The sequence below is a fragment of the Adiantum capillus-veneris genome, chromosome 27 (genome assembly GCF_014529385.1).
Source record: "Adiantum capillus-veneris isolate H3 chromosome 27, ASM1452938v2, whole genome shotgun sequence".
Classification (NCBI taxonomy): Eukaryota; Viridiplantae; Streptophyta; class Polypodiopsida; order Polypodiales; family Pteridaceae; genus Adiantum; species Adiantum capillus-veneris.
Genome location: NC_140957.1, coordinates 57,337,615 through 57,409,703, shown reverse-complemented (window position 1 = coordinate 57,409,703; position 72,089 = coordinate 57,337,615). Strand labels below are relative to the sequence as shown.

The following is a 72,089-nucleotide window of genomic DNA, read 5'->3' as shown; positions in this document are numbered from 1 at the left end:
AGAAATAATTAGTTCCTCACTTATCATCACTCTTCTTGCTAGCATACATAATAGCATAGTAATGAAGATGGAGAATATGGCAAGCTTAAGCATTGAAGCATGGCTCTTGGTTGGATTTGCATTCCATAGCCAATTGTGTTGGTGTAGGCTCTCAACCTCTCAACTTGCTTGGAGAAGGAGAGGGAGCTCTTGCATTTTGTAAAATACACAATGAGAGTGTGTGTGAGTGTGTGTGCAAGAGTATACCCCTCAAGCATGCCCCCAACTTGCTTTGGTCGACCCCTTCTTTTAGCACAAACTTAAAGCTCATTGGACCTCTTCAAGCTTGGCCAATCACATGCAAGATGCATACCAAGCAAGCATGCTAGCCTTGGAACAAGTGTCCCCCTTTCTCCTTTGAGAAAGAGGACTTGATAAATGCAAAAACAATTAATTAAGTCTACTTAATTATCATTGGACCCCTTGGGAAGCCAACCAATTGGCTTTAGGCACACCATGAGGGCAACCTAGCTAGGGGCTTGACATGTGTCCTACTTGCCTCTTGGTCAAGGGTGCCCTTTGGGGGAGAGAGTGGTCAAGCAACCACCCCCCTTCTTGCATGGATTGCTCTGTCCTTGTAGGGATTTGCTTTGACTTTTGTGACACCGCAAGCCCCTCAACCTTGGGCGCAGTTCTCATGACAAGCTTGGCCCTTAAGCCCCTCAAGCTTGCGCTAGATTCCAACCTGAAGTATTGACCTACCATCTCAAGCATGACAAGCACCTCAAGCATCTCAATCATCAAGCACTTCAAGCATCTCAGTCATCAGGCATGACAAGCACCTCAAGCTTGGGCCAGGTTCCCACATTAAGCACAACCCTAGCTTACCTAAGGTCAAAGGAGTTTTAACACTAACTATTGGAGGTCTTTAATGAATCTAACCCTAAGGTCTTTTAAGCTCCATTGGTTAGCCTTGCTCTTTGACAGACCATCTCCCATTTGGACCCCTTTACCATTGGCCCCGTATTGAGATAGATTTGTAAGCACATGTCTATATTCTAACCCTTGTTCTCGTTTATTCTCCCACATTAAATAAAAGAGTTGAGAATATCACTTGGGTTGGTTAGATATTAGATTTTATGACTTTACCTCTCTCTTGAAATCATAGTCTTCCTCGACTATGAGTTAGAAGAGATAAAGCCTTATTCATTAGTCAATCTTTCTTAGCGGGTGGAGGATCCCATTTTACCCTACGACATCTTTCCAAGATGGATGAACTATCCATTTAGTGCTTGGGAGACATAGCTATCGCAAGCATGTCTGCTCTTCAGTCCATTTCATTCTGCCAAGTAGATTGACAAATTCAACTTGGTGTTTGAGAGACGTCGTCATCACAAACATGATTCTAAGCATGAATACTATTTAAATTTGTGCAAAATAAAAATAGAACTAGTCTTATAAGACAAAAACATTGGTCATTTAAAAGAAATTTGTACATTTTCTTACTCTAATGTAGCATTGTAAGCATTGACAAGGTTCATACTATCCTTAAGCTGTATTCCATGCATCCATATAGCATCTTGAAAAGGATAATTTTTGAATTTAATAAGATACCGTCGGGTACTCTTACCATATCGTAGTACCTTATCTTCATGCTACCGAAGGATAGCTTTAGGTTGTAGCACCTCTTATTGGTCTTCAATTTTGGGAGGGTCTTCAATAATTGGTTCACGTGGTGGATCTCCTTTGTAGGGCTCACATGAAAGCATTGTGTCTGAGCCAATGGTTGGGAAACTTGAGTTGATAAGCCATTTCATTGATGGGCTTCAAGATTTGGAAAGGACCATAGTATCTTTTTGCTAGCTTAGCATAATACTTTTGATGGCCCGTAGGATTTTTGCCCATCGTTTGCCTCAATCGAGCCTTGGGAAACTTAAGTAAGACCCAATCATTTTCTTTGAACGTTAAGGCCCTTCTGTGCTTGTCAGCATCAGCTTTTTGCCTTTGTTGAGAGATGGATATAGCCTCCTTAATCTTTTGAAAATATTCTTGTCGGCACGGCTATACTCATCGGCAGCAAAGATCTTCCCATGTACTTTAAGTAGCAAGGGACTTTTAGGTCTTCCCTCAATTATTTCAAAAGGTGCTTTTCCCATAGAAGTATGTAACAGTATTATTGTACGCATACTCTACAAGAGGTAAGCACTTTTCCCATTGTGAGCGTTGATCTACTTTGGTAACATAAGTCTTTAGTAGATCAAGTATCATAAGATTGGCTATCTCACTTTGGCCATCCGTTTGTGGCTGATAGGTCGAAGAGAAATTCAATCTTGTTCCTAGATTTTAAAATAGACCTTTCCAAAAATTACTGGTCATTCTAGGATCTCTATCTGACATGATGGATGTTGGTAATCCATGGTGTTTGAAAATATGTGATATGAAGAGAGTTGCCATTTGTGTGCCTTACTAGCCTTTTTGACAGGAATAAAATGTACTTGCTTGCTAAACCTGTCGACTATTGTCCATATTCCCGTATTCCCATGGACAGACTTGGGTAATCCAAAGATAAAATCCATGGATATACTCTCCCATAGTGAATTTGGAATAGGCAATGGCTGGAGTAATCCAGGTTGCTTCCCTCTATCATACTTGGTCTTTTGACATACTACACATTTTGAAACATACTCTTGTATGTCCACTTTCACGGTAGGCTAATAGAAGTGCGTTTCTACTCCTAGGAGAGTATGTTGAATGCCTCTACGCCCCGCATATGGAGGAGCATGGGATTCATTCATGACTTTCTCACGAAGGGAGTGGGTAACACATAGCCTATTGTCGTGGAGAAGATAACCATCCTGCAAGGTGAATGGTTCCTCTTTCTTCCCCAAAGCAAGGGCTAACATTATGTCTCTAAAGTCATGGTCAGTAGCATACTCATCTATCATAGAAGATAGATCATTGTGAGTTGCTATAGACACCACATTAACTTTTGGTCATCGTGAAAGTGCATCGGCCACTTGATTGTGCTTACCAAAAAAGTGAGAAATATGGAAATTAAATTGCGAAAGAAAATTTTCCCACCTCATTTGCTTGTCGGAAATCTTGGTTTGCGTCATGAAGTACTTGAGACTTTGGTGGTCGGTGCGTAGTAAATGGAGTCCCCAATAAATAGTGCTTCCATGTGTCTAGGTCATATAGAACAGCTAAAAGCTCTTTCTCATAAATGTCAAAGAGTCGTTCATCCGTATTGAGCCTTCAACTCTCATATGCTATGGCATGTCCTTGTCGAAGCAAGACTGCTCCAAGGCAATCACCACAAGCATCACATTGGACCTCAAATGGCTTTGAGAGATTCGGAAGCATGAGGACTGGTTGGGAGGTAAGCTTCTCTTTGAGCTTGTCAAAATAATTTTGCTCCTTAGAAGTCCATAAATATTGTTCTTCTTTGTTGAGAGAATTTTTCTATGAAGCATCTATAGTATGCACACATACCAGTAAAGCTTCTTAGCTCATGTAGATTCCTTGGATTATGCCATGCTTTTATTACCTCTAACTTTGATGGATCCATCTGGGTACCATCTTGAGAGATAATATGACCTAAGCAATGAATTTCTTGAAGGAAAAATTTGCTTTTCTTTTGGTTGAGAAAAAGCTTGTTCTCCCTCAATGCTTGAAAAATCACTTGGAGATGTTGCTTGTGTACCTCCAAAGACTTTGAGTAGATGATGATATATCAACGAACACTCCAATGAATTTGTGGTAGGGTCTATTTCTCGATTAGACAATTGAACGTGGCTGGTGCATTAGTCAAGCCAAAAGGCATGACTAGATATTCATAAAGACCAAATGTTGTGTGAAACGCGGTCTTTAGGATATCTTCATCCACTATCCTTATTTGATGATAGCCACTTTTGAGGTCAATCCTACTGAATTAGGTAGAGCCTTGTAGCTTATCAAATAGATCTTCTACTCGAGACACGGGAAATCTGTTTTTGATAGTGACATGGTTTAGTTCTCGATAGTCCACACACATACGGTATGTACCATCTTCCTTTTGCACTAAAAGGACTGGAGAACAAAAGGGAGAGGAGCTAGGCCTCACCATCCCTTTGTCTACCAGTTTTTGTACTTGCCTCATGATCTCCTCTTGTTGAGCTTGAGAAACTCGATAAGGAGGCTTGTTAGGCGGTGAGCTTCCTAGTAGGAACTCGATTTGATGGTCATAATCCCCTCGTTTTGGAGGTAAGTCCATAGGAATATCATCAATGAATACATCTTGGAATCCTTCTAGAAATTAGACAAGTCTAACTCTTCTTGATTCTTAGCATTTACATTTGATAAAACATTAGGACCTTTTAGGGACTCTTTGACAAAAATCATGTATGCAAAAATTGAGCTCTTTGTTGATTTATCAAAAGCAGGAGGATTTACAAGTGGTATAGTAAGACCACACTCACTAGAATCTATATACATGTTCTTTCCCCTGTAGGTAAAGTAGATTGTCCTTTCAAGGAACTTCATGTTGGTAGCCATGCGATCAAACCATGGCGCCCCTAGGAGAGCATCCTCATGTTGGAGAGGAGAGATAAAAAAAAGTCTTTTTTGTCGACATAGCTTTTGACATGAAGCCTCAACTTCCCAATCAAGGGTGTAACGGAGGCTTGTTGTCCCTTGAAAGTTGTGTCAGTGGTTACAATATCTCCCATCTCGAAAGCTTGAATGCCCAACTTAGTGGCCAACTCCATTGGTATGAAGTTGTGAGTAGAGCCAAGGTCAAACAAGATGAAGGCATCATGCTCCCTTACCTTTCCCCAAGCATAGGAGAGAGATGATCCTTTGCAATGAGCACCCTCTTTTGGAGCTTTGATGGTGGAAGCCTTCGGAGTCTCATTGCAAGCATTTTTCTTGGGGCAAGAACAACAGCCATGTCCTTGCTCCCCACACTTAAAACACTTATCATCCTTGTGAAAAGCTTCAGGCTCTTCAGGAGAGTTTGTTTTTGCCTTTGTAAACTCCCTTCTCCTTGGACGATTGTTGTTGTTTTTATTGTTGGAAGTGCCTTGGGAAGAATTTTGGGCATTGTTTTTTCCCTTTGCATCATTTTTGTCTTTGTTTTTCATGGGCTTGACATTCCGTCTAGCCCCTTGTTGGAAATTGATGCGTGAGGCAACCATGGTGTGATGGATTACTTCGGTGATTGAATCAAGCCGTTGAGAGTTGATGTATTCGGCCATCTCTTCAGGTAATCCCGCACAGAATTGTTGCTTTTGCTCAGTGAAGTCTATCTTTTGGAAGACAGTGTCCTTGAGATGTAAATCCCAAAACTTGTCTACATATTTGTGGATAGACTCATGAGAGAGAAGCTTCAAACTGCGCCATTCGGTGAGCACTTTGTCCTTTGCATCGCTTGCAAGGAATTGCTTCATGATGGAAACTCATAGAGTTTTTCCATGTCTTTGGGGCTTTTCCGTTGCCATGAAGGCTAGCCCACCATTGACGAGCCAATTTCTGGAAGTGCATAGCTACATGGCGTAGCTTAGAGGACTCAGTGAAGCCCTCATCTCCAAAGGCCGCATCAAATTGCTGGATGAAGGCCAATACTTTGTCGGTGGCACCAAAGTTGCCATCATAGGTGAGAAAAGAGATACTCTTTCCTCCCTCTTTGAACTTTTTGAGTTTTTGTGACCTTCGCTATGCAGGGTATGATTTGCAATGTCCTCCCCTCTTGTATTCTCTAGGAGAATAGCCATAGCTTTTGTCGGAAGAGGAGGAAGGTGAAGAAGAAGGAGAAGAGGGTGACCTCTTTCTTTCCCTTTTCTTTTTTTGTTTCCTCTCTTCCTTTTGGAGTGAGAAGGAGAAGGACTGTGTGTTGATTTTTTCCTGTCGGGAGGAGTTGGCGATCGTCTAGACCGCCGTCTTCATGGAGCCACATCTTCAGAAGAACTTAAAATTTCATTACTTTCTTGCTCTTTGGATTCCTCCTCTCATATGGGAGAGAGTCTTCTTTCGGGGATCTCTTCAAGAGGCCTCCTAAGCTCTCTCTCCCCTTGGAGAGGAAGGGTAATCCCATAAGCGCGAAGTTGTTGAGTAACTTCGGCTTGCAAAGCAGGGTTGCCCATAGCTTGCTCCAACCTAGTAAGGACATAATTGACAAACATGAGGGCATCATCATTAGCACCTTCATATGCAAAATCAAAGCTATCAATGTTCATTCTACTCTCTTAGTTATTGTCAGCCATGTTAACAAAATTTGTGTACTTACTTAGTGTATGCGTTGGCAATTCAAAACCTTAGTTGCCACTCCTCTTAGCCTTTGAAAATCGGTACGTAAGTATCTACACCCACGGCTCAAAGTGGTTAATTATAGAGAGTAGTGGAGTGGGTCTAATATTGTAGAATTGCCAAGGGCTAGCTCCTTTCGGACTTCTTATGGCTCAATAGTGGTAAAGCCATAGGAAAGTCTAAAAATACCCTATTATTAAGTCCAAAGCTCCTAAGGTGTGCACCATATTCCACATAGTGGGCTCAACAAAACCAATAATAGATCCCAGCTCCACTTACCCTAATATAATTAACAAAATCAACCATTTATAGGCTACTTAAGGACCTCTCTTCTCAAGCAAGAAAAGAGAAACCAAATGCTCTGATACCAATGTAATGGAAATGGCCTATTGAGAGTACCGGAAATTAGAGAAAGTACTTTTGTGGAATTACTTTGTGAGCATAGTGGGTGAACTTAATTGATGGTAGCAACATAAACATGGAATCTAGTTAACTTGGCATGAACAATACTTTTGCAAGAGAGAGAGTTTAGAGAACATGACAACAGTTGAGGACTGGATGTATGTGGAGCCGGTCCCCCCTCCAATAGGCATTTGTATTATAGTTTCTCCCATCAAGAGAGGCTTGTTACAATACAATATTTGTGTTCCTTGTGACCTAGGTGATGCAATGGAAATGGAAAGCTGCATGCATCACGAGCATAACATAAACTTTGTGGAAATTATTAACTATCCCAAGCCTCATTCCCAAGACCTCAAACACCTTCGAAGGTGGAGAGAGCTAGCAGGGAATGAGGGTAGGGAAGAGGAAGAAGAAACATTTCATAGGAGAAAGAATTAGTTCCTCACTTATCATCACTCTTCTTGCTAGCATACATAATAGCATAGTAATGAAAATGGAGAAGATGGCAAGCTTAAGCATTGAAGCATGGCTCTTGGTTGGATTTGTATTCCATAGCCAAGAGTGTTGGTGTAGGCTCTCAACCTCTCTACTTGCTTGGAGAAGGAGAGGGAGCTCTTGCACTTTGTAAAATACACAATGGGAGTGTGTGTGAGTGTGTGTGGGAGAGTATACCCCTGGAGCATGCCCCCTACTTGCTTTGGTCGACCCCTTCTTTTAGCACAATCTTAAAGCTCATTGGACCTCTTCAAGCCTCGCCAATCACATGAAGGATGCATACAAAGCAAGCATGCTAGCCTTGGGACAAGTTTCCCCCTTTCCCCTTTGAGAGAGAGGACCTGCTAAATGCAAAAAGAATTAATTAAATCTATTTAATTATTATTGGACCCCTTGGGAGGCCAACCAATAGGCTTTAGGCACACCATGAGCGCAACCTAGCTAGGGGCTTGACATGTGTCCTACTTGCCTCTTGGGCAAGGGGTGCCCTTTGGGAGAGAGAGTGGTCAAGAAACCACCCCCTTCTTGCATGGCTCACCTCCTCCTTGTAGGGATTTGCTTTGACTTTTGTGACGCCTCAAGCCCCTCAACCTTGGGTGCACTTCTCATGACAAGCTTGGCCCTTAAGCCCCTCAAGCTTGGGCTGGGTTCCCACCTCAAGGACTGGCCTACCATCTCAAACATGACAATCACCTCAAGCATCTCAATCATCAAGCACTTCAAGCATCTCATTCATCAGGCATGACAAGCACGCCAAGCTTGAGCCAGGTTCCCACCTCAAGCACAACCCTAGCTTACCTAAGGTTAAAGGACTTTTAACACTAACTACTAGAGGTCTTTAATGAATCTAACCTTAAGGTCTTTTAAGCTCCATTGGTTAGCCTTGCTCTTTGACAGACCATCTCTCATTTGGACCCCTTTACCATTGGCCCCGTATTGAGATAGATCTGTAAGCACATGTCCATATTCTAACCCTTGTTCCTGTTTATTCTCCCACATTGAATGATCGGTTCAATATGCAAAAATTCATTTGGGTTGGTTAGATATTAGATTTTATGACATCTAATATATTAGCATTGTACTAAGCTTTATCTGCAAAATTGTTTCTCAAATACAGAGCACTAAAGATGATTTCTTGTTAAATTCAATAATAGTTTAACCGCACTTTAACATATAAAAGCTAATAAAATTGATACACCGGAGATAAAAGTTAAAAGAGTTATAGACACCTGTAAACATATCCTTTGAGTGATAAATCACTAGAATAGTATGAATCTTGTTTAATACAAGTGAGGATGATAATGAGAGATGTTAAGGTTAGATAAATGTTCATCAGTTGTCCGATATTTAGATATGTCTATTTATAATTTATTTAAAAAAAAATATTAGAAAAATAAATAAATTGCACAACTTGAAAGAGCCTCATAGCCTTTATAAGGCAATTCATATACAAGCAATGGCATGATTGCCTTCACATGGCAACAATTTGCAAGCAAGGACAAACGTTTGGCTTGAAAAAAAAGCTAAACAAAACCTGATGTGAACTTGACCAACCATGTAGACCAATAAGGTGCTTTTGCCCGTCCATTGTACTCAGCTTTAAAACCATCTTTCTCAAATCGTAGTGCTGAGAATCAAAATCTTTGATAGGTTCAATGGATCATGCACCATTGCTAACAGTATGTAATTTCAATATGTAGTTTTGATCCTCTTGTGAGGTTGTTCTCTGGAAAGGTCTAGTAACATATGATAAATAATAAGTTCTGAGCTCTAAAAATTTCCATTGATGTAAGTAGCTACCACAATCTTGGATCAATACTAACATTGTGTCTGACCTAATAAAGTGGGCATCGTGAAATGCTAGTGTTTTTCTAATAACAATGAGAAATTATATTCATATCTTAGCTCAATGAGTGAGACATGATCTGATAAAAATCTTTGGGATCCCTTCTGCTTTAAGTATAAATAATAAGCTTTAATATACAAATACCTATAAACAGTCAATACTTTGCACAATCAATTAATATGTCTACTATATATATTAAGGAAAAATAATCTAAACAAACAGTACTCAATTGTACAAACCATTTATCAAATGAAAAATTCTGCATAAAATACATAACCATTGACGGGCCTAATCATGAATAATCTTTTATGACACAATATATGTGAGTGAAAGAAATGATCCACCAGCATTCATCAATAGGGACACATATGAGTAGCTAATTGACATTGAAATGGTAGCAAGGTAGCCACACCTCAAAGTTTCTAGTAGAGGTTTGGCCAGCACAGACCCATGAGCTAAAGAGCGCACCATAATATCTATGTTGCCCTAGCTTTGCTTTAGACTCTCAGCTACGTCTTGCACAGTCCACTTAGAGTGCCCTACATATCTCTAGTTACTTTCTATATCATAAAGAACATCATCTAAATTGTCAAATACAACATTGAGTGGCTAAACCTTGGCAATCTCCACGAGGGGACCATTTGGAAGCATGCGGGATGCATTATATTTTTCCCTCCTAAGGCTTGCTTCAAAATTATTCAGAGCAGGAACCCAGGTTCTCAAAAGAATCTCTGCTTTACTTGACATGCGAAAGCAGAGAGGTGGACAGTGGCTTGCTTCAAGGAAGTGGAGGTGTGAATGACCTTGGGGCCATGTCTAAGGAACTTGGACGGATCGGTGCCGAAGAAGGATGGCTTTCTAAAGAAAATTGAAATCAAGATTTGGAGTTGTAGTGACACAAACAACAATGTTAAAGCAAAGGCAACATTGCAAAGCTTGCAAGAGGAGAAGCCTGCAGCTACGGCAGTCTGGAGGTGGCACAGAGTGGAAGCCATAAGAGCAGCTACTATTGTGGGTGGAGAGAGAGAAAGAGAGAATAGTGGGGCTCAGGGGGCATGGGGGTGAAGGTAGGATCAAGTCAACCCTACGTGCGGCCAGCCAAGGATTGAGTTTATAAGTGGGCGATAGTTTTTTTTTTTCAATTGGAGATTTGGAATCAAGATTGTTGCCTACAACCTCAAAATTCAAAGTCGCCCTCTTTCATCGGACCGGATGGGCCAAGGAAAGAATGCGTGGTTGCGGGTCCACTGGTGACATGGTCCGCAATTTTTGCACTTTCCTCTAGCTAGATTTCCATTAGAGTTGTCTCGACAATAAGTGTACTTGTAAGGGGAGCATCGGGGCAAGCTGTCCAAGAGCATCCCACATGCGAGGACTCCACACTTTTGTGATCTTGTCCCATCTCTACTCACGACCGCCTTGGAGAGCACACCAAGAGGCTCCGCTTTCTTATATCTAGACGGCCAAAGGTGGTTGCCCTTCTTCAAACTTGAATATTTAGACAATAAAGATTTGATTATCAAGGTGGTTGATCCTCGGATCTAGTTCAAGCTTCTCTATGAGAGCAATGATGGAGGTTGACCTTTCATGTTTGGCAAGCTCGAAAACCCACAAGCCTACACAACCTGCGAGGTGAGTGTCTCCTTTGATTCACGATTTTGTGGGGACTTGTCATTAGAGGATGTCACATGTAAGTTGAGGCTTCAACCAATGAATTCTTTTGAGATCTTTGCAGACTTTGTGGGTATAAATTGTGCTACTGCAAGTTATAGATTTCTGGACATTGTAGTCTTGCTAGAGTAAGAATGTTTTAACAGCAATGGCTTCGCAGGGTGGGATTGCCCCATGTGCATCGTTAAATCTATTGGCCTTAGGGATGCCGCAAATGGATGCAATACATACACCAAAATAGGATCAAATGATCCATCGAGATCAGGGCACATTTTCATATACGCATGTAGTGATTAGGCTAATCTCAAGGTGATTTCGATCAAAAAAAGTGTGTCGTTGGATAGCATGCAAACATATGAGGTTGTGTGTGTGGCACCGTCAGTTGAGAAAAAAGAAGAGAGAGAGAGAGAGAGAGAGAGAGAGAGAGAGAGAGAGTGTTTTGAGCAGTCGACATGCTTGATAGGTGAATGAGAGAGAGAAAAATGGTTGGGCGTTTGTGATGTGCTCCAAAAAGAGCTAGCCAACCATCGCTTCGTGATTAGCCTCCTGTAAAATTAACGGTGCAACGACATTACTGGCATAAATTTAAAAATAAAATTTCAAAAAAAATGTGGGCACCCTATCGGGTTGGTGAGTTTGGTGCATGGCAGCTCCTCCAATGGGAGCTTGTGGTAGTTGTAGACAACGCTCTGAACTGCGTTAAGGTTGTTGAGCTCTCCCCCTGCATGTTGCAATTCTTGTACTTCCTTCTCAAGAAATGTACCTTGCTTTATTATCGTGCCCTGCCATTTTTTTCTTTAAATCTTCTTTGTTGCTATCGTCGGTTGCCGTCATTGGTTGACGTCATCAATTGAAGCCATTGTTGGTAACGCACGTCCGACCTTAAGCCCAAGTGTTTACCCTCTTGTTGGTCTCCTGCTCAGTGCGTCTGCTGCTCCATCATGGTTGCTTGGCTTGTAGGTGATTGAGTTTGCCAAACAATGGGCTTTAGTAGGATGACATACAAACCTCTCAAATTTTGAGATTTTTTTTTCTCAGTCTCTTTGGGTTGTTTCCCACACCGACAACGTTGGCTAATCACATGTGGTAGGCCTCTTGGGATTGTTCCTATGACATTAAAAATAATCATTGTATTTACTCTATTTGGTCTTTACAGATCAATTCCTATGATGAAAATAATAATTTTTCTCTCCCTCTCCTTATTTATTAGGGTATGCAAAACTTCTCGATCTAGCTTCTTCTTCCCCTATACCTTCTCACTCGTACCAAACTCTCCCTTCAACCATTTCTAGCATAACCATTCATGTACATGCTACCCGTAGTGCCACCAAATGCACACAAATTGATCCTAGTAATTACTTTATCAGCATTATATATATATCAATTACTCTCTATAGGTAGTTAATCTCTACTATTCTATTTGAATAGCTATAACTAGCTATGAATTGGCAATCAAACATACACAGATCAAGCATAAATGTGAGAGATGAGACATAACATTAAAATCAGAAAAAAAGAGGAAGAAAAATGATGCAACACTTGGCTTTGATAGATGAATTTCTCCATATTCGTGATTGCACAGTGCATAACCTAGACAGCTGCAACAAGCACATAATTGAGCTATGCAGGCACAAAAAGAGAGACAAAGAGCGAGAGAAGAGAGATAGCACGTGCAAATGCACCTCCTAGAGCGGAGTGCTACACCAACACGACGAGAGACGAGAGAAGAGGAGAGAAGAATAGACACAAGCACTTGGTGCAATCTCCCCCTGTGCAAGAGTGAGCATTTTCCTCTTGCACGTATTTATTTATAGATTTCTTGAATGCTCAAAATGAATATACATTGGCGGCCGAACATAAATGGCCATAGATCATAAAGAGCACTTGAATAATAAAATATACATAAATATGATATCTTCCGCATAGCACAAGGTTCAGTCAGCTTTTTCCACTTGTCAGTAAATAACAAAATATTAAATTCCATTACAACAACACCACCTCTCTCATGAGAGTGATCAATGAAAAACCGGGTATAACCAACTCCTATCCTTTTAAGATTGGAGAGGAGGTTTGAACCTGAAATTTTAACTTCATGCAAAGAAATAACATCTGGATTTTGGTTAGTGTCTTTAAGCCAAGATTTGATGGCATATGCTCTTATGGGGTCGATGAAACCTTTGCAATTTAGACTAAACCCTTTAATTGTAGGGGTTTTCATTCTTTGTTGCTTTTTGAAGGCTTAGATAGAGAAATTGAGGTCCTTGTAGGATCTTTTGAAGCCTCCTTCTTTCTTTTGCTTTTTAGAGTAGGTGGGGTGGGTAGCTTCTCTTCTTCATCTTGGGACATAAGGACATTCAGAGATTGACAAGGGTCCTCAACCAATTTGGAGTTGGTGGATTCATCTTGAGTTGTTAGTTGTTCAACAAAGGCATCAACATTCACTAAAGGACGGTTAGAAGGCTGGGTGTTAGGGATTGATTCCTTGTCACTATCAGAGGAGGGAATAGCATCATTTTGAAGACTTGGGATGGGGAGATGCATCTCTTTATCCTTGTTGCCACTAGTGTTAGGATCTTTAGGTGCAGAGGCATGCTGATGACCCGTCTCAAAATTGACATCCACATTCTTGTCTCCCTCATGATATGAGGGAATACCATTATAAAAGGGGTCAAAAACATCAACCAAGAGGGGATTGAAGCTATTTTTATTCCTGTTAGGAGGGTTCTTTGAACCTTTGTTGTTTTTGGCACAGTTTTTTTGTAGAGACCGGATGAAATTTCTCTGGTTTGGACTGAGGGATTTCTTCACTAGTGTCATAGGGGTTGAGATGAGTGCAATCCTTGATGAAATGGCCTTGTTTCATGCAATGAAACCATGCATTAGGGAGAATTTTGTAAGCAGCTTTTTGAACATGAAGAGATCTACGATTGGAATCCCTAATAGAATTTTAGTTTTAATTTCCTCATCGAGGTCAATTTCTATGAGCAGTTGAGGGTCCCATTTGGAATTGATCCCCCCCCCCCCCCCCCCCCCCAAACCCTTTGACCAAGCACTCTGCCTATAAAAGCACATATTTCGTTTAGCCAAGGATAAAAATCAATGGGCAAATCTGGAAAATCTACCCAGACTGGAGCCTTAGTGGGTTTTGGACCCCTAGGATTAATCCCTTTATACCAATTGAAGACAGAGAGAGGAATGTTTCTTATGAGCCACCGTCCTTGATTTACTATCTGCGGGGCTGCATTAACATTGTCACAAAAAAGAGATTGTAGTTGTTGGCCAGGTATCGGACTTGCAGAACTTAATGTTCCTATTATCCCAACTCTGAGAAATCTAACTCTTGAGAGTCTCCTAACCTCATGACATAACCCTATAACTACCCTATCCTGAAGTTGGACATGCCATTGCTCCGACTCTTGAACACGAATAACAACTCTAGCCCTATCATGTTCACCATTAGTATAATAACCTTCAAAATTTCTATCTTGGAGAACTTGATCAGCTTGTTCAAGATTATGAAGAGCTTCATTATCCTCAGGACTAGTATTATTTCCCAGACTGGAGGGACTCTCAGGAGCAGCAGTGTGAGCATCTATAAGTTGAAGGTTCTTGAAAGATTCAAAGCTATGCATCGATTGATGATGTGGGATACAAAGGTTACTTGTTTGAGGAAGGGTATAGAGGAGTGGTGGGCGTGAATAGGGGAGTGAACAGTGTCCATCATAGGATGCATCGAAGGCAATCCAACAACAGCAGCATAGGAGAATTGATGAGGCAGAGAAGAATTCACCATGGGACCATTGTTGGGGTTGACATTTTGAACAATAAGATTTAGGTGCATGGACCCTGGTTGAAACAAGGGGTAAGGAGCAAAGTTTCTCGCCATTGGGGGGGCCTGTATTAGTTGAACAGAGGTAGGGAAATGACTTGAAGCTTCTCCTCCTACGATCCCATTTCGTAGCACTGCTTGTAGCTCCCTCCCTCCCCACGCACGCGCGCGGGGGGGGGGGGGGGGGGGGGGGGGTGGGTTTGGTGGTGGTAAAGACGCTGGTGCGAAGCTAGGAAAATGTGCAGGTGAGGGTGTGCAACTCTCGAGAAGAGAAGAATGTGACAGGATGGGACGCTCTTCCGTGTCACGCATTCAAGTCTCACCCATGCTCCTCGTTTTTATGGCCAATCAAGTTGCCGTTTGAGAGTTGTCGTGGGAGGGTGTTTTTTGTTGGGGAAAATTACCAAAATACCCCTCTAATTTGTGGAAATTCCCAAAATACCCCTCAAATTTCAAAAATTCCCCTTGTATCTATTTTTGTTGGATTGTTCAAGATTTTTTAATCTTTATTCCTTTTTGACAATTGAGATCCGTTTTTGAGTGCTTAGCATATATTTTGTCACAAGATACCTCGCAAAAGAAGGCAATTTTGTCTAAAATTAATGAAGCAATTCATCTCCACAGCCTACAATACCAACTCAAATTCTAGTTTTAGCATCTTCTATGATAGACAATCAGTCCTCTTATGAAAAGCTATGAAATTTTTCATTTTTTGAGAAATTTACTCTCAGAAGCATGCTAGGGGTAGTTTGGGAATTTTGGAAAATTTGAAGTGCATTTTGGGAATTTACGAAAAAATATTGGGGGTATTTTGGGAATTTCCACATCTAAAAGGGAAAATTACCAAAATACCCCTCTATTTTGTGGAAATTCCCAAAATACCCCTCAAATTTTAAAAATCCCCAATATATCCCTCATATTTTGTCATAAATTCCCAAAATGCCCTTCAAATTTTCCAAAATTCCCTAAATACCCTTGGTTGTGAGAGTAAATTTCTCCAAAGATAAAAAAATTGGGAAAATTACCAAAATACCCCTCTAAGTTGTGGAAATTCCCAAAATACCCTTCAAATTTCAAAAATTCTCAATATACCCCTCATATTTTGTCATAAATTCCCAAAATGCCCTTCAAATTTTCCAAAATTCCCAAAATACCCCTGGTTGTGAGAGTAAATTTATCCAAAGATAAATTTTTTTGTAGCTTTTCATAAGAAGACCGATTGTGTTTCAATACAAGATACTAAAACTAGAATTTGAGTTGGTTATGTAGGCTTTGGAGATGAATTGCTTCATTATTTTTAGACATAATTGTCTTTTTTTTGGGAGGTGATTTGTGACAAATTACATGCTAAGCACTAAAAAACAGATCTCCATTGTCAAAAAAGAAAAAAGATTAGAAAATCGTGAACAATCCAACTAAAACAGATACAAGGGTATTTTGGGAATTTTTAAAATTTGAGGGGTATTTTGGAAATTTCCACAAATTAGAGGGGTATTTTGGTAAATTTCCCAAAAAAATTTGTAGCTTCTCATAAGAAGACTGATTGTCTATCAATGCAAGATACTAAAACTAGAATTTGAGCTGGTTATGCAGGCTTTGGAGATTAATTGATTCTTTATTTTTAAACATAATTGTCTTTGTTTGGGAGGTAATTTGTGACAAATTACATGTTAAGCACTCAAAAACGGATCTCCATTGTCAGAAAAGAATAAAGATTAGAGAATCGTGAAAAATCAAACTAACATAGATACAAGGGTATTTTGGGAATTTCCACAAATTAGAGGGGTATTTTGGTAATTTTCCCCAGAGAGAAAGAGTGCCGAGTGGACCCACAGTTGCATGCCGTCCACCTTTTTTTAAAGGGAAAATTACCAAAATACCCCTCTAATTTGTGGAAATTCCCAAAATACCCTTGTATCTATTTTAGTTGGATTGTTCACTATTTTCTAATCTTTTTTCTTTTTTGACAATGGAGATTTGTTTTATTAGTGCTTAGCATGTAATTTGTCACAAATCACCTCCCCAAAAAAGACAATTATATCTAAAAATAATGAAGCAATTCATCTTCAAAGCCTACAAAAAAAATTATCTTTGGATAAATTTACTCTCACAACCAGGGGTATTTAGAGAATTTTGGAAAATTTGAAGGGCATTTTGGGAAAATATGAGGGGTTGGGGATTTTTGAAATTTGAAGGGTATTTTGGAAATTTCCACAAATTAGAGGGTAATTTTCCCTTCTTTCTGTGTCGAAAGTGGTTCTGCTCCAGAGCACTAAAGCAAATAGGCGGACTGTATCGCTGAGGAAGTGTAAGAGCTCTCTCTCTCTCTCTCTCTCTCATATCATCTGCGCTACTTAGAGCTGGGGTTACAAGCATTGACATGGTAGCGCGCGCGCGCGCGCACACGCACGAGAGAGAGAGAGAGAGAGAGAGAGAGAGAGAGAGAGAGAGAGAGAGATAAGTGCGAGCTGCTGTATCCACAGCAGCGTTAGCACAAAGTTTCAAAATGAAATGGCTGTCATAAAAGTTAAATGTACCACGTTGGCAGGCAGCAGGGTCATCTGACGGTAGACCTCATCCGTTTCAAGGTCAGCCTGATTTCATGGCGATACTCTGTGTGTGTGTGTGTGTGTGTGTGTGTGTGTGTGTATTGACGATGAGTAGCTGACGCAGTGATGTTCTTTTGATTAGTTTTCCTGTCCGCATGGGCTCTAAGTAGGCTGCTCTTCACACCGTCGAATTATGATGATTTGATTTGCTCCAGGTCCAACCAAATAGCTGGAATGCCGACGTGCAGGAGGGCCATCCCTGCTGTTACTTTTCTCCGTCTTCCATTCCATTTCACCTTCTTTGAATATGTCTGTCTGGAAGAATGCTTCTTTCTTTGTTGTGGTCCTGGTGCTGCATTAAGAGATTAAGAGGATTGAGATGAGGGTCGGTTGGTATAACTCGAAATTGGCAGGGCTCTTACACTAACTAATAATTGGGTGTTCTTTCACTCTGATTACCAGCTCTTTTGGTTTATTTGCTAGTCTCTTTGCTTTGTAAGGGCTTGCATTGCATGGAGAAAGCCCAGGTCATAGGTGGTTTTGTTGTTCTCCCTCTCTTTTCCTGCAAGAGAATGTGCTTGTTTGGGAATGAGTTGTGATGCGCTCGTTTGTCTCTAGCTTGTGTGTCAAGCAGCCAGTCACATCCTAAAGTGAGTTTGAATGATTGGTTAGGCAATGGACAGCACCGTCCAAATGTCGTCGGGTGATGTTGAAACGGTTTGTGCTGAATAGTCATCTCCAACCAGCATAGAAATGACCTTATCTTCTTTCGATGCATGCAAAGACCAGTCATGTTGTATTGTGTTTAGGAGGATGAGCTCGAGCGCAGATTGTATGAACCTCTCATCAACCAAACATCAGAAGCTCCCAATTTCTACTGCAGCTAGAAAATTTAAACCTTTTCTCAGCTCTCTCTCCCTCAATCAGACATTGTTCAAGAGATCCAAGTGCCGTACTTTCTTTGCATCCATGTTGTTAGTATCTTCTTTGTAGCGGCGTTGATTTAAGAGGGATGTGAGCTGCTCAAAGTTAGGATCAACTTCAATTAGCTCTAGATGTCGAGTCATTGTTGCGATTGCATACAGACTCCTTATCCCTGTTTGACCAACATAATCACCTTTACATCATTTCACAATGGGGGACTAATCGCCCCCTCTTCACCATATCTTGCGTTTGTGGTCTCTCTCTCTCTCTCCCCCCCCCCCCCCCCCCCACACACCCCGAGTCCTCTCTAACACTTCCGCACACGCGCACTGTCACATGGTATCGGCAGCTTCAAGCTCTTCATGTCTTGCGCATCACCCGCGTTAGGTTCCTATCTGCCAGCGTTTTTGCAATAACCACCAGATCAGCCAGCGGTCTTTGCACAAACAGGGTGGTGCCATCACCTGGACAACATCCATCGCGACGGATGTTCAGCCATACCTGCGTTTTTTGCAGATTAGGCCTAGCATTTTTGCATCAGGATGCTAGCGCTACCTTTCTAGACAAGAAAACCCCCAGATCACTTGTGTTTTTTGTTGGCCCTTGCGTTTTTGGGGAGCACTGCGTTTTTGGTGGAAGACCTTGCGTTTTCAGCAGAGGGGGGCAGCACAAGCATCGGCCCACTTAGATCTTTGCCCCACTGGCTCGGCATCCGGTGCCTTGCTGGCAAGAATCCTCTTCAGATCTACTGTTTTTAGCGATATACACCTGCTGTGTTTTCTCTGTTTTCAGCCCTGTGTTTTTGGGTGGACAACAGCCACATGGCTTGTGTTTTTCACAGAGGATGAAGTTACCTCCTACCAGGACACCATCCGGTGGTGGTCCGTGCGTGACTGCTGCAGTACACGGTATCTTCGACATTGGCTTGATCATCTACGGGCGTACGATCCTTGGTAGATCCATTCTTTCCAGCCATCATTCGGCGGTTGCGCACTCCAGAGGGGCAAAGTAAAAGATTAGGAAGCCCTCACCTTCTTTGATGGAGAAGCCAAGGCCAGCTTCATTTCACCTGAATTGGCGGCTCGACTTGGAATTACGCCCGACAGGATGGGGCCACAGGCGGAGGCTGTTCTAGCAGCATCCGAACGGGATGTTGCTGTTACACCTGCCATTGGCAAACTCCGTTTGCATTGTCAGGGGTACTTAGGGCACCGGGACTTTTACATTGTTATATGACACATTCAACCGTATGTGTCCGTGGACAAGCTACAACATGACCAGGGTTCAGTTCAGTCAAGTCAGTCTAGAATAGGAAGTGTTCTGGCACTTTTGTGAGTCTGTTTCGCAGACTTTGCATGACCAGACACTTAGATTAGATGCATATCCTCCGGTTGCACACAGCATGATCATCAACATTTCCATCAGAATCCATCAGGGGATTTTTTTAGTGCATTAAACCTATTTTCCCTATTTTTGACATTTTTCACTTATTTATTAAGTGACTTTCGTTGGAAAATAGGTAGGGTAATTTTGCTAAGATAATATATAAGCAAACCAGAGCTAGCACTTTCTGGCAGAGGAGGCAACATGAGCATTGCTCAACAGGCCGATTCTCAGCAAGACAACCCCCCACCTCAGCCTGGCGTTTTCAGCAAAGGGAACCCAACGTTTTACATCAGCCATACCAGCGTTTTTGCATCAGCAAATTCAGCCAGCACTTGGCATTTGCCTGAGCATTTCTGCCAGCGATTTTCAGTAGGGATTCCAACGTTTCCAGCCAAGACTTGCAACAGATTTCAGCCATTAAATCAGCGTTTTTGCCAGGCTATAGCAGCGTTTTCAGCAAGGCAGCAAGTACACAAATCAACCCCCGCTTGGAGCGACGGGAACCGATTCATAGCACTCAGTTTGCAGCCTTAGCATCGTCGACCTCGACATCTCATCACATTAGATTTGCATCAGCATCTTGTACCAGAATTGTGCAATCAATAGCATAGACTTCTCTCACCATCGAGAGAAGGGCCTTCGGAGGAGGGTTTGACAACTTGTTTGGTGTCGTATTCTTCTCTCTCTATCTCTCAGTCTCATGTACCTTCATTCACAGTGTTCATCTACTTTGTTTGTGTCCATTGCACTCGCTAAAGGAACGGAAGGCTCTCCCTTCCGTAAGAAAAAAGAACCCTTGAGCACAGTTCGGAGCACTCATCTTGAGCAAAGTTCAACATTCACTTCCGCTGCACCTTACATGGGTATCAGAGCTTTGGCAGTGTACTGCGTTCTGTATCACTCAAGGAAAGAACCACAAGAACTACAATTCTTTTTTTGCTTGTTGCGGTCGCACGTAACCCAAGACCTCTTGGGCGTGTCGATTCCTAATTGTGTTTTTGAAGAGTGACAGGAAACCCAAGAAAGAAGGGCTTGTCCAGCCTCCCCTTGTGCCTCTTTTCACTTATTGAGAGCGGACCGTGCACTTAGTGGCCGGCCAATCAACGTGAGGTGGGAAAAAGCAACCTTGGTGTGAGCGCAAAGCCGCCAAGGGGTGCGCCCGTGGAAAAGAGCAGAACTCGGGTGAAGAGATCTTTCTCTAACACAGATTGCAAGCGAAAGAAGAACCGCAAGAACCTCAAGACCCTCAAGAACCGCAAGAACTTCAAGACCCTTAAGAACCCCAAGAACCAAGACCCCCAAGAACCCAAGTTCCTCGTGAACTTAAGAACCCAAGACCACAAGAACCCACAAGACTCCACGACTTCAGTGGATGGTCATTACTCGTAGCGGCATGGATACTTCGCTTGGAGGTGATGAGCATGAGAGAGGCAAAGAAGAATTTCCTCACCATGGAGGTTTTCCTGACCCTCCCCCTTCGCTATCTATGCCACGGATTGTATCGAATCCTATAGAGGCTTTGGTTAAGTCGATGATAGACATGATGACAACGTGGCACGAAGCAAGAATGGCAGCCATGGAGCGTGAGCGCGAGCAATTACGCTTGGAGGCCAAAGAATTTGATCACAAGTACGCAGAAAGAAAAATAGAATTGGATCGCAAGAATGTTGTTCATTCTTTCTCTCTCATTTCTAATGTGCAGACGAAGATTGAAGAGAGTTGGAAAAGGAGACTCTCTTAGTCTCTTCTTCTCCCAAGCATGACACATAGGATTTGCATGATGATTTGAATGACAATGATAAACATGATGAATTGCATGATAATGATGAGCATGATGATTTGCATGATAAGGACAAGCATGATGATTTGCATGATGATCACGATATGATTTCTCACAAGCATGATGATTTGCATGAAGATGATGTGATTGTTTACAAGGATGATGTGTTAGTTGATACTTTCTCTAGTGAAGCTAACCTCATTGCAGATTCGATCAATCACGAAGAACCGATCTTGGCGATCTTGGCTCTCAAGTCGAGGTCCACAGAACCCCCACATGTAGATTCGATCAAACACGAAGAACCGATCTTGGCTCTTGAGTCTAGGTCCAAAGAACCCCCACAAGAAGTACTATGTGTTCGCATGATTAGTCAGCACGCATTGTTCGAGTGTTTCATTCGTGATTGTTTCCTGTATTTTAGTCAGCGTCGTTATGTGATCCCTTTTCCTAGGCATGACATATTGTACGTTGAGCACGTTTCACTCATGAATGAGCACGGATGTATGCGGATGATTCATGAAAAGATGAAATGTTTGCATTCAAGGAAGTCACATTCCATGTTTCTTCCTTGGCATGACACATTCGTAGAAAGAGCACAAGAAAGATTGAGAACCAAGCATGGGCATTTCCATTGTGTTTTGCCACAATTGGTTGATTTAGATCAACACGACAAGATTCGATCTCATTGTTTGCGTGTGTGTGGTGAACGGTTTGGCACTCCGTCTCTTTGTTCATCTACATTGCATGCACAGTCTTTGAGGAAGACAAGATTTTTTCCAGTCACTTTACATGGAATAGGTATGTTCATGTTTTTGTGTTGGAAGTGGTTTCAGGAATTTTCATCCTCGGAGATTCTTGAAGAAGGTGGACTTACGTCCAAAGACAAAGTTGAAGCATTGAAGGAGACTCAGAAGCCTTTGTGTCGCTTTCGGCGCGGCCCATAGAAGCAAGCATTGCAGACTTTTATGAAGTTCAAGTATCGCACGACCCACACCTCATCGTGGGCTGGCGAATAGTCCTTTCGAGGATTCTGGATGTTGTTGGGATCTCCCTCGACGCCTTACAGTTCGGTAGCAGTACCTCACTTTGAAAAGGAGGGGATGTCACGTGACACATTCAACCCTATGTGTCCGTGGACAAGCTACAGCATGACCAGGGTTCAATTCAGTCAGATCAGTCTAGAATAGGAAGTGATCTTGCACTTTTGTGAGTCTGTTCGCAGACCGTGCATGACCAAACACTTAGATTGGATGCATATCCTCCGGTTGCACGCAGCGTGATCATCAGCATTTCCATCGAATCCATCAAGGGAATTTTCCAGTGCATTAAACTTAGTTTTCCTATTTTTGTCATTTTCCACTTATTTATTAAGTGACTTTTGTTGGAAACTAGGTAGGGCAATTCAAACCAGAGCTAGCACTTTCTGGCAGAGGAGGCAACAGGAGCATTGCTCAACAGGCCGATTCTGAGCAAGACAACCCCTCACCTCAGCCTGGCGTTTTCAGCAAAGGGAACCCAGCATTTTACATCAGCTGTCATGGATGCTTGAGAGTCAGTCGTTGTCTGCATCATCGCTTGTGTCATCGCCTACATCATCACTAGAAGGCTCTAGAAGGATCTAGAAGATTCTAGAAGGTTCTAAAAGTATCAAGGAGATTCTAGAAGTTTCTAGAAGCATGGAGAAGATTCAAAGAATCTAGAAGTTTTTGGAAATCTCTAGAAAGTTAAAGAAGGATCTGGAAGGTTCTAGAAGAACTAGAAGGATCAAGAAGGTTGTAGAAGATTCTAACCTCCTCAAGAAGAACCTAGAAAGTCCTAACCTCCTCAAGCACTAGTATAAATAGGGGTCTTGGGCCACAAGCCCCTCAGTCTTGCCAGCACCAGTTGTGAGCCTCCTACGAGGAAATCTCTCTTCTAGTTCTTATGTTCAAGTCTTGTCTTTGCAATCAAGCCTTGTCTTGTACTCAAGTCATGTAATCCAAGTCTTGTATCTAGCTCTCTTAATAAAGTATTAAGTGTTATAATCAATATTAAGCTTATCATCACGTCCAAGTTCTTGTACATTGTGAGCGCCTTTTCTTGCTCTCTTCTAGCTCTATACGTGCTCATAACAGTTTGGCAAGACTACCATCTCTTAATCTTCTCAAGCCATCATGGAGCCGACGATGGAAGGTGTCATCGACGCATTGCAAAGCATTTAAGCTCAGTTACAAGAACTTCGTGAGAGTAACGCTCAACTTCAAGCAGGGCAACCCCTAATCTTGGGACCGGTGTTGCAAGATCTTCAACGTCAAATTCAAGAGCTTCAAGAGAAAAGCACACATCAAGCACAAGCTACAAGATCCAGCTATTCTCAACAACATAAGAAGGAGCCGAAGGTCAGCATGCGTGAAAAATTTGATGGGACTAGATTAAAGTTTAGAGGTTTTCTCCAACAAGTGCGTCTCTTCATTCGAATGCAACGAGAGCGTTATCTAGATGATGCCTCTCAAGTAGGCCTTATTGGGACCCTCCTCTCGGGTACGACTCTCTCTTGGTTTGCTCCCTTACTTGAAAAAGAATCTCCTCTCCTTCATGACTTTGAAGCTTTTGTGCGGGAGTTCTCTGCAACCTTTGGGGATACTGATAGAGCAAGGGTTGTTGAAACCAAACTTAGAAATCTCCGCCAAGGATCAAGACCTGCATCCGTCTATGCATCCGAATTTCAACAGCTCACTTGTGATCCGACTTGGCATGAGAAATATTTCATTAGCCAATTTTGGTGGGGATTAAAGGATGACGTAAAAGATCTTTTATTGACTATGCCAAAGGTTCACACACTAAGTGAGTTCATCTCTCAAGTAATAGAATGTGATAATCGACTATTTGAGAGGAGACAAGAGAGGCGTCTTGGGGCACCATTGTGACCCCAAACAGAAGTGACACATAATGGCTACACACCTCAACAGGGCCGTGAATCAAGCATTGAGCCCATGCAAATTGATTCAGCACGGTTTCAACCTCTCTCAGTCGAGGAGAAGCAAAGGTGACGCATTAATGGCTTTATGTATGTATTGCGGAGAGCAGGGGCACATAGTTCAACAGTGTCCAAGGAAGGGAAGGATGAAGGTTCATGGTGCAATGGCCTCAACGTGTTCGGAAAACATGGATGTCCAACTGATGAGCGCGCGGCGGTGTGTGCAAGTGAAAGAGCACGCGAGGAAGTGCAGTGTGTGTGCAGAGAGGGGAGGCGAAGGCCAGCAGGAGAGGAAGCGCTAGCAGAAGAGAGAGGGCTCACATTTTTGGGGAAAACTCAATAAGTGAGTTTTGGGTTTTCCTACTTTTATTATAAGTGACCTTTAAAAAATGTAACATTTTTATACTTGGACAAAGTATAAAAATGTACAAAAAGGGGTTATTTAGGCCTTTAACCCAACAACCTCCCACTTAAAGGCATAAATGGCGCCTTTAAGCTACGTGATTCCCACCATCTCTATGCATAGATGATATTGTGCTTTGGGTAAGCACTTAGTGAGAGCATCGGCTGGATTTTGTGATGTATGGACCTTAACGAATGTAATATGGCCATCCTCAAGCACTTCTCGTATGAAGTGATACAGCACATCAATATGCTTTGTGCGTGCATGAAACATGGCGTTCTTTGCCAGACATATAGCACTCTGGCTATCACAACCAAGCATAGGTGCCTTGGCAGGCAAGCCAAACTCACTGCATAGGCGTGCTAACCAAATAGCTTCTTTGGAAGCCTCAGTGGCTGAAATATATTTAGCCTCTGTAGTAGACAATGCAACAATCTTTTGCAATCTAGAACACCATGAAACCATAGTTACCCGGAACGCGGAACGGGAACGGCGACGGGATCCCCCGCGGAACGGGGGAACGGTGAGGGGTCCGGAACGGGAACGACGCGGAACGGGAGGCATAAAAACACCCAAATAATGCAATTTTAAGCTCTGTGTGATTCAAATATAGTAGTGTCAGAGTCCTTTGACTCTAATACTCACAGAAAATTTGATTTGAAGACCATTCAACCTTACTATGGCCAACGTATGTCGTATAGGCTTGAGAGCTTGAGGGGGGAGGGACGCGGAGAGAGAGAGAGAGAGAGAGAGAGAGAGAGAGAGAGAGAGAGAGAGAGAGAGAGAGAGAGCTTAAAAGTGGGAGACTCGACTCTCGAGAGAGCTTGAGAGAGAGAGGGAGAGGGAGAGAGCCTTGCCGACTAACAAGGCTAGAGCTTGAGAGTCCAGACTCGAGACTCGAGAGGGTAGAGCTTGAGCTTTCACCCTTGAGAGCTTGTGTGCACTGTGAAGGTAAGGGGTGGGGGGAAGGGCATTTAAGAAGGGGGAGCCTCACAAGATAAAGCTCAAAAATCTGAAAATCTGCCATTCCCAGCTGTTCCGGGCCGTTCCGAGCTGTTCCGGGCCGTTCCGGGCTGGCCATTCCGGTACCAAAAACCCCTGCGGAACGTTCCGGGCCGTTCCGGGCCATGAAGACCCTCCGGAACGCCGTTCCGGTGTTCCCAACCCATAGGGAGGCGTTCCCTGGTAACACTGCATGAAACAGCACCTCCCGCAAGAGTAAATACATAGCCACTTGTGGATTTCCGTGTATCCACATCACCAGCCATGTCAGAGTCACAAAATCCCTTTAACTCCATTGGTCCTTTACCATAGCAGAGACATTTGTTTTTAGTCCTTTTCAAGTACCTCATAATGGACGTCACTGCATCCCAATGCAACCTGCCTGGATTAGCCATAAACCGGCTCACAACTCCCACTGCATGGGCTATGTCAGGCCTAGTAGCAACCATAACATACATAAGTGAACCACAAGCTGAAGCATAAGGCACACTTTGCATGTCATTGGCTTCTTCCTTTGACTTAGGACAATCATCCTTGGAGATTTTAACATATGGTTGTAATGGCACACCAAGAGGCTTTGCTTCAGCCATGTTAAATCTGTCCAGCACCTTTTCAATGTACTTTTCTTGCGACAAATACAATAGACGCTTGTCTCTTTGCCGTGTAACACGCACTCCAAGTATATGTTCAGCTGGCCCAAGGTCTTTCATTGAAAACGCAGATTTCAGCTGCCCTTTAAGAGCATCTACAGTGCTTCTTTTCTTTGCAGCTATCAACATATCGTCTACATAGAGCACAAGAATGATCGGGCTGCCATCCTCATCACGTTTGGTATACAAACAACGGTGTGCATGGCTTCTTTTGTAACCATGTTTAAGCATGAAGCGATCAAACTTCTTGTACCACTGTCTACATGATTGTTTCAGCCCATACAAGCTTCTATTGAGCATACATACCAAATGTTCCTTGCCAGGGATGACAAAACCCTCGCGTTGCTTCATGTAAAGCTCTTCTTCCACATCACCATACAAGAAAGCGGTATGTACATCCATTTGGTCTATTTCCAAATCAAGAGCAGCCACAATGGCAAACAATACACGCAAAGTGGTCATCTTCACAACAGGAGATAACACTTCCTGAAAGTCTATGCCCTTGGTTTGAACATATCCCTTTGCCACAAGCCTTGCCTTATACTTGGGTTTTGCATCAACAGTTTTGATTTTATACACCCATTTGTTAGGAATAGCCTTCCTTCCTTTGGGCAATTCAACCAAATCCCAAGTATGATTAGCATGCAAAGCTTTAATCTCTTCCTGCATAGCAAGCTCCCACTTGTTGCTGTGCTCACATGTCTTTGCCTCTTTATACGTAAGAGGCTCTCCCTCATCTGTCAACATAATGTAATGCAAAGAGGGGTCATATCGACTCACAGGCCGTCTTTGACGAGTAGACCGCCTCACCCTATGATCCACATTATCCGGCAATGGGTTTACATCAGGTGGCACTACAAAATCATCAACAATGGGCTGCTGTACATCATTTTCAGCATTGCTTCTTGACTGCAAATGCCCTTCAGGAGCCTCAATTTGCTGTCCAACACCATCTGGCTCAAACACCACTGGATCATCTACATTTTCAGCCATTTGTGGTGCATCCTGAGGGTCAAAAATAGGCCTAACAGGTGGCTGGTCATGCTGAAATTTCACCCTTTTATGGTCATGCTTTGAGGCACAACTGTTTTGAAGCAGCCTTGCCTCATTAAAAACAACATCCCGGCTGCGTACAACCCTTTTGAGCAGAGGTAACCAAATCCTGTAACCCATTTCGCCTTCTTCACCATATCCCATGAAGAGGCCTTTAATGGACTTCGCATCTAGTTTACTCCTCAACTCAAGTCTAACATGCACAAAAGCTTCGCAACCAAAAATGCGTAAGTGATCATATGAAGCAGGCTTGCCAGACCAAACCTCTTCAGGGATGTCACCTTTCAAAGACATGTGAGGGGATCGATTGCATATATGCACTGCAGTTTTCAAAGCTTCTCCCCAAAATCCATGAGAGAGATTAGCTGTGGACAACATGCATCTCACCCTCTCACAAAGTGTCCTATTGAATCTTTCAGCCACACCATTAGAAGAGGGGCTGTATGGCACAATAAGCTCCCTCTTAATGCCCAAATTTCCACAACTTGTTAAATTCAGCACTTGTGTACTCCCCCCCATTGTCTGTACGTAAGCATTTTAGCTTTCTACCAGTTTGGGTGGTCACAAATGCATGAAATCTCTTAAACGCAGCAAAGGCTTCATCCTTAGACTTAAGCAAATAAACTCAAATTTTCCTAGAATGATCATCAACAAAGGAGACAAAATAACATGCACCACCCATGGAGTTAGTAGGCATGCTACATACATCGGAATGTACAAGATCAAGCACACAAGATTTACGAGAGACACCAGAGTAATAAGAACGCTTTACTTGCTTGCCATATTGACATTCATTACAAAAGTCAAGCTTTGTGCCTTTAGCATCAAGCTTGTTCCAAGTACAAAGCTTAGAAAGGCCCTTTTGGCTCATGTGGCCAAGCCTCTTGTGCCACAACTCCATGTGAGAGTTAATTTCAGCCAATGCAATAAACTTGCCCAACACGGCCTTTCCATGCATGCAGTAAAGTGTCCCTTTCTTTGTTCCCTTTACAATCAGCCTTGAGCCTTTAGTCATTTTCCATGACCCTCTCTCAAACAAGATTCTGTAACCATGCATATCCATCTGACCAACAAAAAGCAGACTCTTTTTGATTCCCAGCACATCGAACATCATGCAAGACAAGCTCATTTGTGTCATCTATGGAGAGATGCACAGTGCCAATACCCTCAATGGAACATGCATGATTGTTTCCAAGATATACATGGCCACGCTTGCCCGCATCAAAAGTAGAGAAACACTCCTTGATAGGAGCACATGAAATGAAGCACCGGAATCAACCATCCAAGTCTTGGACAATGCATCATTGACAGTCAACAAAGCATCAATAAGATCGCTCTTGGTGATCTGCATGTCCTGTGAATGAACATTTACAGAGGCATCAAAGTCATAAGCATCATCATCTGACAAAGTGGCACACAAGGTGTCCACAAGATGTCCTCTACATCTGACAGCTCCTCAATCACGACACTAGAAGCCACATTGGCCTTCTCTTTGTCCTTTGAGCTATCTTGTGCATCTACCTTGACTTCCTTCGTCTCTTTCTTTTTGTCTCCGCCATTCTTTTTTCTTTTTAACTAAGCTTTATAGTACCTGCAATCGGGTTTCTTGTGACCTTTCCTGCCACATTGATAGCAAGTCACATCACCCTTGCCTTTGCTTGCATTTCCCCTTTCTTTACTCTTACTCTTACTCCTTTGTGCATAAGCATTCTTCTTTTCTGTCCTGCCTCTAACCATGTTGGCAGAGCTGCCTCCCTCTCCACTTGCTTTCCTCCTGATTTCTTCATTCAAGATAGAACCCCTAACACCATCAAAGGTCAAATTGGGGTTATTGGACAACGAAACCACCAAAGTTTCCCATGACTCATGTAAGGTCATAAGCAAGAAGATAGCTTTCAACTTATCATCAAAAGGGGGCAAGCTAGAATCCTGTAACTGCGACAAAGTACCTGCGAACAATGACAAGTGCTTTGCCGCGCTCTTGGACTCATTTAGTGCCAACAAGTTTTCGCATCAAGTGCACCTGATTGACAGGCGTTGTATTTTCATACATTCCCTTTAACTTCTCCAACACATCAAAAGCAATCGTGAGACCTTTCACATCAATGACGGTCTCATTTGTCATGGCCATTTTAATATATGTAATGGCTTTCCTGTTCATGCTAACCCATGCTTCATCTGTCATATTCTGCGGCTTCACCTGTTCAAGTGCCCCTTCGCAATTCTTAAGAAATAGGATTCCTTGAATCGTGCCTTTCCAAAGATCAAAACCTGTACCATCGAACCTCCTAATTTCGAAGAGGTTCTTTACATCCGAAGAAGATGATGTCATAGTTGCACGAAATAAGAGGGATAATACGCTGAATTTTTGGACAAAATGCGCAAAAATCGGAGTATAGCCTTACAGAGATGTGCACTACAGCTCCAAATGGTCACGGGAGTAATTTGGAGCAAAATAGGTCGATTTGGGCACAAAATTCAATTTCTGAAATTTATGCGTAGAAAATTTCAGCGAGCGAATTTGTGCTCGAAAACAACAAATTTAGTTGTTTTTAGCCTCAGAAGACATACATAAGGCTAATACACAACCTTTAGAAGCATGTAAGCGCAAAAGCCCATATTGTAGCATCAAAATTGCATGAAATTGAGCCACAAATGGTCATACATCGACAAAATTTGTCAAATGTGCGTAGATTGCATCAATTTGCACTTTCTCCAATGTAATCGCACCATAAAAACACTTGCAAAAACCTGCGCAAATTTGAAATTTGCTTAAAACACCTGTTTTAGGGCTTGCTTTTCGGCAATTTCAGTGTTTTCGAGTAGCGGGGACTTAGCAAAAGTATTCCCACACCTTAATACATCATTTGCAAAACCTGTAGTTTGCTGTCATAACCTGTAATTTCCTGTTTTTAACCTAATTTCAACCCATTTTGGGTCAATTAGGGTTGCCGGGAGCTCTCTAGTATTCGGGGACGAGTCCTTTGGTGACGAAATTGCAAAATCTCGCGTGAAAGTTGACCTTTTTGACTGAAATTCAGCATTTGCAGGTTTGGGGCAAACCCTAATTGAGGCTCTAATACCAGTTGATGAGCGCGCGGCGGTGTGTGCAAGTGAAAGAGCACACGAGGAAGTGCAGTGTGTGTGTAGAGAGGGGAGGCGAAGGCTAGCAGGGGAGGAAGCGCTAGCAAAAGAGAGAGGGCTCACGTTTTTGGAGAAAACTCAATAAGTGAGTTTTGGGTTTTCCCACTTTTATTGTAAGTGACCTTCAAAAAATGTGTCCAGGTTCAATATGAACCTGGACAAAGTATAAAAATTTACAAAAAGTATTTAGGCCTTTAACCAAACACCAACCCCAATAGAGACCGATCGGTTGGACAAAAGACAAGCAAAAAAAGGTCTCTTTCTTCCCGCTGATTCCACTTCAAGTTTTATGCTACCAGTCAAGATCCATCTGCCGGGTAGGCGCATGGATTGTGAAGTATTACTAGATCTTGAAAGAATTGAATGATGAACAAAGAACCAATATGTCTGAATTGGATAAAGAACGACAATAATTTCTGCACAGATGCTGACAGTTTCTTTGAAGGCTTACCAGGTGAGCCGCGAGTTACCTCCATCTCGTCCTAAGGACCACACCATTGACTTGATTCCCGGAAGCACACCACCAAACCGGCCACCTTATCGAGTTAGCCGAGCCCAGAATGAAGAAATTATGAACGAAGTGAAAGAACTTCTAGGAAAGGGTCTCATCCAACCTAGTACATCACCTTACTGTTCCCCGGTTACCCAAGGATTGATGATGATAGATTTCAGGGATCCTCTTGTTTTAGTATGATTGATTTGAAAAGCGTATATCATCAAATCAGAATCACTCTGGGAGATGTCTACAAGGGAGCCTTTTGGACAAGTTTTGGTTTATATGAATTTTTGGTCATGCCTTTTGGACTCAAAAATGCTTTAGCAACATTTAATCAAATGATGGATAGGATTTTCGGTCTTTTGTCGGCACTTTTTTGACAACATTATAGTTTTCTCCAAAAAAGAAGCAGAGCACCGACACCATCTGCTACAGGTTTTTCAAGCATTGCGCAAGCATAGATTGGTTATCAATGCCAAAAAGAGCGAATTTTTCTTACCGGAGATACATTTCTTGGGACACATCATCTCAGCAAAAGGAGTACAGATGGACCCGGCCAAAATTGAGACTATCCGCGATTGGCTTGACCTATACAATGTCCACGAAGCTCGAAGCTTTTTGGGCTTGTGCTCTCATCATCGGCGGCTCATTCGGAAGTTTGCAAAGATAGCTTCACCTTTGCATTTATTGACTCAAAAAGGAGTCCCTTTCACGTGGGACCGACAGAGGTGATTGCTTTTGAGACTCTTAAAGAAAAATTAACTACTGGACCAGTATTGGCTTTGCCAGATTGGCAAAATCCATTCGAAGTTTATTGTGATGCTTGTGGTTGCAGTCTAGGAGCGATCTTGATGCAAGAAGGCCATGTGATTGCTTATAAAAGCAGGATGTTTTCATGGCTAGAGTTGGTAGCACTGATTTATGAGAGAGCTATTGGCAGTGATGCATGCTCTTACATAGTGGTGGCGACACTATTTACTCCGAACCGATTTCACAGTTTTTACAAATCATCAGAGTCTACGTTACTTCTTGTCACAAAAGCAGCTTTCGAAAAAGCAGATGCGATGGGCTAACATCTTGTCACAGTTTCACTTCCAGATTGTCCATGTTCAGGGACATAAAAATTTAGTGGCAGATGCATTGTCTCGGAAGTCCCTAGTCCTGGCTATTTCCACAACTATCACAGAAGCTTCGAGGATATAGTTGACCAAGGAGACAATTTCAGGTTATTCCATATGGGATGGTTACTTGATGAGGAAAACGATGTTGTGTGTTACACAGCCTTTGAGGGAAAAGGTCTTGACAGAGTGCCATTGTCCACTTTTTACGGGTTACCGCGGCATCGACACCACCTTGAAGGGTGTGGAGCGTTACTTCTATTGGCCGAGACTCAAAAAGGACGTGGACGACTTTGTTCGCAATTGCTTAGTATGCCAAAAGGTCAAGTTTGAGAGGCATAAGGCACAGGGACTATTACGGCCTTTACCCATTCCCACCCGCCCTTGGGATAGTATTGCTATGGATTTCATCTTTGATCTCCGGAAGACTCAAAGTGGGCTTGATGGCATTTGGATTGTCATTGGTAGATTTAGCAAGCAAGCTCACTTCATTTCAGTAAAGAAAACAGTCATCAAGACGGATCATTTAGCGAGACTGTTCATTGTTGAGATATTTCAGTTACGTGGCATGCCTGAGATCATAGTTTCTGACAGAGATCTCCGATCCGTGAGTTTGTTTTGGAAGGCTATTTGGGAGAACATTGGCACACGATTGCAATTCTCGTCATCATTCCATCCGCAGACTCTGATCAAAAGACTCAATGGGAAAAATATTTGACTTTGGTGGAATTGGCCTACAATAACATGATTCACTCGACGGGGAAGGTGCCTTTTGAGGTAATTGAAGGTGCTAAGAATATCCCTCCCTTTCTAAGCACTAAAGACAAGATTTTTGAAGCTGATCAGTATAAGAGGGACTTGGACACCGCTTTTGCCAAGGCTTGCGAGGCTCTAGAGAAGTCTCAAGCACGACACAAGAAGGCAGCAGGTCGACATCGACGCTACTTGAAGCTGAAGGAGGATGATTGGGTGCTCTTACGTTTTGAGCAGGTACGTCTAAAGAAACGAGAGGGAAAGGAGGGGCCTTTTCCAAAGCTTAGCATGAGGTATTATGGCCCTTTCCAGATTAAAAAAAAGATAAATGATGTATCCTTCAAACTCACGTTGTCAGATACTTGGAAGATTCACAATGCATTTTATGTGAGTCTATTGAAACCCTTCAAGGGTGAGTTGCCAGTTGATGGGGAACTTGATGAGCAACCCGAAGTGGAAGAGAGTGAGGAGATACTCGTTCCAGAACAGATTCTGGCACATAAGGAAAGAAAAGTGAAAGGTAAAGTGATTTGGCAGTTTTTAGTGAAATTTAGGAACTATGCGGCATTGGATGCGAAGTAAATGGAGGAGGAGGACCTAGCAAATACTCCTCAGATTTTGGAACTTTACATTGAGGCTTTTGGTTTAGCTGCGTCTACTATGAAAGATCCCGCAGATCAGCAGGGTTGAATTTGGTGCGGACGGGACTTCACAAGGGGGGAGTCACTCCGCTCCTTTGTCACAGATTACGTGGATGGACTAGAGTCATTGATTTCCCTTTGGATTTCATGGATACTGCTGTGCTGACAGTATTCTATTATATGACTTTATGAACAATGAAAATGGGAATTCCCGAAATTGAATGTGAATGATGTGTACTCCCTCATGTGATTTGTTTGAGTGCAAGAACTGAAAGAAGAAACGATTGTAGCATGTCGGTCTTGAAAATCTATAGACATCATCACAATAAGAATTAGCTAATCCGACATCAGTGAGGTCTCGGATAGACCTAGATGCGATTGCTAAATACGTTGCCAAGAGTCACGGTCTTGGATTTGGAATCAATTTTTGTGTGATTGATTTGATGTGAATGTGCATTGACTGTGGCGTCTTTGTGCACGTGCTAGATTTGTGTTGGTCTAGTGCGTCGTTACTTAGAGTCAATGTCTACTAAATTGGTTTATGGCCTCTGTCTGTTTTGGAGGCGTAATCGAGGGCGATTACAATTCTTTCAAGAGGGGAGTATGTCACAAATTGATGATGTGGCATGACCTGTGGACATTAAAATAAAAGATTTCCTAATTAAAAGTTGTTCCAACTTATGGGCAACGGCCGTCGGGGGCCAAAGTGACAAAAGACAAAAAAAATTGCGAAGCAACTGACGTGGCTGGCTATACAGACGCCTGCGAACTGCGCTACTGACGTGGCATCTGTACGGAAGTCCGCAAATCATGTTGGCTGTTCTGGGCGCTAGCTTTTGGCACCAAATGCTTTTTGAATAGAAGCTTTTCATGTAAACTGCTTTTCCAAGGCCAAGGGCCTTCAAAGTTTAAACTTTAAATAAGACCCTAGGGCTCTCTCTGGCAGACATAGAGCTGACGAGCTGGTGAGCAGAGGAGAGTCTAGGGCACTTATACTTGCTGAATTGTTAATACAAAAAGAAATACCAAAAGGGGCGCCAGTCTTTGGGGCCAATCTCTCTGGGCACGGAACTACGCTGGGCCATGTCGACTCAATTGATCTGTGAATTAAATTTGTAAAGTTTTTGAAGTGAATCTCTCTTGTGTTGTGACAGATTCTAGACTCGGGTTGTCCAAGTTTGTTACAAAAGCTATATCCTCATGATACTCTGCAGACTAAGATGGAGTTGGCACTAATTGTTGAAGGACTCCATTCAGAGGGGACTCCTCGTAAGCAGGAGCACAACGCTTATCATGAAGAATCAAGGAGAATTCTCTTCTCGAAAGTGGTCACAGTTTCAAAATCGTAAGCAAAGATTCTAAGCCTAAGGGAACGAAGAAAAGCAAGTTTCTCTGTTAAAGGCTTATATTGAAGAAGGCAAATGCTTTTATTGTGGCGAGAAAGGCCATAGATTGCCCTCAATTGAAGAAAGAGCCTCCTCCTCCTCCATCAAATTCAGTACCTGATGTTCAAGGAAACACATGTAAAGAAAAACGGAAACGCCAACTCTTGAAGATAAAAGGGTGCTAACCACACCAAATCATTTATGGTATGTATATCTGACATGCAACCGATGGAATTTGCGATTTCAAGAGGGGGGTATGCCACGAGGCTGTGACAACCACTATCTTTTAGTTGTTGGTTTCTTTCCCTTGATTTTAAAAAAAATTTTGGGACCCTCTTTTTGAAGTTAGAAATGACTAGGCATTGTATGGCCAATGTGAAACGGCCGACGGCTGAGAGCTTCACTCGCAGTAGTGAAGGCCAGGTCGCCACGAGTTGGTCGGGCCAATCGGCATTGAAATCCTAGCAGCAAAAGGGTGGCTAGGCTCAGTTCAAGGTCATTTAGGCCCCACATGACACTTTATAAGTTGGTGGGTACTAGGAATTTAACTCAAAAGAGGCAAACTAGACACATGGCGGTCTGAGAGCTATTCTGCAAGCCACATCATATGGGGGCGCCCAGTTTTGAGAGAAATCGATTTGGTGCTTCTTCTTCATTGTGATCATACATTGTGTGTGTGAGTAGTGGGTTCAGGTTTACAACTTTAATGGAAAACTTGCCTTCTCCTATGTTCTATGTAGCACGATGATTCCCCTCTCGTGCACCTCTCTCCCCTTTTGAATATAGAAACATGATGCTTAGCTCAAGGGCTACTCATATGTATGTACAATTTTGTGGGTTCATGCGCGATCGTTGAGGCAAGAGCCTCTTGCACAGGTACTAGATTAGCTAATTGCTAATCTTTCCGTAGGTACAGGTTGATTCGGAGAGATTTCACCCGAGAAATCTCGTTTGAATCAAAGGGCAAGTAGCCCTACAGGTGTGAGAGCTCAAGGGCTTGCTACGGATGCGATCGGCACGCAAAACACAACCCGAAACAGGAAATTACAGCCTGATTTGTATTTTTGCAGGTTTAGGGTTTTGACCCTTTTGATCCCTAATAGTCCCCCAAGAGCTTTGAGGAAGCTAGGGGATTGTTGTACACGTGTTCTGGTGCATTTTTGAGGCCGAAAACAGAGAATTCAGCGTGCTGTAATTTCATGCCAGGTTTAGGGAAGTTGTCATGGGAATTTTGTGTGCGAAGCCTCCTACCGCAGTTATGCTACTGAAATTGGGCTAGAATAGGCCATTTTCAGCCCAATAAAAGTGGGACAGCACGTAGGGGATTACATGTTTTTCTCCAAAGTTAATTGAATAAAGAAATAGTGAAAGCGGCGCCATTCACTGTCTGCTTGGAAGCACTCTAGCTGTTTATTTGAAGTGTTACATTCCAGCTACAAGTTTATTCAAGTATTTCCTTTGTGTCGTAAAGTTCAAGTAAAGATCGGGCGCAAGCTAAAGTCTACCGCCCTGTAGCGAGTCTACGGGCCGGTATCAAAATCTGTTGGCTCTATGACGCAGGAAAATGCTGGTTAGATCAAATTGTTCTTATGGACGTTCAAAATGGTTTAAGAGACTCCGATTCATTTCATCTTCCTGGGCCCTGGCTCCTGACGGTTTGTTGATGTGCAAAAATACATACACATGCAATAGAGGTCCCATATTACTAGGAAGTACGTACTCCCGAGATATGTTGTCAAGGACCTAAACATAGAAGTCTTGAGAAGAGGAAAACAAAATCTCCTTCTTGAAAAACAACTGCATTCTTGAGAAATTACTGATTGACAGAGGTTACAACTTCTTGCTAGCTCTTTAAGGTAACATGCAAAACCATAGGCGATACCTTCTCAGCTTCTAGCAGTCGTGAAGATGATCAAGCGATGTACAATAAATGAATGGCAATGCAGCTTCTCATATACCGGCCATACTCGAGTGAGGCAGATTTCAGCTTCGTTTGAGAGTGCGTGTTTGCATTTTCGAAGTTGATCATACATGCACAGGGGCAAGCTCTTGAGACGTACCTTGTCATGAGCAACGGTGCATGGAGGAAATCTTCCATTCCAATGGCAAAGCTTCTCTCTCTCTCTCTCTCTCTCTCTCTCTCTCTCTCTCTCTCTCTCTCTCTCTGCGTTTGTCATGGCACCTGTAGTGGGAAAACACACCTCCTAATGTTTCTACCCTATTAAGGAAACTGACATTCTACAGTGTCTTGTAATGTGACCTTACATGTTACATGCATGGCATCTCAGTCATTCCTGTGTATTTCGAACCGGCAGTCTGTGTCTGCTCCCATATTGTGTTAATGTCCATGGCTGTTGGCAAGAGATAAGATTCCGGAACGGGAATTCTGTGTGGGGTTGGTCCTAGAGAAGTGAAAGTAGCTTGATTGATTCTTTGGGCTATCATCATGGCTTCGTGATAGGAGGCTGGATCTTGATTTCGGATCTTGCGGGAGAGGGATACAGGTTGCTGTTTCGACTGGTGTAATTGCTGCATGACACTCTGCGTAATAATCTGTTGTGCAAAATTTTGAGTTAGGAGTTGTTTAATCAGGGGTCATGAGTACTTCAGCTGGTTATTTTGTTGCATAAACCACGTCATAGCAATTTGTTCGAGCAATGCACAAATCTCCAGTGTTTTGCGTTCTGAATCCCAACCACGATATTCAGTGATGTTCTCAAAGTGGTCAATCCAGGTTATTAGTAGGGAAACTAGGGAACATTTTTGGCTTGACTTTTGTGTCTCGAGGGGAGTTACGTGTCTGTTTTTGTGCTAACAAGCCTACGAAGTGCTGATTGGTTGTGTTTATCTGCCTCTTCCTCTCCCTCCCTCGTTTTCTCTATCTGTCATGAAGTATCAAAGTGACGCCTTTTTCTTCATTGGAAAAAGTTGAGTTTCCTCAGATTGTTAAACTATTTTTTATGCAGGTTTTTGCAAGTATTTGAAAGGAAGGTAGACAAGGCCATTTACAACAAGGTACGTTATCATGGTCTTGGTTTTGTTTCTAGTCACATGGTTTGGGAAATGAGCATGTGTAGTCTTAATTTTCAATTCCGTTGCACGCACATGTCAATAATGTGCCAATTGTTTGATAGTGTGAAGTGAAGTTAATGGAGTCCATGTTTGTAGTTTGTAGCAGTGTCTGGGATTGAATTAAACTTATCAATGTTTTGGGCTGGTATGTGTAATAACGTTTATTGGGTTTGGGTGGAAGATGTGTAAGAGTTATTTCTCGCTTCATGGGAATTTGTTGTGTTTTCTTCTATGAGTTGTGTGAAAAATGTATCTTAATTGGTTGGAAGACGTGGGGAGATGTGTGGTTAATTAGAGGAGTAGTTGGTTATCATATTTGTTCGGCATGTACATGAGGTTGGAGTATGAATTTTATGTATGTATGTGCAACGAGTTGATAGTGTCTTAGACCTGCCGTCCCAAGCCTGTTTTTTCCCTGATTTGCTGCCCAAGGGCTTGTTGTGGGGGATCTTTGCCTGAGACCGTGGCACTTGTGTTGTAATACTCACCTGATCAAGAGCTGGATTGCTTCTATGGATTAGCTGGTCACGATTTCCATTGGCCATGTATTTCAAACTCAAGATGTTATTATCCGCATGAAAAAAAGACCCACTTGTCTCATGGCTTGCCCTATGGAAAAAAGGGGTTGTCAAGTGAGCTGCTAGGAAGGTGCATTTTTTGAAAGCTAGGGTTTTTCCATGATTTGTTACGCCTTTGTATATTGCACCTGTAGGTTATATCAATGTCTTTGTGTAAAGTGAATTGTCAAGGGAGAACGAGCGTTACCAAGTCTGCATTTTCAGATTTTGTCTTTTCTGGTATGACTCCAAAAGCTGTGTATATCTGGTAACACAGGGGGCAGCTGCATTTGCCTTTTTTCTGGGGGGAACGGATTGGTGATAAGTAGTGGATGACTGCGGTTCCCAGCTAGGGTGGAGTTATTGGATCAGTAGAGGCAGGGTAACTTTTGGAATGTTTGTTATTGAAATGCATTAGACAAATGGTGCCTGTGTGAGTGCAATGAAGTCTAGATGGTGTAAGATGGATGGACTTCACTACCCATCTAAAAGTCAACGCTTGACTCTATATCTCCAACTGGCTAGCTGAAATTGCGCAAAGGCGTTCGCTACGAACTTGGAAATGCATTGCGGATCTGCATACCGAAGTACACAATGGGACAGTTCCCTTTTGAAACAGACGAGTTTTCACGCAAGAATCTCTCCGTTTTCTCAATCCTTCACGATGGAACTGTGCGTACCTGTAGGGGATTAGCAATTAGCTAATCCGGTTCCTGTACAGAAGGCTCTTGCCTTGGCAAGCGCGCATAAAACCCCAAGAACTATACATGGTCATCTGAGAAGCCCAGCTAGTGGAGCATTACCATATGTGCAAAGGGGGGAGAGAGATGCCCGAGAGCAAATCATTGCGCTACATAGAGTAATGGAGAAGGCAAGCTTTCCATTAAAGCTGTGATCACTTGCACCCACTACTCACACTTACACTGTAGTCTCACCATGAAGCAAATCAGCCCCTTTTCTCAATTTGGGCGTCCCCCTCTTCATGCAGATCTCGCAAGATCATATGGAGCCGCCACGTGTCCGTATACCTCTTTTGAGTTAATTTCCTAGTACCCACCAACGTATAAGTATCGCTAGGGGCCTAAACGACTTTGCACTGAGCCTAGACATCGTTTTACTACTCGGATTCCAGTGTTGCTTGGCCCGAGCATCTCGTGGCGACCTGCCCTTCCCAATTGTGAGTGAAACTCTCGACCATCGGCCATTTCACACTGGCCACACAATGTCCGGCCAGTTGTGACTTCAAAAAGAGGGTCGCAAAAATTATATAAAAATCAAGGGAAAGAAACCAACAATTAAGGTTAGTGGTTGCCACAGCCTGGTGAAAAACTGTGCTCTAAGACCTTCCTCTTGCCAATGAAGTGCTTCAGCACGGTGAGCCTCACTCCATGCTGCCAATATGTGTCTCCCTAAGCGAGCTGTGTACTGGAAAAAAGGCGTTCTTGGGTGATTGGCTGAGGAGAAAGGATCCTGCCAAAACCACTGGCCCGGGTCGCACTGCACTCGTACAGGAGGACGGCTCTCCCAAAGCCGTCAGTGTACTGTCTCAAGATCTGTTGGACCAAGATCTATGACACAAGTCCTCCCACAGATGCCCACAACACAGATCCTCTGAAAGCAGCACTCTGCAACGTGTGGCGCCTCAACTGAGACTGTGCAGACGACCCTCTTCCTAAACCTCGAAAAACATGTGGGGTACTGACCTCTGTGTGTGTGCGCGTGCGCGCGCGCAATCGCCTGCTGTCTCATCGCAAAGAAAAACTTGCTAATGAGCTTTTACCAAGAAATGAGGATACTTCAATGTGAGCAGTTGTTGAAAATTAACCCCTCTCTCTCTCTCTCTCTCTCTCTCTCTCTCTCTCAAAAGTACACCACACTTGGCATATATGTCTAATGATGTTTCCAAAGCCAGACAATGTTTTTCAGTAGTTCTTGACTACAGATCTCATCGTGAATTTTTGATGAAATCTATGTCTTGCATGATGCAACATGCCTTAAGAACGCAAGTATGGATAATCACATTTTTGGAGAGTCACCCTAGCTTTGCATTTTGCTAAAAACAGCCTCCTCGGGAAGGCCTGAAAATTGTAGCTAGTCACCGAGAGTGCGGGTTGGACCCTTTGCCGTGGGACCCCAAGAAACATGAGGCCTGCTACCAACCAAGTGGGCGAGTGCTGCTCCAGGCCCCTCAGCTAAGCAGGCTCACAACAAATCCAAACTCCTGCTCGTGCCAATAGGGCACATCTCTGTAAAAATCCACCTAATGGACCGGCTCCAAGGGCCAGCCGTATGGGGGACGAGTCCGGTGTAGCAACTGTGAGAGTGAGCAGCGGAGAGGGTGTAAGCCACGTGAGTCGAAAACACTAGAGAAAATGAAATGAAATGTTATATTAACATCTTCAAAAGGCCAAAGTGACCTATGAGACCAGAAAGTTACAATGTGGTGGATCTGATACACAGTCAGAGTCAGAGTAACAAGATGACAACAATGACAAAAATGAAATGACAAATGTCACAATAAAATACTATGGAATCCTAAACTACTAGGTGTGAACAGCAGCTAGCTGGGATATCTAGATCACAAGAGATCCAGCATCGGTCGCTGGCGGATCTCATCAATCTCCTCCATGGTCAGTAGTCTGACCAGGCGTCGTGCATGTCGAGCCAAAGTGATCCGAATCCTCTGATGCAGCCTCCGTCGATGCTGTGTAGTCCTCCGCAGTCATGGGCGTGTGAGAGAGAGAGAGAGAGAGAGAGAGAGAGAGAGAGAGAGAGAGAGAGAGAGAGAGAGAGAGAGAGAGAGAACACAAGTGCTCTACAAATGATGCTCTCAATACACAATTTGAATGACTACAAGACCCTAACCATTCTATTTATAGAATGCTAGGTTGAGGTAGGGCAAAATGTGTAACTGGTGCAAGAACCCAAAAATGGCTAAAACTGTGTGCACCCAACCCAGCCTGACTCAAAAAATGACCGGCCGGACACGTGCTAAAGTGTCTGCCCATGCAATCTACATGATGTGCAATGGGTGGCCAACCCAAGACAATCACTATGTAAGGTGCAGCGGAATGAATGTTTGAACTTTGCTCAAGATGAGTGCTCCGAACTGTGCTCAAGGTTCCTTTTCGTTCTTATGGAAGGTAGAGCCTTCCATTCTTAATGAGAGAGTGCAATGGATACAAACAAAGTGAATGGACACTGTGCGTGAAAGTGTCTGAGACTGAGAGATAGAGAGAGAAGAGAATACGACACCAGAGACGACGTAAAACCCTCCTCCAAAGGCCCCACTCTCTATGGCGAGAGCGGTCTACTTATGATTGCACAAATCTCTACAAGGCTTGGACTTGCCGACGATGTCGACGACGACGAGACGGGCTGAAATCTGAAAACTCTAAGGGCTGAAATCTGCAAATCTGGTATCTGCTAAATTCTGACTCTATGTCAGTGATGATGTCGATGGCGACGATGCGACGACGGCGTGCCGAAAACGCAGATGCTGAAATCTGTGTTTTCCGGGCTGAAACTGTAAACCTTGCGAAAACTGACCGTGCGGCGAGGATCTGCTGCGGAAAGGTGAGATCTACGAGGTTCGGGGGTTCTACTGCGGTTATTGATTGCTGAAAACTGAAAACGCTGATGCTTAATGAGGTTCCGTCGCAAAGATCTGCAAAAACGCTGAGTTGTCTTGCAAATGCAAAAAAGCTAGGGCTGAAAATTGTCCTGCTGTGGAAATCTGCAAACGCTAGGGCTGATCTGCTTCTTGCTATCGCTAGGAATCTGCAAGATCCAAAAATGCTGGCTGATTTGGTCCAAAACGCTAGGTTGATGCTGTGGAGCAAAACGCTAGGCCCCTTGGGGGTTCTGCTGAGAAGTTGCCTGTTGAGCGTGTGCTCCTACTGCCTCTTCTGCCAATTAGTGCTAGCCTAAGTTTGCTTATATACAAATTTACTCAAGTTGCCCTACCTACTTTCGAACAAAAGTCACTTAAAAATAATAAGTGAAAAATGTCAAAAATAGGAAAAATAGGCTAAATGCACCCCTGAAGGATTCTGATGGGAATGCTTATGATCATGCTGTGTGCAACCAGAGGATATGCATCTAATCTAAGTGACTTGTCATGCACGGTCTGCGAACAGACTCACAAAAGTGCCAGATCACTTCCTATTCTAGACTGATTTGACTGAATTAAACCCTGATCATGTTGTAGCTTGCCCACGGACACATAGAGTTGGATGTGTCACGTGACATCCCCTCCTTTTCAAAGTGAGGTATTGGTACCGAACTGTATGGCGTCGAGGGAGATCGCCAATAGCATCCGGGTTCACCACACACACGCAAACAATAAGATCGAATCTTTCTCTTATGATCTAAAGCAATCAACTGTGGCAATTCACAACAGAAATACCCATGCTTGGTGCTCAATCTTTCTTGTGCTCTTTCGGGTACTGTGTCATGCCAAGGAAGAGACATGGAATGTGACTTCCTTAAATGTATACTTTTCAGCTTTTCATGAACAATCCGCATACATTCGTGCTCATTCATGAGTGAAACGTGCTCAACGTACAATATGTCATGCCGAGGAAAAGGGACCACATAAAGAGGCTGATTAAAATACAGGAAACGATCACGAATGAAACACTCGTACAATGCGTGTGTACTAAGCATGCGAACACATAATACTTCCTGTGAGGGTTCTTTGGACCGAGGCTCGAGAGCCAAGATCGATCCTTCGTGATAATCTGCAATGAGGTTAGCTTCACTAGAGAAAGTATCAACTAACACATCATCCTTGTGAACAATCACATCATCTTCATGCAACTCATCATGCTTGTCACTGTCATCTAAATCATCATGCTCATCATTATCATCCAAATCATCATGCTTATTATTGTCATTCAAATCATCATGCAAATCCTGTGTGTCATGATTTGGAGAAGAAGAAAATGAGAGAGTATCCTTTTCCCGAATCTCTTGCATTTGTGCCTGTATTTGAGAAAAGAGTTGCAAGAACTCTTGCATGTGTCGCGCTTGCTCATGCTCATGCTCTATGGCTGCCTTTCTTTCTGCTTCTTTTTTTGCTTTTCTTTCTGCGTGTCTGCGATCCATTTTTGCTTTTCTTTCTTTGCATTCACGATCAAATTCTGCTATTCTTTTTGCTTGTCTTGCTTCGCGTTCTAACTTCCTTTCCATAAACATCTGGTCCAAAGCCTCCATAGGAGTTAGTGCAATACTTGACGTAGATGGGGAAGGGGGAGGGTCGGAAAAACCTCCTGGTGGGGAAAATTCTTCTTCGCCTCTCTCATGCTCATCACCTCCAAGCGAAGTATCCATTTCGCTTCGAGTGATAGACCATCCATTGAAGTTGGGGGTTCTTGTGGTCTTGGGTTCTTAAGTTCACGAGTAACTTAGGTTCTTGTGGGTCTTGAGTTCTTGAGGTTCTTCTTTCGCTTGCAATCTGTGTTCGAGAAGGATCTTCTCTTCACCCGAGTTCTGCTCTTTTCCACCGGCGCACCCCTTGGCGGCCTTGCGCTCACACCAAGGTTGCTTTTTCCCACCTCATGTTGATTGGCCGGCTGCTAACGTCACGTGACACTTCCAACCCTATGTGTCCGTGGACAAGCTACAACACAACAAGGGTTCAGTTTAGTCAAGTCAGTCTAGAATAGGAAGTGATCTGGCACTTTTGTGAGTCTGTTCGCAGACCGTGCATGTCCAGACACTTTGATTAGATGCATATCCTCTGGTTGCACACAGCATGACCATCAGAATCCTTCAGGGGGATTTCCAGTGCATTTAACCTATTTTACCTATTTTTGACATTTTTCACTTATTATTTTTAAGTGACTTTTGTTGGAAAGTAGGTAGGGCAAATTGAGTAAGTTTGTATATAAGCAAACCTAGGCTAGCACTAATTGGCAGAAGAGGCAGCAGGAGCACCTTGCTCAACAGGCAACTTCTCAGCAGAACCCCATCAGAAGGCCTAGCGTTTTGCAGATTGCAGGACCTAGCGTTTTTCATCAAGACTAGCCTGGCGTTTTTGCTCAGCAGATCAGCCTCGGCTACCACAAGACAACAAGAGCCTTAGCGTTTTTGCAATAGAACAACAGATCAGCCTAGCGTTTTGCCTAGCAAGACAACCAACCGGTGACAGATTTCCAGATTTTCAGCCCTAGCGTTTTTGCATGTGCTTCACACCCTAGCGTTTTGCAGATTCTCCGAGACGGAAACTCAAGAACCATCAGCGTTTTCAGTTTCCAGCCCTTAGACACCGCAGATCAAGTCCCGAACCTCGCAGATCTCACCTTCCCGCAACAGTTCCTCGCCACATGGTGGGATCCATCGAAGTTTACATATTCAGCCTGGAAAACGCAGATTTCAGCATCTGCGTTTTCAGCACGTCGTCGTCGCATCGTCGTCATCGACATCGTCCCGGACATAGAGTCAAAATTCAGCAGATAGAGATTTGCAGATTTCAGCCCTTCGCGTTTTTAGATTTCAGCCCGTCTCGTCGTCGTCCTCATCGTCGTCGACATCGTCGGCAAGTCCAAGCATTGTAGAGATTTGTGCAATCATAAGTAGACCGCTCTCGCCATAGAGAGTGGGGCCTTCAGAGGAGGGTTTTACAACGTCTCTGGTGTCATATTCTCTCTCTATCTCTCAGTCTCATACACTTGCATGCACAGTGTCCATTCACTTTGTTAGTGATCATTGCACTCTCTCATTAAGAACGGAAGGCTCTCCCTTCCATAAGAAACAAAAGGAACCTTGAGCACAGCTCGAAGCACTCATCTTGAGCAAAGTTCAAACATTCATTCCGCTGCACCTAACATTGGTATCAGAGCTTTGGCAGTATTCTATATAACTCAAGGAAAGAACCACAAGAACCACATAATTTTTTTTGCTTGTTGCGGTCGCACGAACCCAAGTTCGCTTGGGCGTGTCGATTCCTAATCGTGCTTTTGAAGAGGGACAGGAATCCCAAGAAAGAAGGGCTTGTCCAGCCTCCCCTTGTGCCTCTTTTCACTCATTGAGAGCAGAGCGTGCACTTAGCGGCCGGCCAATCGACGTGAGGTGTGAAAAAGCAACCTTGGTGTGAGCGCAAGGCCGCCAAGGGGTGCACCCGCGAAAAAGAACAGAACTCGGGTGAAGAGAAGATCCTTCTCTAACACAGATTGCAAGCGAAAGAAGAACCTCAAGAACCGCAAGAACCAAGACCCCCAAGAACCCAAGTTCCTCGTGAACTTAAGAACCCAAGAACCCCAAGAACCCAAGTTCCTCGTGAACTTAAGAACCCAAGACCACAAGAACCCAAGACTTTAGTAGATAGTCATCACTCAAAGCGGAATGGATACTTCGCTTGGAGGTGATGAGCATGAGAGAGGCGAAGAAAAATTTTCCCCACCAGGAGGTTTTCCCGACCCTCCTCCTTCCCTATCTACGTCAAGGATTGCACTAACTCCTATGGAGGCTTTCGACAAGATGGTGATGGACATGAAGTTAGACCGCGAAGCACGAAAAGCAGAAAGAGAAGCAGATAGAAAGGCCTATGAAGAAGAAATGGCAACCATAGAGCGTAAGTACGACTTGGAAGAAAAAGATAGTCAAGCCAAATTTGATCGCGAGAACCAAGCAAGAAAAGAAAAGAGCGACCAACACATGAAAGAGTTCTTGCGACTCTTTTCTCAAGTGCATGCACAGATGCAAGAGATTCAGGAGACGGAGACTCTCTCAGTCGCTTCTTCTCCCAAGCATGACACACAGGATTTGCATCATGATAAGCATGCTGATTTGAATGATAATGATGAGCATGATGATTTGAATGCCAATGATTTGCATGATGATTTGGATGACACTGACAAGCATGATGATTTGCATGATCAAAATGTGATTTCTCACAAGCATGATGAGTTACATGAAGATGATGTGATTGTTCACAAGGATGATGTGTTAGTTGATACTTTCTCTAGTGAAGCTAACCTCATTGCAGATTCGATCAATCACGAAGAACCGATCTTGGCTCTCGAGCCTAGGTCCAAAGAACCCTTACAGGAAGTACTGTGTGTTCGAATGATTCATCAGCACGCATTGTTCGAGTGTTTCATTCGTGATTGTTTCTTGTATTTTCGTCAGTGTCTTTATGTGATTCCTTTTTCTAGGCATGACATATTGTATGTTGAGCACGTTTCACTCATGAATGAGCACGGATGTATGCGGATTTCTCATGAAAAGCTGAAAAGTATGCATTTACAGAAGTCACATTTTATGTCTCTTCCTTGGCACGACATAGTTGTAGAAAGAGTACATGAAAGTATGAGCACCAAGCATGGGCATTTCCGTTGTGAATTGCCACAGTTGATTGCTTTAGATCCGCAGAGAAAGATTCGATCTCTTGGTTTGCGTGTGTGTGGTGAACGGTTTGACACTCCGTCTATTTGTTCATCTACATTGCATGCACAGTCTTTGAGGAAGAAAAGATTTTTTCCAGTCACTTTACATGGAATGGGTATGTTCATGTTTTTGTGTTGGAAGTGGTTTCAGGAATTTTCAGCCATGGAGATTCTTGAAGAAGAAAGAAGCATGACTAAAGAAGAAGTTGAAGCATCGAAGGAGCCACAAAAGACTTTGTGTCACTTTCGACGCGGCCCAAAGAAGCAGGCATTGCAGACATTTATGAAGTTTAAGTACCGCAAGACCCACACATCAGAGTGGCCGGCGAAGAGTTCCTTCTCGGATTCCGGATGTTATTGGCGCTCTCCCTTGACGCGATAGAGTTCGGTACCAGTACCTCACTTTGAAAAGGAGGGGATGTCACGTGACACATCCAACCCTATGTGTCCGTGGACAAGCTACAACATGACAAGGGTTCAGTTCAGTCAAGTCAGTCTAGAATAGGAAGTGATCTGGCACTTTTGTGAGTCTGTTCGCAGACGCATATCCTCTGGTTGCATACAGTATGACCATTAGAATCCATCAGAATTCTTCAGGGGAATTTCCCAGTGCATTTAACCTATTTTACCTATTTTTGACATTTTTCACTTATTATTTTTAAGTGACTTTTGCTGGAAAGTATGTAAGGCAAATTGAGTAAGTTTGTATATAAGCAAACCTAGGCTAGCACTAATTGGCAGAAGAGGCAGTAGGAGCACCTTGCTCAACAGGCAACTTCTTAGCAGAACCCCATCAGAAGGCCTAGCGTTTTTTCATCAAGACTAGCCTGGCGTTTTTGCTCAGCAGATCAGCCTCGGCTACCATAAGACAGCAAGAGCCTTAGCGTTTTTGCAATAGAACAGTAGATCAGCCTAGCGTTTTGCCTAGCAAGACAACCGGCGACAGATTTTGAGATTTTCAGCCCTAGTGTTTTTGCATCTGCTTCACACCCTAGCGTTTTGCAGATTCTCCGCGACGGAAACTCAAGAACCATCAGCGTTTTCAGTTTTCAGCCCTTAGACACCACAGATCAAGTCCTGAACCTCGCAGACCTCACCTTCCCGTAGCAGTTCCTCGCGCACGGTGAGATCCATCGAAGTTTACAGATTCAGCCCGGAAAACGCAGATTTTAGCATCTGCGTTGTCATCGTGTCGTCATCGCATCGTCGTCATCGACATAGAGTCAGAATTCAGCAGATAGAGATTTGCAGATTTCAGCCCTTAGCGTTTTCAGATTTCAGCCTGTCTCGTCGTCGTCCTCATCTTCGTCGACATCGTCGGCAAGTCCAAGCATTGTAGAGATTTGTGCAATCATAAGTATACCGCTCTCGCCATAGAGAGTGGGGCCTTTGGAGGAGGGTTTTACGTCTCTGGTGTCGTATTCTCACTCTATCTCTCAGTCTCATACACTTGCACGCACAGTGTCCATCACTTTGTTAGTGATCATTGCACTCTCTCATTAAGAACGGAAGGCTCTCCCTTCCATAAGAAACAAAAGGAACCTTGAGCATAGTTTGGAGCACTCATCTTGAGCAACGTTCAAACATTCATTCCGCTGCACCTAACAGCTAAGTGCACGGTCCGCTCGCAATGAGTGAAAAGAGGCACAAAGGGAGGTTGGACAAGCCCTTCTTTCCTGGAATTCTTGTCACTCTTCAAAAACACGATTAGGAATCGACACGCCCAAGTGAACTTGGGTTCGTGCGACCGCAACAAGCAAAAAAAATTTGTGGTTCTTGTGGTTCTTTCCTTGAGTGATACAGAACACTGCCAAAGCTCTGATACCAATGTTAGGTGCAGCGGAATGAATGTTTGAACTTTGCTCAAGATGAGTGCTCCAAACTGTGCTCAAGGTTCCTTTTCGTTCTTATGGAAGGTAGAGCCTTCTGTTCTTAATGAGAGAGTGCAATGGAAACAAACAAAGTGAATGGACATTGTGCGTGAAAGTGTATGAGACTGAGAGATAGAGAGAGAAGAGAATACTACACCAGAGACGACGTAAAACCCTCCTCCGAAGGCCGCACTCTCTATGGCGAGAGCGGTCTACTGATGATTGCACAAATCTCTACAATGCTTGGACTTGCCGACGATGTCGACGACGATGAGGACGACAACGAGATGGGCTGAAATGTGCAAATCTGGTATCTACTAAATTATGACTATTTTCGGTGACGATGTCGATGGCGACGATGCGATGACGACGCGCTGAAAACGCAGATGTTGAAATCTGCGTTTTCCAGGCTGAAACTATAAACCTTGCGAAAATTGACCGTGCGGCGAGGATCTGTTGCGGAAAGGTGAGATTTGCGAGGTTTGGGGGCTCTACTGCGGTTATGACTGCTGAAAACTGAAAACGCTGATGCTTAATGAGGTTCCGTCGTGAAGATGTGCAAAAACGCCGAGTTGTCTTGCAGATGCAAAAACGCTAGGGCTGAAAATTGTCCTGCCGTGGAAATCTGCTAACGCTAGGGCTGATCTGCTTCTTGCTATCACCAGGAATCTGCAAGATCCAAAAACGCTGGCTGATTTGGTCCAAAACGCTAGGTTGATGATGTGGAGCAAAAACGCTAGGCCTCTTGGGGGTTCTGCTGAGAAGTTGCCTGTTGAGTGTGTGCTCCTGTTGCCTCTTCTGCCAATTAGTGCTAGCCTAGGTTTGCTTATATACAAACTTACTCAATTTGCCCTACCTACTTTCCAACAAAAGTCACTTAAAAATAATAAGTGAAAAATGTCAAAAATAGGGAAAATAGGCTAAATGCACCCCTGAAGGATTCTGATGGGAATGCTTATGATCATGCTGTGTGCAACCAGAGGATATGCATCTAATCTAAGTGATTGGTCATGCACGGTCTGCGAACAGACTCACAAAAGTGCGAGATCACTTCCTATTCTAGATTGACTTGACTGAACTGAACCCTGATCATGCTGTAGCTTGTCCACGGACACATAGGGTTGGATGTGTCAGTGACACACTAGCCATACAAAATGGCGAAGCAACGGTGGTGTAACTCTAACACTCCCTCTCAGCACCGGATGTTGAAACAACACATACGAGTCAAAGGTGAGAAGCCAAGGTCCGCTAAGGTACAACCTTCGTGAAGATGTCTGCTGCATTGTCCGTTGTAGGGACATACTTCAAATGAAGATCTCCAGCCAAAACCTGCTCCCGAACATAGTGGTAGTGCACCTCAATGTGCTTTGTCCGAGCGTGAAAGATAGGGTTCTCGACAATAGCAATGCAACTTTGATTGTCGCACAAAAGACGAGTCGTAGCAGTCTGGGGGAAACACAACTCTCCTAGTAATCTCCGTAGCCATATGGCCTCACAAGCAGCATAGCAAGCTGCTCTGTACTCCGCCTCTATGGAAGATAGCGCAATGGTGGGAAAGCGAGTGTGAAAACTACTCCTTTAGTAGAGCGTGAGTATGTGGATTTCGTGCCCAATCTAAATCGCACCAATCAAATAAGGTGCAACCCTTGGAGCGACCATAGAACACACCATAGTTCAAGGTGTTGCTGATGTACCACAAAGTACGCTGGACACACGCCCAATGTCGTTGACGAGGTCGGGTGTTGAAGGAATTGAGGACAGCAACTGTGTAACAGATGTCTAGTCGGGAATAAGTCAGCCATACGAGGCAGCCAACAACATTCCTGTACTGCTCCAAGTCAATCCGTGGGGAAGGATTGTGAAGCGATATGTTCTTTCTGGGCTCAAGAGGAGTGTCAATCAGTCTGCAGCTTGTCATATGGAATCTCTCCAGGATAGCCTTCGCATACGTTTGCTGAGAAAAGAAGATGTCGTCTGGTGTCTGAAAATTCTCGAATCCAAGAAAATACTGTTGAAGCCCAAGATCACTCATCTCGAAACGTGTCTCCATAGCTTTCATGATCGACTTGATCCTGCTGGTCCATGAGCCTGTGAAAATGAGATTGTCCTCATAGACAATCACTATCGCAACCAAAGAACCATCAAAGACAACATAACAATTGGAATCTGATGAGGTACACCGTAACCCCAGCTTCATGAGAAACTGGTCAAGTGTAAGGTACCACTGTTGTCCATCTGGACGATAGGCCAGCCAAAGTTGGCTGCGAGAGCAAACACTATGCTTATGGCAGTCATGCGAGCGGTGGGAGAAAAGGTCTCATCAAAGTCCTTGCCTGGTCGCTGTGTGAAACCCCGAGCAACAAGTCTCACCTTGTGTTTGTCGAGGGAGCCATTGGCCTTGTACTTTGTCTTGAAAATCCATTTCGTAGAAACCACATTCCGCTTGTTGGGCCTGGGAACCAAAGTCTAGGTTTTATTCGGCTCGATAGCGTCCAGCTCTGTCTGCATGGCACGCTTCCAGCAATCATACTAGAGTGCTTCCTCCACCGAGGAAGGCTCAACTGGTGAAGCTTGAATCTGAGACATGAGTGCAAAGTTCACGAACTCTGTCCCATCATAAACTTGCCTCTCCCTGAGGCATGTAGAACATTGAGGCTGTCCAGGGTTTGGCGAGTCTGGTAACTTCGTGACTCCAGAGGAAGAAACCATAGAGTAGAGCCAACTAGGTACTAACTTCTCCTTCGAGGTGGGACCGCCTCCACCAAAGGAGAACCATCATTCACATCAGAATTGGAATCTAACATGGCATGATCGGGTGAAGTAACTGGCTACGGTGTAGAGGGTACAGGAACAGGGATAGGGGTAGGATCAGGTGTAGGAGGTGGACGAGGAGGAGGTAGGGAAGGTATAGGCTTGTGCTGAAAAGCTCCATGAAAGTCACATCACGGCTAACTGTGGTGGTCTCGGCGTCAAGATCATGAAGCCGGTATCCATCAGACTCTCGTGAATAGCCGAGGAAGATGAGCTTCTTCGCCTTGAAGTCTTAACTTCTGTCGCTTCTCCTTTGGCACATGGACAAAAGCCGGACACCCAAAAACTCGAAGGTGTGAGACCGAGGGCTTGCGCCGGTAGTAAGCGTGATAATGAGTCATGTCCTGCAAAGCATGGGTAGGAGAACGGTTCTGGATGTAAACCGCCGTGTTGCACGCCTTTGCTCAGTAAACCCGGGGCAAAGAAGCATGCGCAAGCATCGCACGAGCCATCTCCATGATAGTCCGATTCTTCCGCCCAATAACTCCATTCTGGGAAGGAGTGTAGGGAGTAGTCAACTGGCGTTGGATGCCCTCAGACTTGCACCACTGTACAAAGTCCTTCGAGGTGAACTCACCCCCTCTGTTTGAGCGAATTCATTTGACGTGCAAAGTCCTCCTTTTCAACCATCATCTTCCAATTTCAAATGAAATTGAAAGCCTTCGATTTGAGCTTTAAGAGCGAAGCTCAAGTGTACCTGTTGAAATCATCCACAAGCACAAGCAAAAACTATGAGCCAGAAAATGAAGGAGTGCTCATCGGGCTACATAGATCAATGTGAACCAGTGCGAGTGGTGCCGAAGCTCTGTTGGATGCCTGCTTTGGAAAGGCAACCCTGTGTTGCTTGCCCATCTGGCAAGCCTCACATACGCCTGATGAGGAGCGTATCGTTGGTAAACCCTCCACCATAGAGGTCCTAGCAGTGTGTTGAAGTTGTTGATAACATAGATGTCCAAATCGTGCATGCTATAGAGAAGAAGACTCCGTGGTCCTAGACAGAAGAGTAGTGAGGCGGTATAGGGAACCATCGCACTCACCGCGTGCAAGGATAGTACCTATCGTAGAATCAGAAATGGTCACTGTGCCACTCCCAAAGTGTATGTCAGCTCCCTTAGAGTCCAAACTCGACACAAAGAGGAGGTTAAAGGCCATGTCCGGAACGTAAAGCGCCTCCATTGAACTGAACTTCGGGTCTGAGGTAGATTGAAAGAGGGTAATCTGGCTTGTGCTTGACACTGGAATCTCATTGTAAGGATTCTAGGTGCTAATTCTTAATTAAGTACTTAAAACTCATGATTAAGATTTAAGAAACTTTAACTGTACTTGAGACAAGACTTAGAAGACTTTGTGTTTGATTGATTGATTGTGTGATACAAGGGCTCCTTATATAGGAGACGAAGAGACATAAATGAAAAGACACGTCTCATGGTGAAGTGATGCAACTTTAGACGTAAAGACACATCCTTTCGGCGAAGAGGTGTAACCATTGGGCGAAGAGTCGCACCCGTAGAGCGAAGGGGTGTGACCAGTCGTCGAAGGAGTGTGGCTTTTGGCGAAGAGACACGTCCTTTGGGCGAAGGGGTGTGACCATCCAAGCGCAAGGGTCCTCCTTGGCATGGCACTTCGCGCATCTGCAATTAGGAGTAGATGTATTGTTGTTAACATAGTCACAATCGTGACATTCCCTCCCATTTAAAATGAGAGCTCATGTCAAAGAAATGACTTCTGATGTTGATAGAACTCTGGAAAAGCATTGAATCTTCGAAAATCTTCAATCTTTGAGTTGTCGGAAACCTTTGTCTTGAACCTTTGCTTCTTGTGAAACCTTTTTGCTTTAACTGCTAAATCCCATGTCATTGCATTATTCAAAGACTTTTTAGTAGAATCTGCCATAATCAGGTTGACTACAACAAGAGGTTGATCTTCAAAATCCTTTATGCAATGTAAGATTTCTGGTTCAAAATCTTCCAGTAACTGCGAAATATTTGGGGAAGAGGAAATCTTCTCAAGGTACTCTTCAGATCGGGTAACTTCAACTTTAGTAATCACTGGAGAGGATTTTGGCTTGAGACTGTAATCAGCTTCCAAGAATGAATCCCAAAATTCTTCAGAATCATCTTCTGGAACTGTAACTTCATGACTTGTAATTGGCATATCATCATCTAGTAAAGAATCAAAGAAAGCATAGTCGTCTTCAGACTTGGAATCTGCAACTATATCTTTATCTTTGTCTTCATCAATTGATTCATGAGAAGTTAATGAATTTAAAAATTCATCAATAATAATATGTGCATCTGTATCGGAAATCATATTCTCTTCATAATCCACTATATCATGTCGCTTGACTAGTACACGTGAGGCTTGAATCACTCTTTCCGCATGAGAAAGCTCGTGTAAAGTTAATTCACGTCCATCTTTGAACAAATTGATAGTATGTCCTCGAAAGCTAATTGCTGGATCATATTGAAATAACCAATGTTGACCAAGAATCATGTCGTAATAAGATAAAGGCATGACTTCAAAATCCAGTTGATCTGCATAAGTTTGAATCTCGAACTGCAACTGTCGAACTATCTGATCACAAGTCAAAATTGATCCATCTGCTAATTCCACATCATATAAGTGAGATGTCTTCTGAGTTGGTAAGCCAATCTATTGAACTATTTGAGTGTTGACGAAATTATTCGAGCATCCGCTGCCCACCAAAATATTGATGGAGTGACCATTGAGTGTTCCAAGAAGGCTCAAAACTTGCTTTGAGAGAGGTTCCAAAACTGAAGAATTGCACTTAGCATGCTTCATAAGAATAGTCGTATCCTCAGAGACACGAATCGTATTGACCACAGATTTTCCTTTATCCTTAGCAAAGTTTGGTTGTTCAAAATTCGATGATATTTCCGCGTTGGAATTTCTTTTCGAATTAGATGGATTTGGTCTCTTTGGACATTGATACCATCTATGGTCACCACTGCAAATTGTACATAATCCTTCCTTCTTTGAAGTCGAAGATCCATTTGACGAAGAGCCTTGCTGAGTATTGGAATGCCGATCTTGAGAAAAATCACGTCCTTTACCACATCAAGTGGAGGAACATGTGAAGAAGATATGCTTTCATATTGTCGATCTTGAGAATAGAACCTTGAGGTTGAATAAGGTTGCGTTGCTTGCTGTCTGAACTGAGACTGATGTTGTTGACTTTGGCTATAGTTGTCTTTGCGATCACGTTGTGAAAAGCGAGCGTTGTTTGAAGATCTGTCACCAGGGGGAAAATTCCGTGTAGGACGCCGATTATCGCCAACACACTCCACATAGGCAATTGCAGCATCCAAGGTGGTAGGGTTGTATTTGTGCACATCATCCTTCAGGTTGGGTTTGAGTCCGTCAATAAAGCTGTGAAGTTTATCAGAGGAACTAAGGGTCTCTATCTCCAAAGTTAGCCTTCGGAACTCTGTGATGTATGCGGCCAAGGAACCTGTCTGGCTCAGGCGGCGAAGAGAGGACCGGGCATGAAAATCCGCATTGGCAGGTTTGAACGCCTTGTGAATAGCACGTCGGAATTTATCCCAAGAAGGTGTGTGTTTACCATCAGCAACCCGTCGTTGCCACCAAAGAAATGCTGTGTCCTTGAGTAGAGAACTAGCACGTGCAACTTTTTTACTCTCGACCAAGTTTGTGTTCGATAAGTAAATCTCCATTTTGAACAGCCATTGGTCCAGCACGCGCTTGTCGCGGCGACCAGTGTATGGTTCCGGCAATTTAACATCAAGCTTCTTCTTCTGTGCAACATTAAAAATTTTGTAAAGTAATTGAAGTTCGCGATTGTCTACCTCTTCAGTTGGATCTGGTTCGTTTGGTTCGTCCATTGAAGCTTCGGAAGAAGGTGTTGAAGATGCTGCATTTGTAGTTCGAGAAACAACAGGTCGACTTCGAGAAGTGTTTTCCGTGTGCATCTCATCCAAGCGAGTGTGAAGTGATGCAAGGCTTATGGAAAGTGTGGCCATCTGCTCCTTGATAAGAGTAAGGGCATCGTCAGATTGACCACCTCCGTCCTGAGAATTCGGCATGGTTACATCTCAAAAGGAACTCGAATACGTGCAATTTCCTTTAACAGGTTCTGGGACGGGTGCTCCGAGCGAAAACTCCTTCCAAATGGCTTCAGGCTCTGACGAATCTTGCGAATATGGAATTATGATGACTTCGGAGCTCGAGTATCCGATATAATGAGCAATTCGCGTTCAAGAGGGTTTGCTGGTAGCGGGCGAAATCTCTGTTGGAACTTCATCTATGTAAATACGGAAAAGGTATTTAAGTGTGATCAACAGCCATGGTGGTGGTTCCGACAGCACGTAGAGGAGCAGCAAAGAGCCAGCGCTGGAGGGGAGAAAAGGGGTAGCGTGGAAAGCTGGCTGACGTTTTTTTGTTTAAATGCTGGCTGGGTCTGGAGAATTAACAATGTTCACTCTTGGGTAAATTTGGAGCAAGCCAACCGGCCACTTAATGTGAGTAAATTGGGTATATTTTAATAGCCAACATTGGCATGCTGGTCACGTAAAAAAAAACCCAACGTTGAGTTTTCAGTAGCCAACGAAAAGTTTCATGCACCTTCAGCGAAGAGTTGCCAGCGAAACATACTCAGCCCAACGTTTGCAGCATATGCAGCCCAACGTTTGCAGAATAAGCCCAGCATTTAAGCATATGCAGTCTTGGCAGAATTTGGAAAAAGGACGCACAAAGGGGCACTTCCAAGGGTTCGAGCATTGGGAAGAGGTGGCCGCCTACCAGCGTGGTACCCTTTCGCATGAAGGGGTGCGACGGGTTTGAAGGGGTACTACCCGAGGAAAGGGCGCTCCAGCAGAAGTTGTCCCGAAATTCACCGGGTACGCCACACACTATGCATGATGGAGCTGATGGTTATATTGTCTTGTGGGGGTCTATACCTTGCACTTTCCTTCAAGGGTGAATCTGGGCTTATCCTAGATTCATCTAGGTATACTGTCACCAGCGTGTGACTACTATCTATCCTTTTTGTTGATTTCTTTATTATTATCTATTTACTTTCACTTTTTGGAAACACCCCTCGGGAAATCTAACTGCCCTGCATTGCATAGCTAGTGTGGAACTGTCCAGAGGGAGTCCAGGCCTGAGGGCAAGAGAGCACTAAGGTTGGACAAGGACTATGGTTAGCCAAAGTGGGGTCATTTACTAGCCAAAGTGGAATCCTTTGCTACAGAGGCTACATTTCAGTTCTGGGTGTGGCTGTAGTGTACAAAGAGGGTCGGATGACCTAGAGAGATACAATGGCAGCATCTCCTAAAATTTAGGGAACTGCTATTTTGGGACTTGAAAATGTGTTTGCGTCATTACCTCCGGAATGACAAGGAGAACATTTTCTTACTCTGCCGTGAAGTCAACTGGGCGACCGATTGGGAGATTTTTAGGCGGCAACCCCAAAACAGGAAAATGCTTATAAATGTGCCAAGTGGCACCTTCTGGTGCACTTTCCTCATGCAAGAGAAGGGGGCGCTGATTTTAGAGAGGAGAAGGGCTCATTTTCAGTCTGTCACAGGTTAAGAGCTATGGAGTGCTTGCTTTCCCACCTATGTACAGTGCGGTGCCAAGAGTGATGCCCTGCACGCTACGCACTGCCCTCTCTCCCCCCTATGGCAGTATGTTATGCCCCTCTAGTGGGCTTTTCATTTGACCAATGTACAGTTGTGTGGGTTCATGCGCGATTGCCGAGGCAAGAGCCTCTTGCACAGGTACTGGATTAGCTAGCGGCTAATCCCCCGCAGGTACAGGTGAATTCGGAGAGGTTTCACGCCAGAAATCTCGTCCGATTCAAAGGGCAAGTAGCCCTACAAGTGCGGGAGCTCGAGGACTTGCTACGGATGCGACCGGCACGCGAAACGGAGCCCGAAACAGTAAATTACAGCCTGCTGTGTATTTTTGCAGGTTTAGGGTTTTGGCCCTAAACGGTCCCTAATACCCCCAGGAGGTTCTGGGACGCGAGGGGACCGCTGTACAAGTGATCTGGCGCATTTTCGGGGCTGAAAACAGAGAATTCAGCGTGCTGCAGATTCTCGCCAGGTTTTGCAAAGTGCCCGTATGCGTCGGGAAAGTCGGTCAATGCGTGGGAATACTGACTGTGAAGGGTCCTAGTACAGTTATGTTACCGAAATCGGGCCGGAACAGTTGAAATTCAGCCAAGTGTGTGCGGGGCAGCTTGTAGGGAACCACAACGTTTATTCCCTCTGTTGAACAATAAAGAAATACCGAAAGGGGCGCCTAAGTTAGGGGCCAATCTAGTGTCGGTCTACTCATACAGGTGCAATCTAGCAACCTGTATCCCTCTCCTCTTTGTTGTGTCTTGAAAGTACAGGTAAAGTGGACGACAAATTAAATGGGTGAAAGCAAATAAGGTTTAAGTTTAAAGTCTACCGCCCTTTTTGGATTGAACAGGCCGATTTCATGGTTCCATTGCCGGGATCAAATCACTTTTTCCCATAGAAGTGAGCCTTGGTCAGTTTGGGCTTGAAGACACAAGGGATCATAGACGAGACACAGGAAATAGCAATTATGGCTGACAGACCAGATGATGTGACTAAAGAGGTTTCCTCTTCACAGGGCCAACAGACACATGAAGTGGGTGAGTCTTCAAGACCACCACAGACGGATGATGATATATTTAGGACCCAGTTGGCTACTGCTATGGCTCTGTTCACGCAAGTAATGCAGAACCCGAGGTTATTAGCCTTTCTGCAACCTCCTCTTCCGTCTCAGCAAGTTGGGTCACTGGATCGTATTCAGAACCCCGTTAAGGCTCAAGCACAGGTGATTCATACTGCACAATCAATGGAAACACCTATACACTTGACGGAGAACATGCAATCTCCACAACCTGTGCCTAAGATGCAAGAACAGGTGGTTGAGATGCCAGTCTTTCAAGCTGTACCAGTTCAGCCCGCCACCTTTCAGCAGCCTATAGCTAGTTCTAATGGGCAGGGAAGCAACCTACAAGCTATGCAATAGGTCTTCCCACCACCTTCAGTACACTCGCTATTTTGGAGGTGGATCGGTATTCCAGAGCATGGCTGGTCATGCACCTGGAAATCAGTTTTACACGCCAGGAACAGTGTTCGGGGGTGCTCAAACGATGATGTCTAACCCCATGTATGGTGTCACGGGCATGCTACCAGGGTTTCAGAGCACTCAGGGCCAATTTGGGATGCCACAAGCAAATTTTGGTATGGCTGGAATTACAAATCAGCAGCCAAATATGGCATTTCCAGGTCAACTTAATTGCGGTCAGGGAACACAAATGAACCCTAACAGTGTTCCCATGTTTCAGTCACTTCCATATGACCATTTACGCCGCTGGAGAGGCCAACTCCATACAAAGAAGGTGGCAAAGGTGTGACATTCACGACCTTTACAGGGTTTGATGACAGGAATTACAAATCAGCAGCCAAATATGGCATTTCGAGGTCAACTTAATTGCGGTCAGGGAACACAAATGAACCCTAACAGTGTTCCCATGTTTCAGTCACTTCCATATGACCATTTACGCCGCTGGAGAGGCCAACTCCATACAAAGAAGGTGGCAAAGGTGTGACATTCACGACCTTTACAGGGTTTGATGACAGGAAGAAGGCTCTTTCATTCCTCCAGCAGTTTGACAAGGCCTATGCAGTGGGAAACTTTACAGAGGCTTCAAAAGTCCGCAAGGTAGCCACTTTCTTGACAGGGAATGCGGGACAATGGTGGACAACTTTATTGCTTCAAGGGCAAGCTCCGTCCACATGGATTTACTTCAAGCAGATTTTTGCAGCAGCATGGTTATCTGATGACTTTGAAGCAGATGTCATGACAGAATGGCACCAGCTTAATGCTGCGACTTGCAAGAATCTGGATGACTACAATTGGAAGTTTTGGAAAGCTCTACTTCCAGTAACTTCCTATAGGTTTGTGCCATTGACAGAACAGATTGAAAAATACTATTGTGGCCTACCCAAAGGATTGAGAAAGTATTGTACGAAGACTAAAGTCACTACTTTGACGCAGCTCATCGAGGTAGCAAACACTGGCAATGGTTTGCTCAAGGGAGAAGATTGTGAATTCAATACTGGCGTCAAGGAAGGATGAGCCAAGAAAAATTCAGCGAAGAAGTATGTTCCCAAGGAGGCTCCGAAAGTGACTCAGGAGCCAGCCAATGCAGGGAAAGACAAAGCTACGGCTGAATCAGAAAAGGGACCAACGAAGAAATGGAAAAGACGTTTTCCTCGCAAGTCGGAAGAGCAAAAGAAGATCTTGAGGTCAGAGAACAAATGCTTTATCTGTGAGCAGCCTGGCCACATTGCTTACAACTGTCCTACAAAGAAAAGGCCAGCTGATTCTGAAGACAAGGAGGACAGGAAAGGAAAGAAGCCCATGGCTGGTCTAGTGCCAGATATGGTGGGCGATAAGCCAAATTCAGATGCAAGTGAGCTTTGCAGAGCATGGGGAAAGGTCAGGGATCAAACAGTGCTTATCTTCTTTGATCCAAGTGCCAAAGCCAACTTCATTTCCCCCGAATTGGCTTTAAAGTTGGGAATCAGACGTGAAGAGATGGGGTATACAGCAGAGGCAGGTTTGGCATGTCCTGGCCATACAGAGGCTGTGACACCCATCATTGGAAAGTTGCGCCTACATATCCAGTCCTATGTAGATGCTGAAGAATTTTACATCATGCCACTGGACGGATGTGATGTGTTGTTAGGTATTCCTTGGTTGTTTCGTGTACAGGGAATCATGGATGCCTACAACAAAAAGATCACTGTACAGAGCAGGGGAAAGACTCACATTCTGGATGTAAAGCTTAAAGGGGAGTCTATTCCCACTGTATCAGCTTCTGCTATTACTTCTATAATGAAAAAGCATCTTTCTGCGTACTTGGTTTTTGCACGTGAAGTGTCAGATTGTGATGAATCAAATTTATCTGTGCTAGATAAAGAAAGGTCAATGTTTCTACAACAGTATAGTGACTGTTTTTCCGATTCATTACCGTCTCAATTACCGCCAGAGAGACCCGAGGACCATGCGATAGATTTATTGATGATATTCTGGACAATTTAGAAGGAGCAGCTATGTTTAGCAGGATAGGTCTAAAGAGTGGGTACCATCAGATCCGCATTAGATCGGAGGATGTGCACAAGACTGCTTTTAGAACAACGTTTGGCCTTTACGAATTTTTAGTGATGCCCTTTGGTCTCACAAATGCTCATGCTACGTTCAATGGGATTATGGACAGAATTTTCCGTCCACACCAGCAGTTTGTTGGTACATTCTTTGATGACATGATAGTCTACTCAAAGAATGAAGAGGAGCATAGGCATCACTTTGCCATTGTGTTCAAAGAGCTACGCAGTCATAGGTTGCTCATCAATGCAAAGAAAAGTGAATTTTTTCTAGAAGAGATTCACTTTCTGGGACACATTGTCTCAAAGGATGGTGTCAGAATGGATCCTGCAAAAGTTGAAGCGATCAAGTCATGGCTAGATTTGAAGACGGTGCATGATGTCCGAAGCTTCTTGGGACTATGCTCCTATTACAGAAGGTTTATCCGAAATTTCGTTGAGATTGCTTCACCTTTACATGCTCTTCAAAAGAAGGCAGTCACCTTTAGATGGACACAGAAAGAGATTTCAGCTTTTAATCTCTTAAAGGAAAAGATGACTTCAGATCCAGTCATTGTGTTGCCAGATCTTAGGAAATCATTTGTGGTCCAGTGTGACGCCTGTGGTAGTAGCATTGGTGCAGTGCTAATGCAAGATGGCAGGGTAGTAGCCCATGAGAGCAGAATTTTGCAAGGGCCAGAGATGACCATGCAGGTCTATGAGAAAGAGTTACTGGCTGTGATTTATGCGCTCTTAAATTGGAAACACTACCTGCTAGGTGCAGATTTCGTTGTCCAAACGGACCATCAGACCTTGCGATACTTCTTGACACATACAAAGTTATCTGAGAAGCATATGCGATGGGCAAATATCTTGTCCATGTTTCATTTTCAGATTGTGCATGTGGAAGGCAAGAAGAACGTTGTGGCTGATGCCTTGTCAAGGAAGCCACAAATTTCAGCTGTGTCAATTCCTTATCATCGTGAACTTGATGATATGAGAGAAAAGTATACAAATGATGAAGATTTTGCAAGGGTCTTCGAGCAACTAATGGATGGACAACATCATGAACACTATCTTCTTAAAGAGGGGTTCATGATGATGCATGGCAGATTGTGTGTCACAAAGCCATTGCGATGCAAAGTTATGGAAGAAAGTCATGTCCCACCGTATGCAGGGCATCGTGGTATCGATGCTACACTTAAAGCGGTTGAGACATTCTTCTATTGGCCTACATTGAGAAGGGATGTGGATGCCTTTGTGCGAGAATGCCTAATTTGCCAGAAGGTCAAGTTTGACAGGCGAAAGGCACCAGGGTTATTGCAACCACTACCTATTCCAGATAAACCATGGGAAAGTATTGCTATGGATTTTATCTTTGATCTTCCGAGAACGCAGACAGGAAACGATGGTATTTGGACTATTATTTGCAGATTCAGCAAGCAGGCTCATTTTATTCCTGTTAGGAAGAAGATAAAGCCAGATCAGATGGCACGCTTGTTTATGAGCAATATTTTCAAGTATCATGGCATGCCACAGTCGATTGTTAGCGATCGTGATCCACGCATGACAAGTTTGTTCTGGAGAGGCTTGTTTGAGAATATGGGCACAACGCTCAAATTCTCTTCGTCATTTCATCCTCAAACAGATAGGCAGTCAGAAGAGGCAAATTCTACTATCCTAGATCTGCTGAAGTGTTATGTGTCAGAGCATAAAGGAAAGTGGGAGCAGTATTTGCCATTGGTGGAGTATGCATACAATAATACAGTGCATTCATCAACTGGCAAGGCACCTTTTGAGATAGTTGAAGGTGGCAAGAAAGTTCCTCCCATACTGCATACAAAGGACAAGATATTTGAAGCAGATAAGTATGTTCAAGACATGGATGAAATGTACAAGAAGGTCAAAGTGGCCTTAGAAAAGACTCAGGCAAAGCAAAAGAAAGCAGCTGATCGTCACCGTCGTGAAGTGGTATATTCACTTGGTGATTGGGTGCTTTTGCGCTTTGAAAAGTCAAGGTTAAAGAAGATGAAGGGCAAGGAAAGACTGTTTCCAAAGCTCAGCATGCGTTACTATGGGCCTTTTCAAGTGTGCGACATAATCAGTGATGTTGCATATAGGCTGAAATTGCCTGACAGTTGGAAGATTCACAATGCGTTTCATGTGAGTCTTCTCAGACCCTATGTGGGTGATGTGCCAGAGGATATGTCAGCTGAAGATCAGCCGGAAGTCGAGGAACTTGACGAGATCTTGGTCCCCGAACAGATTTTGGCACATAAGGAAAGAAAAGTGAAAGGCAAGGTTGCTAGGCGTTACTTGGTAAAGTTCAGAAACTATCCACCAATGGATGCTAAGTGGATGGAAGAAGGTGAACTTGCAGAGTCACCAACTGTGTTATCACTTTACCTGGAAGCCTTCGATTTGCAACCTACCTTGACCCCTTGAGTTTCAAAGCTACATGGATTGTCAATGTGACAATGGCTTCTGAAACAAATGATGTACATGGTATTTAAAGTGAGCTTAAATGAAATACCTGTTACATGAATGTTAGAGCTGTACAGATTGTCAGTTTGGCAATTGCTCTTATGGAATGTCCAAAAGTTTGGTTAGTGCTATAGAAGTGCGTATTTCTTGTCAGTTTGTCAAGGATACAGTAATTGCTTCTATTAAAGAGTACATGTGTAACAGCATTCTTAAACTGTCGGTTTGGGTATGCTTGAAAGTGTTACGGGATCCAACGTGTACTATAAGACAGTGGCAAAATGTGCAGCTACCATTTTGTCATTGGAAAGTTAGTGACTCAAAGCAATGGCAGAGTGCGAAGCTACCACTATGTCATTGGGACAGGGTTCACACGCAGGCAATACATGAGTCGACGAGGTGTTGAATACACCAGGGTTGACAATGAGCATGTATGTGTCGTACATGTGTCGACAGGTGTTGAATACATCAGTGTTGACCGTGAGCATGTACGACATAGATGCAAACGAGGACGTTTGAGATTTCAAGAGGGGGGTATGTCACCAGCGTGTGACTACTATCTATCCTTTTTGTTGATTTCTTTATTATTATCTATTTACTTTCACTTTTTGGAAACACCCCTCTGGAAATCTAACTGCCCTGCATTGCATAGCTAGTGTGGAACTGTCCAGAGGGAGTCCAGGCCCGAGGGCAAGAGAGCACTAAGGTTGGACAAGGACTATGGTTAGCCAAAGTGGGGTCATTGACTAGCCAAAGTGGAATCCTTTGCTACAGAGGATACATTTCAGTTCTGGGTGTGGCTGCAGTGTACAAAGAGGGTCGGATGACCTAGAGAGATACAATGGTAGCATCTCCTAAAATTTAGGGAACTGCTATTTTGGGACTTGAAAATGTGTTTGCGTCATTACCTCCGGAATGACAAGGAGAACATTTTCTTACTCTGTCGTGAAGTCAATTGGGCGACCGATTGGGAGATTTTTAGGCGGCAACCCCAAAACAGGAAAATGCTTATAAATGTGCCAAGTGGCACCTTCTGGTGCACTTTCCTCATGCAAGAGAAGGGGGCGCTGATTTTAGAGAGGAGAAGGGCTCATTTTCAGTCTGTCACAGGTTAAGAGCTATGGAGTGCTTGCTTTCCCTCCTATGTACAGTGCGGTGCCAGGAGTGATGTCCTGCACGCTACGCACTGCCCTCTCTCTCCCCTATGGCAGTATGTTATGCCCCTCCAGTGGGCTTTTCATTTGACCAATGTACAGTTGTGTGGGTTCATGCGTGATTGCCGAGGCAAGAGCCTCTTGCACAGGTACTGGATTAGCTAGCAGCTAATCCCCCGCAGGTACAGGTGAATTCGGAGAGGTTTCACGCAAGAAATCTCGTCCGATTCAAAGGGCAAGTAGCCCTACAAGTGCGGGAGCTCGAGGACTTGCTACGGATGCGACCAGCACGCGAAACGGAGCCCGAAACAGTAAATTACAGCCTGCTGTGTATTTTTGCAGGTTTAGGGTTTTGGCCCTAAACGGTCCCTAATACCCCCAGGAGGTTCGGGGACGCGAGGGGACCGCTGTACAAGTGATCTGGCGCATTTTGGGGGCTGAAAACAGAGAATTCAGCGTGCTGCAGATTCTCGCCAGGTTTTGCAAAGTGCCCGTATGCGTCGGGAAAGTCGGTCAATGCGTGGGAATACTGACTGTGAAGGGTCCTAGTACAGTTATGTTGCCGAAATCGGGCCTGAACAGTTGAAATTCAGCCAAGTGTGTGCGGGGCAGCTTGTAGGGAACCACAGCGTTTATTCCCTCTGTTGAACAATAAAGAAATACCGAAAGGGGCGCCTAAGTTAGGGGCCAATCTGGTGTCGGTCTACTCATACAGGTGCAATCTAGCAGCCTGTATCCCTCTCCCCTTTGTTGTGTCTTGAAAGTACAGGTAAAGTGGACGACAAATTAAATGGGTGAAAGCAAATAAGGTTTAAGTTTAAAGTCTACCGCCCTTTTTGAAAGTACAGGCCGGTTACATATACATACTCTGGGTACACCACACACTCGCACACATTGCTGTCCCGTTCTATTTATGCTGCTTTTATATGCGTAGAATTGAATCAGTTACCTCAGACCATTGGCGAAGAAGTTGAATTCCATCTTTCTTCTGCTTCCATGCAACTCCGGAAAAGGGGTGGGGAAGAGGGTAGCGGTGAGGGTGAGAGGCTCACAACCTTCGGGTATCGGGAAAAAATTTGCTCTGATACCACTGTAAGGATTCTAGGTGCTAATCCTTAATTAAGTACTTAAACTCATGATTAAGACTTAAGAAACTTGAATTGTACTCGAGACAAGACTTAGAAGACTCTGTGTTTGATTGATTGATCGTGTGATACAAGGACTCCTTATATAGGAGACGAAGAGACATAAATGAAAAGACACGTCTCATGGTGAAGAGACGCAACTTTAGATGTAAAGACACATCCTTTCGGTGAAGAGCTGCAACCATTGGGTGAAGAGTCGCACCCGTAGAGCGAAGGGGTGTGACCAGTCGTCGAAGGAGTGTGGCTTTTGGCGAAGAGACACGTCCTTTGGGCGAAGGGGTGTGACCATCCAAGCACAGGGATCCTCCTTAGCATGGCACTTCGCGTATCTGCAACTAGGAGTAGATGTATTGCTGTTAACATAGTCACAATCGTGACACTCATGGTTTGTCACCCATAGTGACGGTCTGTCCATGAGTCTCCCTGAGAGAGCTAAACCAAGACTGTTGGGGAGTCATGTGAGTGGTGGCTCCACTACGATGTAGCAAGAGTGTGGTCCGTCGTCGCGACAAGAGTGGTCCCCGTCATCTCGTGAGAGGCATAACTTATGTCGAGGCTGTCTGTTTCTCCATGTTGGCCTCGTCTCGCTTCTTCTTTCTGCATTCTGATTCTTTGTGCCCTTTCTTGTGGCATTTGTAACATTCAATGTCCTTGTTCTTCTTCTTTTTCTTCTTCTTACCTTTACCTTTCTTGTTGTCTCCTTGAGCTATCAAAGCTCCTTCTGCATCAACAGCACCTCCGGCTCTGAATGCAGAGTGCCCCTCAATCTTCCTGAGGTACAGCCTGCCAACGTATTTTGCGGTGCAAATTCAGGAAATGTCGTATAGCAGTTCGTACATCCTACCACGTCAACCTGTTGGCGCTCTTTGCAGGCCTGTACCCTGCTGCCAGCCATTGAGAGTGTGTCGTCACCGGTTTGTGACAAGTCCTCCAACATGTTGAAGTCTCCCCCGACACATCACTGCTCTGCATGCAACAACGATTCTACAATATGTGACCAGAACTCAGCTCGTGCACTTGCCACATTGGGCGCATAGATGTTGAGGAAGCCCATGAGGCAACCATGAACCTGCTGCATACCTGCCTGGCACAATAATACCTCTGCCCACAATGGCCTGCTGCCATGAATCCGCATCTGAGCGACCCCGAGAGAGTCGTGACTGTAGAAACTGTCCACCCAGGCCTAGGAAGAGCGTGCAGTCCATCGGGCTACCACCTCTGTCCATGTACATATACATTGCAAGGTGTACTCTGCGTGTCAGCAAAAAAGTGTACCACAATGTGCCAAAGAGTCTATATCAAATCTGTCACCCCCAAGTCTCCCGTGTGATAAGAGAACTCTAGAGCTTGAACCTGAAGCCAGTCCATTGAATCCAAAGTCAACTCTGTGTGATCCCTGCCTCACAGTGGGAAGGAGAAACCAGTTGCTATGTCCAGGGCTTCTGCCCCTCTAGCTACTAGAATCAGTACGTGGACTCTGAAGCAAGCCGCATCAAGCTCGAGAGAGGAGTTGCAGAGGAATCATGTGAAGTTGTAAGCCAAAAAGTCCCACCGGCGACGGATGTCGAAACTAGTCAGTCCTCGAGGGACTACTGCAAAAGGTGACATCTGCACCAACAAGAGAGTCCGCAGGAATGGCTGCTCCTCTCGTGCCATGCAGCTCATGGCAAAAGCCCTGCCAAGAGACCTGTGAGGTAGGAGAGGGAGTAGATGACAGAGCAAGGGGCTAGAGGATTGGATGGTAGGTGCGGGAACAAGGGGATGGGGAGAGGTGGTAGTGATGGAGAGGCGGAGCGGGAGAAGGGGGGACCTGTCGGTGGCAAACCTGAGGTGGAAGGAGGTAGTTCTCTCATGTCGAGATTTTCCCAGCCAAGTGTAGCCTTGGGTTTTGGCTCCTTCCATGGCCATTAAGGCTCCAGCAGACCAGGAGTATTTTTCCCTAGCCTTGCCGATGTTTCCTCCGGGCCCCTAGGGCCTCTGCTGCCCATTTTCCCCTTTTTTCCACTTTTTTCCCTCCTATTTTTATTTCCTGGGGCTGGAGGTGTGGGTCCGGCAGCACCAGTTGGTGCCTATATAAGCAGGGGCAGGGGAGGCCTCTTGGCTGTGTTGTCCATCCAGATAGGGCGCCCCATAGTGGGCAGCCCCCTAGCATTTTTTTGGAGTGGCCTTTCTTGCTTTTTTAGGGCAACCAGACACCATCAGGTAGAGGCGTCGGATGTAGGTTGGACTATCTTTTGGGTCTCATAGCGAACTCACCCCCCCAGCCCCCCTTCACAACCACACGCACGTGCACACTTTTGTATTGAAAGTCTATGTTGCTCAATTATTCAATGTGGCATGCGACATGCTTTAGCTTGAGATGCATGGCATTCTTGTTATAGTTTTGAAGTTAGGAATATTGAAACTGATTATCTGGTACTTCGCAGGCAAAATGGCGGCAACTTCCCCCAGTGCAACAGAAGTGAAGGCTCTGTTTCGGGCTTTACTTCGTGAGGCTCGCAAATTCTCAGATTACAATATACGTGAGTATGTGAAACGGCGCTCGAGGCAAGGATTTCACCAGCACCAACATGTGTCAAGTCCTGAAGTTGCAGCAACGGCTTTCTCAGAGGGCAGGGGATTACTGGATGTGGCAAAGAGGCAAGCTATAGTGTACTCTCTATATGCTCCCAAAGTCAAAAATATTATGGAGATAGATGCAAAGAAATGATATAAGCTCCATTTTTCCTTATCACTTCATGTACCCTATGATCAGTAGATAATTTTGGAATGTTGAAATGAGCTACATATTGCTTGTTGAAAGCTTGAGAGGGTAATTGTGTTCGGGCCATGGTTTACCCAGTTTCTTGTCTACATACAGACCAAGAAAGGACAAAAACGTGCAGGGATGAAATCAATTATTTACTTTCATCTGTTTTTTAATGTAGAGAGCTAATTGAAAAAGGGGATTACTGTTATCACAGGAGGATTGGTGGTTGGCTCATACACAAAATGTAAGTTGGCCATGTTTGCGAATACAAGCGCGCGTGCATGTGCATGTGTGGGCGAGAGAGAGAGAGAGAGAGAGAGAGAGAAATGAAATGAAATGTTATATTAAACGTCTTCAAAAAGTTAAATGTCATAATAACTAATATCTAATTTTCCTAAATGATTTCTTATGTTAAATAGATCATTTAATATGGGGAAGTGATAGGGGAAAAAAAAGGTAGATATTGGTTAAGCTGGTAGAGCGGCCATAGTAGGGATCCAAAGGAGGGAAAATAAGGATCCAAAGGGGGGACCATCTGAAAAAGAGCTATGTGCAACAATGGGCTCCAAAGACCTTAGGGTTCAACTGATTAAGACTTCCAAAATGCTAAGGTTCCAAAATTCGAAGGTTGTGTCCAATGGTCAAAGGCTTAGGAAATTGGATTCTTTGTGTGTGTGCCAAAAAGTGTTCACAAAACTCCTACATATGAGGGGGCGAGCCCAAGAAGTAGGGGATGAGAGAGAAACACACACACACACACACACACACACTCACAAGCTTCCTTAGTACACGAGGGGAAAGAGGGACACATGTCAGCTCCCTAGGCCAGTTGCCCGCAAGATGTACTCAAATATTGGATGGCTTTGGAGGTGAACCAATGAGAATTAGGCGAGTAAATCTAGTTTAATTAATTTAAACACTTAATAAAAGAACCAATAAGAATTAAGCTCTCTAGAAGACTATTGGACGGTCTCCCAAGGGGTCCAATGAGCATTCAACAGTCCAATGGCTTGCCTGATTCTTATTGGCCAAGAGGCAAAGGGGTCCAATGAAAGTTTAATTGCATTTATTAATTACCTAAAGCTCTCACAAAAGGGGAAAGGGGGACACATGTCAGAAGGCTATCACTTATGCTCCTGAAATCCTTTTGGCTAAGTTGGGAGAGGTCCAATGAGGTGCTAGCAAGAGCAAATAGCAAGAGGGGTCGACCAAGAGAGAGAGGGGGTTGATTTTTCAAGGAAAATTATCCACACACTCACACAAGCTCATGTGTAGAGTAAGAAGACTCTCTCTCTCTCTTCTCGAGCTTTAATGGAAAGCTTATCACCTACTCCAAGCTTGTGAGGATAGAGGCCTACACCAACAACTTTTGGCTTTGTGATGCAAATCCAACCAAGAGCCAAGCTTCAATGCATGCTCATCTCCTCTACCATGCTAATTACCAAGCTAAGCAATGCTAATATGAGTGATTATGTGAGTAGATGTACATCTTTCTCGTAAGATTACTCCTCCTTCCTCTCAATCTACTCTCATACCCCGCTAGCTCTCACCATCTTCAAAGGTGTATGAGATCTTGGGTCTGAGAACGTGCGGGAATCGATGTTGTGTTTGATAAGTATTTTTCTAGTGCTTGAAGTTTCCATCTTCATTGCATTAGCTAGTATTGAAGGAACACAAAGAATTGTATTGTAAAATGTCTCTCTTGATAGGAGAAACCATAATACAAAGTCTTTTGGAGGGGGAATCGGCTCCATGCAAATCCGGTCCTCAACTCTTGTCAATTGCTTAATTTCTCTCTCTTTTGAAGTATTGTTCATGCTGTCTGACTAGGTCTATACTTTTTGTTGCTCTCTCTCCACCCAAGCACTCTTGTTATGCTCATTAGGAATCTATTCTAATGAAATGCCCACTATGTTCATGCTATTTTCCACTACACACAAGTTACTAGGCCATTAAATGTTACAGTAAATATGACCAAATTCTCGTAAATAATTCTTCTAAATGATTTTCTCATGTTAAACTAATCATTTAATATGGGAAAGTGATAGGGGAAAAAAAAGGTAGATATTGATTAAGCTGGTAGAGCGGCCACAGTAGGGATCCAAAGGAGGGAAAATAGGGATCCAAAGAGGGGACCGTCTGAAAAAGAGCTATGTGCAACAATGGGCTTTAAAGACCTTAGGGTTCAGTCCATTAAGACTTCCAAAATGCTAAGGTTTCAAAATTCAAAGGTTGTGTCCAATGGTCAAAGGCTTAGGAAATTGGATTCTTTGTGTGTGTGCCAAAAAGTCTTCACAAAACTCCTACATATGAGGGGGCGAGCCCAAGAAGTAGGGGATGAGAGAGAAACACACACACACACACACACACACACTCACAAGCTTCCTTAGTACACGAGGGGAAAGAGGGACACATGTCAGCTCCCTAGGCCAGTTGCCCGCAAGATGTACTCAAATATTGGATGGCTTTGGAGGTGAACCAATGAGAATTAGGCGAGTAAATCTAGTTTAATTAATTTAAACACTTAATAAAAGAACCAATAAGAATTAAGCTCTCTAGAAGACTATTGGACGGTCTCCCAAGGGGTCCAATGAGCATTCAACAGTCCAATGGCTTGCCTGATTCCTATTGGCGAAGAGGCAAAGGGGTCCAATGAGAGTTTAATTGCATTTATTAATTACCTAAAGCTCTCATAAAAGGGGAAAGGGGGACACATGTCAGAAGGCTATCACTTATGCTCGTGAAATCCTATTGGCTAAGCTGGGAGAGGTCCAATGAGGTGCTAGCAAGAGCAAATAGCAAGATGGGTGGACCAAGAGAGAGGGGGGGCTGATTTTTAAAGGAAAATTATCCACACACTCACACAAGCTCATGTGTAGAGTAAGAAGACTCTCTCTCTCTCTCTTCTTAAGCTTTACTGGAAAGCTTGTCACCTACTCCAAGCTTGTGACAAGGGAGGCCTACACCAAGAACTTTTGGCTTTGTGATGCAAATCCAAGCAAGAGGCAAGCTTCAATGCATGCTCATCCCCTCTACCGTGCTAATTACTAAGCTAAGCTATGCTAATATGAGTGATTATGTGAGGAGATGTACATCTTTCTTGTAAGATTACTCCTCCTTCCTCTCAATCTACTCTCATACCTCGCTAACTCTCACCATCTTCGAAGGTGTGTGAGGTCTTGGATCTGAGACCGTGAGGGAATTGATGTTGTGTTTGATAAGTATTTTGCTTAGTGCTTGAAGTTTCCATCTTCATTGCACTAGCTAGTATTGAAGGAACACAAAGAATTGTATTGTAAAATGTCTCTCTTGATAGGAGAAACCATAATACAAAGTCTTTTGGAGGGGGGACCGGCTCCATGCAAATCCGGTCCTCAACTGTTGTCAATTGCTTAATTTCTCTCTCTTTTGAAGTATTGTTCATGCTATCTAACTAGGTGTTATACTTTTTGTTGCTCTCTCTCCACCCAAGCACTCTTGTTGTGCTCATTAGGAATCTATTCTAATGAAATGCCCACTATGTTCATGCTATTTTCTACTACACAGAAGTCCATTAGCTGTTACAGTAAATATGACCTATGAGACCAAATTGATACATTAATGGTGGATCTAATCCAATGTCTGGGTACAAAAATAAAAATTAAGTAAAGTAAAGTAAAGTAAAGTGAAAGACTAAAATCATCATCGTCGTCATCACTGCCCGAGGATGCCCGGCATTGGACGTTGTCCAAGAAAATATCGCATTGGTCGCTAAAGAGCTTCGTCAATGTCCGTCTCTGTAAATAGTCTTACTGTGCGTCTCCCATGTCATGCTAGAATAGTCTTGATCTTCTGATGGAGCCTCCGTCGATGTCATGGTCGTCCTCGTAGACGTGGGCGTCTAGCTCTCTCGAGCTCAATGGCTCTGTCAACTAATATACCTCTGGTATAAGTGGGCTCTGAAGTTTATTGTGAAGCATGCTC

At 43.8% G+C, this 72,089-nt stretch overlaps 1 protein-coding gene and 1 pseudogene across 5 annotated transcripts; one reads left to right on the top strand and one right to left on the bottom strand.

The window, feature by feature from the left end:
• Positions 1–9,292: 9,292 nt before the first annotated feature.
• LOC147422033 (enoyl-[acyl-carrier-protein] reductase [NADH], chloroplastic pseudogene) lies at positions 9,293–9,999 on the bottom strand (annotated as a pseudogene).
• Positions 10,000–14,190: 4,191 nt separating this feature from the next.
• Positions 14,191–68,334, top strand: LOC147422032 (uncharacterized). 5 transcript variants are annotated; one of them, XM_086503803.1, is made up of 4 exons: positions 14,191–14,331; positions 16,790–16,812; positions 17,053–17,092; positions 17,269–17,369. In XM_086503803.1, the coding sequence occupies exons 1-4, from the start codon at positions 14,191–14,193 to the stop codon at positions 17,356–17,358; spliced, it is 294 nt and encodes a 97-aa protein (XP_086359929.1). In that variant the 3' UTR covers positions 17,359–17,369. The 5 variants fall into 5 exon arrangements, with proteins under 5 accessions (XP_086359929.1, XP_086359925.1, XP_086359927.1 ...); XM_086503801.1 differs by lacking the exons at positions 14,191–14,331; positions 17,269–17,369 and adding exons at positions 37,711–37,759; positions 67,804–68,334 and having other exon boundaries at positions 16,798–16,812; XM_086503799.1 differs by lacking the exons at positions 14,191–14,331; positions 17,053–17,092; positions 17,269–17,369 and adding exons at positions 37,711–37,759; positions 67,804–68,334 and having other exon boundaries at positions 16,713–16,812.
• Positions 68,335–72,089: the final 3,755 nt, after the last annotated feature.

Bases quoted from the DNA above. Each gene is read 5' to 3' on its own strand.
- LOC147422032 (XM_086503803.1), top strand. From the start codon at position 14,191: ATGAAGAGCTTCATTATCCTCAGGACTAGTATTATTTCCCAGACTGGA. The intron at 14,332-16,789 runs GTTACTTGTTTG...TAAAGCAAATAG, and splicing joins TGATGATGTGGGATACAAAG to GCGGACTGTATCGCTGAGGA. The intron at 16,813-17,052 runs GTAAGAGCTCTC...CCACGTTGGCAG, and splicing joins GACTGTATCGCTGAGGAAGT to GCAGCAGGGTCATCTGACGG.